Source organism: Oncorhynchus masou, chromosome 9, assembly GCF_036934945.1.
Source record: "Oncorhynchus masou masou isolate Uvic2021 chromosome 9, UVic_Omas_1.1, whole genome shotgun sequence".
In the NCBI taxonomy this organism is placed as follows: Eukaryota; Metazoa; Chordata; class Actinopteri; order Salmoniformes; family Salmonidae; genus Oncorhynchus; species Oncorhynchus masou.
The window spans coordinates 74,864,139-74,936,227 of record NC_088220.1 but is presented as its reverse complement, the minus strand read 5'-3'; positions in this window follow the sequence as shown (position 1 = coordinate 74,936,227).

Here is a 72,089-nt window from a genome sequence, read left to right as displayed (position 1 = left end):
TGCTTGCCTACGGAGCTGTGAGGGGAACGGCACCGCAGTACCTCCAGGCTCTGATCAGGCCCTACACCCAAACAAGGGCACTGCGTTCATCCACCTCTGGCCTGCTCGCCTCCCTACCACTGAGGAAGTACAGTTCCCGCTCAGCCCAGTCAAAACTGTTCGCTGCTCTGGCCCCCCGATGGTGGAACAAACTCCCTCACGACGCCAGGACAGCGGAGTCAATCACCACCTTCCGGAGACACCTGAAACCCCACCTCTTCAAGGAATACCTAGGATAGGATAAGTAATCCTTCTCACCCCCCCTCCTTAAATGATTTAGATGCACTATTGTAAAGTGGCTGTTCCACTGGATGTCAGAAGGTGAATTCACCAATTTGTAAGTCGCTCTGGATAAGAGCGTCTGCTAAATAACTTAAATGTAAATGTGTCTGTCTTCACTTGTAGCCTGTGAGAAAGACCTGGTCATGTGACAGGCATTTGCTAATAAGAATTGAGCTATCTGAGAGAACCATGTGAGTGAGAGGGGCATCGGAGCACACAGCCAGGAGAAGGTCATTATAATCATTATATTCAGCCCAAGGGCATAATGGCCACTGGCCGCAAAAGGCATGGATTTTTTTAGTGGGCATTACAGTCACACAAAGGGGATGCAGCCGGGAAATTCATGGCATATTATCAAGTGCTTGTCAAATTGTGAATGAGAGACTGATGAAGTGTGTCCAGCCTGCCCAAATAACAAAGCAGATCTCATGCCTTTCAAGCAACTTTTTTCAAATCATCATTTGTCGCATCATGCAGCCTTAGAATATATAAAAAATACAAACGTTGGGCCATATATTTTGATCACAGCTAAAGTTGCCTAAATAATTCTAAATGAAGCATGTAAGACCTGTTTCTTTGTTAACTGCTCAACACAGAAAAGCCACATGTGCACACTCTCCCAGAAATCTTTTGGAGAACAATTATGTCTATTTTTATTCAGCTATGTTCAATTGTATTCTCCATACTATAAGATAATGGAACGGAATTCTACGAAAATCTTGTCTGCAAAATGAACTAGTGTAGCCCACAGCCATATGACATAGCCAGAACAGGGCCTAACATAAGGACAAGGAGTATGCTATTCTGTTCTTCTGAAATACACGACATGTCCTTCATATCATGTTTCTTTAGACCTGTCTAAAATACATCATGTATTTATTGGACTCAGGAATACAAGTCACGCCAGCTTCCATGTGTGGCTACTATAGTCTATATAGGTCTGTCCTGGGAGGGTATGTCCTGCGTGCTACACCTCTGGTCTGGCTTGTCTAGACAGCTTTAGTGTTAGATGGATGTGATTGGACTGGTTGTCATATTCTTGTCATGTTAGATGGATGTGATTGGACTGGTTGTCATATTCTTGTCATGTTAGACGGATGTGATTGGACTGGTTGCCATATTCTTGTCATGTTAGATGGATGTGATTGGACTGGTTGTCATATTCTTGTCATGTTAGATGGACGGGATTGGACTGGTTGTCATATTCTTGTCATGTTAGATGGATGTGATTGGACTGGTTGTCATATTCTTGTCATGTTAGATGGATGTGATTGGACTGGTTGTCATATTCTTGTCATGTTAGATGGATGTGATTGGACTGGTTGTCATATTCTTGTCATGTTAGATGGATGTGATTGGACTGGTTGTCATATTCTTGTCATGTTAGATGGATGTGATTGGACTGGTTGTCATATTCTTGTCATGTTAGATGGATGTGATTGGACTGGTTGTCATATTCTTGTCATGTTAGATGGATGTGATTGGACTGGTTGTCATATTCTTGTCATGTTAGATGGATGTGATTGGACTGGTTGTCATATTCTTGTCATGTTAGATGGATGTGATTGGACTGGTTGTCATATTCTTGTCATGTTAGATGGACGGGATTGGACTGGTTGTCATATTCTTGTCATGTTAGATGGATGTGATTGGACTGGTTGTCATATTCTTGTCATGTTAGATGGATGGGATTGGACTCGTTGTCATATTCTTGTGAAGTGTGTTTGGGTTGGAAAAATTGTAGTCAGTCCAGTCACATGATGCCTTGTCTGTGTGTGTGAAGTGGAAGCTTCCAACATGGCTGAAAGTGGGGCGTTTCACTGAAACCAGCCCGCAGACACAAGGAGGGAGGCGTTGCCATGGTAACTGGGAGGAAGAACCCTATAGCCCATACATGTGATACTCCCATAGTGCTTAATTTAAAAGGTTGCAACAGACAGACAGAGAGAGAGAAAGAGAGAGAGAGACAGATCGAGAGAGTGAGAGAGAGAGACAGACAGACAGACAGACAGACAGACAGACAGACAGACAGACAGACAGACAGACAGACAGAGAGAGAGAGAGAGAGAGAGAGAGAGAGAGAGAGAGAGACAGACAGACAGACAGACAGACAGAGACAGACAGACAGACAGACAGACAGACAGACAGACAGACAGACAGAGAGAGAGAGAGAGAGAGAGAGAGAGACAGACAGACAGACAGACAGACAGACAGACAGACAGACAGACAGACAGACAGACAGACAGACAGACAGACAGAGAGAGAGAGAGAGAGAGAGAGAGAGAGAGAGAGAGAGAGAGAGGGGAGAGAGAGTTTATCAACCTGTTTCAGAATAAACCCAAAAGTCTTTCTGGCACTTCAAAAAAATCTCTCTCTCTCCATCCGACACACACTCACATATGCACAGGCACTCACACAAACGCACACAAAGACACAGTCTGTGTTCTCACCCTAACTTTGAAGTGTAAGAACGTCTTCCTGAAGCTCTAGAACATGATGGCTGCTTATCTGACCTCACTGCTGCTGCAACTAAACTCTCACAGCTACACCAAAAAGGGCTTCTTCATGAAGTAACACTGGGATTTGCTCCTCTCCATGAAAGTCAATGTTAATCACATCACCCTGAGGATCTAGCTAGCAAGTCCAACCATTTGAGGTGCACTTATCCAGCTAATACTAGAACAACATTCATCATCCTGAAACCAACGCCAGATGCAAAATACAAATTACATTTAAAGTGATTTATAAACTCAACAACTAACAACATGTGAACATACTGCACTTTCTAATCACTTTGTCTTTCATGTTATCTCTCCCCGACCTCCCCCTCTCTCTCTCTCTCTCTCGCTCTTCCTCTCTTGCTCCCTCCCTCCCTTTCCCTCTCTTTCCCTCTCTTTCCCTCTTTCTCTCTCTCTCCCTCTCTCGCTCCCTTCCTCTCTCTTTCTCTCTCTCTTTCTCACGCTCCCTCTCTCCATCTCTCCCTCTCTCTCTCTCTCTCTCTCTCTCTCTCTCTCTCTCTCTCTCTCTCTCTATATATATATATATATATATATATATCTTTCTCTCTCAGCTCGCTCTCTCTGCTCTTCAGGGAGCCCCGTTTCCATTTTTAAATGAAATAGAAGACCGGGGACACATCTGAAACAAATCCCTGCAGGATCAGGACCAGTGTATGTGCACAGGCACTTGAGAGAGGCAGCAACCTTCGGTTCCGAGGACCTTGGCAGCAGTTCAGATGAGGAGACAATACTAATAGGCCTGGTTTTGTTTATCTGGCTTCGTGACATCTCGCTTTGGAGCTTTCCTGCTTTTTTGGAACAAAGTCATTAACTTTGGTTTGGTGTGTGATAAGGGAGGAAGTGGGGAAAGGGGGATACCTAGTCAGTTGTACAACTGAATGCCTTCAACTGAAATGTGTCTTCTGCATTTAACCCAACCCCTCTGAATCAGAGAGGTGCAGGGGGCTGCCTTAATCAGCATCCATGTCTTTGGCACCCAGGGAACAGTGGGTTAACTGCTTCGCTCAAGGGTAAAACAACAGATTTTGACTTTGTCAACCTTTCAGTTACAGGCCAACGCTCTTACCACTAGGCTACCTGGGATACCAGCGGGGAGTACATGTTGAAGGTGTAAGAGTGGGTATGATAACAAAAACAAAATGTTTTCTAATTAAAAGTTGTTCCATGGTAATTTGTTTTGCCTGCAGGTGTGTGTGTTGTTCCCAGGAAAGGCCTGACAATGTTCTCACTCTTATCCATTGTCTGTATCTGCTTGTAAAGTCATTAGGGATGAAGAGTTTACTTCTCTGATCAGAAAGCTGTTTTCAAATCAAGGAAATATTAAACAAATGTAATACTTGTATGCAGGTGTGTTGACTGTACCTTGGTAATGGGATGTTTTCCCTGTGGACTGTTGTCAACGATTTTCATTTTATAGTTAGTTTCATTTTGTTCTGTAGTGGTAGTGTGGACACACATTTCAGTAGCACTACTCTAGCTACTGTTCTTCCTTCCCCAACGCCCCTCTCCCTGGCTTCTGCTGACACTTCCTTTATTTACTCCTCTTTCTCTCTTCTCAGCTGCATGGCACCTTGAGGTGAGTTTTGCAATCCTTTTTCTCCATGCCTTGATCTCACTACTGCTATCCCTATCTCTCTTTCTCTCTCCATCTCTTTATCTCTCGACTGCTGTCCCTGTCTCTCTCCCTCCCTTTATCTCTCTACTGCTGTCCCTGTCTCGCTCCCTCCCTTTATCTCTCTACTGCTGCTGCTGTCTCTCTTTCTCTCTCCATTTCTTTATCTCTCTACTGCTATCCCTATCTCTCTTTCTCTCTCCCTCCCTGTATCTCTCTCCTGCTGTCCCTATCTCTCTTTCTCTCTCCATCTCTTTATCTCTCTACTGCTGTCCCTGTCTCGCTAGCTCCCTTTATCTCTCTACTGCTGTCCCTGTCTCGCTCCCTCCCTTTATCTCTCTACTGCTGCCCCTGTCTCTCTTTCTCTCTCCATCTCTTTATCTCTCTACTGCTGTCCCTGTCTCGCTGCCTCCCTTTATCTCTCTACTGCTGTCCCTGTCTCGCTCCCTCCCTTTATCTCTCTACTGCTGTCCCTGTCTCTCTCCCTCCCTTTATCACTCTACTGCTGTCCCTGTCTCTCTCCCTCCCTTTATCTCTCTACTGCTGTCCCTGTCTCTCTTTCTCTCTCCATCTCTTTATCTCTCTACTGCTGTCCCTGTCTCTCCCTTTATCTCTCTACTGCTGTCCCTGTCTCTCCCTCCCTTTATCTCTCTACTGCTGTCCCTGTCTCTCTCCCTCCCTTTATCTCTCTACTGCTGTCCCTGTCTCGCTCCCTCCCTTTATCTCTCTACTGCTGTCCCTGTCTCGCTCCCTCCCTTTATCTCTCTACTGCTGTCCCTGTCTCGCTCCCTCCCTTTATCTCTCTACTGCTGTCCCTGTCTCTCTCCCTCCCTTTATCTCTCTACTGCTGTCCCTGTCTCTCTCCATCTCTTTATCTCTCTACTGCTGTCCCTGTCTCTCTTTCTCTCTCCATCTCTTTATCTCTCTACTGCTGTCCCTGTCTCTCTCCCTCCCTTTATCTCTCTACTGCTGTCCCTGTCTCTCTCCCTCCCTTTATCTCTCTACTGCTGTCCCTGTCTCGCTCCCTCCCTTTATCTCTCTACTGCTGTCCCTGTCTCTCTTTCTCTCTCCCTCCCTTTATCTCTCTACTGCTGTCCCTGTCTCTCTCCCTCCCTTTATCTCTCTACTGCTGTCCCTGTCTCTCTCCCTCCCTTTATCTCTCGACTGCTGTCCCTGTCTCTCTCCCTCCCTTTATCTCTCTACTGCTGTCCCTGTCTCTCTCCCTCCCTTTATCTCTCTACTGCTGTCCCTGTCTCTCTCCCTCCCTGTATCTCTCTACTGCTGTCCTTGTCTCTCTCCCTCCCATTATCTCACTACTGCTGTCCCTGTCTCCCTTTCTCTCTCCATCTTTTTATCTCTCGACTGCTGTCCCTGTCCCTGTCATTCTCTCTTTTCCTCCTCTCCTATATCTCTCCACCCACACCTCTCTCTCACCATCTCTTTCTGGCAGCCTCTGATGGCCAGGCTGTGAGCTGGGCTGTGAGCTGGGCTGAGATTTGTTGGTTGTGGGGGTGTCTGTCAGGGACGAGGGTTGTCTGTCAGGGACGAGCTCCTCACTCCTCTTAAGCCATCTCATCAGCAGGGAGAAACCAGCGTGGCCCATCCATTACCACTCTACTCCCCCTAATGCAAACTGTGTGTTTGTGTGTGTGTGTGTGTGTGTGTGTGTGTGTGTGTGTGTGTGTGTGTGTGTGTGTGTGTGTGTGTGTGTGTGTGTGTGTGTGTGTGTGTGTGTGTGTGTGTGTGTGTGTGTGTGTGTCTAGCTAGTCCATCTCTGGCCAGCTGAAGGCTATTTTGACCAGGGCCCCAGGCTCCCCGGGAGGTCCTGGTGGACAGGGTAGACCTCCAGCTCCAGGCTCCCAGCCATCACACTGAAACCAACATGGTTGTTTCCTTACAATTCCTCAGCAGCTACCCACCACTGGGCAGCAGGAAGGATGCTAGTCTAGGCTAAGCTAACAGTACTGGGCAGCAGGCAGGATGCTAGTCTAGGCTGTGGAGTCAGTAATGATAACTCACAGCGCTGACTGATTTCTATTCAGTAAACAGGACCTGCTATCTATCTCTTACTGGGAGATATGAAGGCTGTCAATGTTACACAGTCTGAACAAGATAGGGCTAGCCTGAGAGAGATTGGGCTGGGCTGAGCTGCAGAGGAGAAATCATACTATTTAATGCAGTGCACGTGCTGGGTAGATATGGACTGTGCACGTGCTGGGTAGATATGGACTGTGCACGTGCTGGGTTGATATGCACAGTGCACGTGCTGGGTAGATATGGACAGTGCACGTGCCGTGTAGATATGGAAAGTGCACGTGCTGTGTAGATATGGACAGTGCACGTGCTGGGTAGATATGGACTGTGCACGTGCCGGGTAAATATGCACAGTGCACGTGCTGGGGAGATATGCACAGTGCACGTGCTGGGTAGATATGGAATGTGCACGTGCTGGGTAGATATGGACAGTGCATGTGCTGGGCAGATATGGACAGTGCATGTGCCGGGTAGATATGGACAGTGCACGTGCTGGGTAGATTATGGACAGTGCACTTGCTGGGTAGATATGGCACGTGCTGGGTAGATATGGCACGTGCTGGGTAGATTATGGACAGTGCACGTGCTGGGTAGATATGGACAGTGCACGTGCTGGGTAGATATGGCACGTGCTGGGTAGATTATGGACAGTGCACGTGCTGGTTAGTTCATGGACAGTGCTGGGTAGATATGGACAGTGCACATGCTGGGTAGATATGGACAGTGCACGTGCTGGGTAGATATGGCACGTGCTGGGTAGATATGGCACGTGCTGGGTAGATATGGACAGTGCACGTGCTGGGTAGTTTATGGACAGTGCACGTGCTGGGTAGATATAGACAGTGCACATGCTGGGTAGATATGGACAGTGCACGTGCTGGGTAGATATGGACAGTGCACGTGCTGGGTAGATATGGACAGTGCACGTGCTGGGTAGATATGGACAGTGCACGTGCTGGGTAGATATGGACAGTGCACGTGCTGGGTAGATATGGCACGTGCTGGGTAGATATGGCACTTGCTGGGTAGTTTATGGACAGTGCACGTGCTGGGTAGATATGGACAGTGCACGTGCTGGGTAGATATGGCACGTGCTGGGTAGATATGGCACGTGCTGGGTAGATTTGGACAGTGCACGTGCTGGGTAGATTATGGACAGTGCACGTGCTGGGTAGTTTATGGACAGTGCACGTGCTGGGTAGATATGGACAGTGCACGTGCTGGGTAGATATGGCACGTGCTGGGTAGATATGGACAGTGCACGTGCTGGGTAGATTATGGACAGTGCACGTGCTGGGTAGATATGGACAGTGCACGTGCTGGGTAGATATGGCACGTGCTGGGTAGATATGGTACGTGCTGGGTAGTTTATGGACAGTGCACGTGCTGGGTAGATATGGACAGTGCACGTGCTGTATCATGTGTGCAAATGTAGTAAGATCAGGGAGGTAAGGCAATAAATACGCCGTTGTGGCAAAGTAATTAGAATTGAGTTAACTCGTGTGCTATGTGCTATGTGCTATGTGCTATGTGCTATGTGCTATGTGCTATGTTTATGTACTATGAGGGAGTTCTTTGTGCTTGTCATATAATTGTATTGGTTGCATACACATATTTAGCAGATGTTATTGTGGGTGTAGCAAAATGTTTTTGTTGCTTGCTCCAATAGTGCAGTAATATCTAACAATAAACAACAATACACACAAATCTAAAAGTGAAATAATGGAGTTAAGAAATATACACAGTACCAGTCAAAAGTTTGGACACACCTACTCAAAAGGGTTTTTCTTTATTTTGACTATTTTCTACTTTGTAGAATAATAGTGAAGACATCAAAACTATGAAAACCAAAAATCAAAGTAGCCACTCTTTGCCTTATTGACAGCTTTGCACACTCTTGGCATTCTCTCAACAGTCATGAAGGTAATTCCACTTGTTGGCTGTTTTTCCTTCACTCTGCAGGCCAACTCATCCCAAACCATCTCAATTGGGTTGAAGTTGTGTATTGTGGAGGCCAGGTCATCTGATGCAGCCGTCCATCACTCTCCTTCTTGGTCAAATAGCCCTTACACAGCTTGGAGGTGTGTTTTTGGTCATTGTCCTGTTGAAAAACAAACGAAAGATGGGATGTATTGACATTATTGTCTGTATGTGGATAGAATATGTAGAATAGAATAGTATATGTACAGCAGTAGTTGAATAGCACGGCCTTGACTGGAATACAGTATATACAAATGAAATTTGCATATGTGTATATACAAAAAAATTGTATATACACATGAAAACATTATTAATGTGACCAGTGTTCAATTATTAATATGACTACAGTGTTCCATTATTAAAGTGACCAGTGTTCCATTATTAATGTGACCAGTGTTCCATTATTAAAGTGACCAGTGTTCCATTATTAAGCAACGAACCACCCTTGCTGTCTCTGCCTGGCCGGTTCCCCTCTTTCCACTGGGATTCTCTGCCTCTAACCCTATTACAGGGGCTGAGTCACTGGCTTGCTGGGGCTCTCTCATGCCGTCCCTGAGGGGGTGCGTCACCTGAGTGGGTTGATTCACTGATGTGGTCATCCTGTCTGGGTTGGCGCCCCCCCCCTTGGGTTGTGCCGTGGCGGAGATCTTTGCGGGCTATACTCAGCTTTGTCTCAGGATGGTAAGTTGGTGGTTGAAGATATCCCTCCAGTGGTGTGGGGGCTGTGCTTTGGCATAGTGGGTGGGGTTATATCCTTCCTGTTTGGCCCTGTCCGGGGGTGTCCTCGGGTGGGGCCACAGTGTCTCCTGACCCCTCCTGTCTCAGCCTTCAGTATTTATGCTGCAGTAGTTTATGTGTCGGGGGCTGGGGTCAGTTTGTTATATCTGGAGTACTTCTCCTGTCAAATTCGGTGTCCTGTGTGAATCTAAGTGTGCGTTCTCTAATTCTCTCCTTCTCTCTCTCGGAGGACCTGAGCCCTAGGACCATGCCCCAGGACTACCTGACATGATGACTCCTTGCTGTCCCCAGTCCACCTGGCCGTGCTGCTGCTCCAGTTTCAACTGAACCGCGGCCCTAGGACCATGCCCCAGGACTACTTGACATGATGACTCCTTGCTGTCCCCAGTCCACCTGGCCGTGCTGCTGCTCCAGTTTCAACTGTTCTGCCTTATTATTATTCGACCATGCTGGTCATTTATGAACATTTGAACATCTTGGCCATGTTCTGTTATAATCTCTACCCGGCACAGCCAGAAGAGGACTGGCCACCCCACATAGCCTGGTTCCTCTCTAGGTTTCTTCCTAGGTTTTGGCTTTTCTAGGGAGTTTTTCCTAGCCACCGTGCTTCTACACCTGCATTGCTTGCTGTTTGGGGTTTTAGGCTGGGTTTCTGTACAGCACTTTGAGATATCAGCTGATGTACGAAGGGCTATATAAATAAATTTGATTTGATTTGATTTGATTTGATTAATGTGACCAGTGTTCCATTATTAATGTGACCAGTGTTCCATTATTAAAGTGACCAGTGTTCCATTATTAAAGTGACCAGTGTTCCATTATTAAAGTGACCAGTGTTCCATTATTAAAGTGACCAGTGTTCCATTATTAAAGTGACCAGTGTTCCATTATTAAAGTGACCAGTGTTCCATTATTAAAGTGACCAGTGTTCCATTATTAAAGTGACCAGTGTTCCATTATTAAAGTGACCAGTGTTCCATTATTAATGTGACCAGTGTTACTTATTTAATATGACTACAGTTTTCCATTATTAAAGTGACAAGTGTTCCATTATTAAAGTGACCAGTGTTCCATTATTAATGTGACCAGTGTTCCATTATTAATATGACTACAGTGTTCCATTATTAAAGTGAACAGTGTTCCATTATTAACGTGACCAGTGTTCAATTATTAAAGTGACCAGTGTTCCATTATTCAAGTGACCAGTGTTCCATTATTAAAGTGACCAGTGTTCCATTATTCAAGTGACCAGTGTTCCATTATTCAAGTGACCAGTGTTCCATTATTAAAGTGACCAGTGTTCCATTATTAAAGTGACCAGTGTTCCATTATTAAAGTGACCAGTGTTCAATTATTAAAGTGACCAGTGTTCCATTATTGAAGTGACCAATGTTCTATTATTAAAGTGACAAGTGTTCCATTATTAAAGTGACTAGTGTTACATGTCTACAGTATGTACATAGGGCAGCAGCCTTTAAGGTGAGGGTTGAGTAGCCCGGATGGTAGCCGGCTAGTGACAGTGACTAAGCACAGGGCAGCGCACTGGTTGGAGACCGGTAAGTGATGGCCTTGAGATAGAAACTGTTTTTCAGTCTTTCGGTCCCATCTGTACTGACCTCGCCTTCTGGATGATAGCGGGGTGAACAGGCCATGGCTCGGGTGTCTGATGTCCTTGATGATATTTTTGATCTGTCTGTGACACCAGGTACTGTAGGTCTCCTGGAGGGCAGCCAGTGTGCCCCAGGTGATGTGTTGGGCAGACCGCACCACCCTCTGTACGCTGCCCTGAGCATAGTCACTGTCACTAGCCAGCTACCACTGGTTACTCAACCCTCAACCCTGCATTTGCAAAAGGTGCAGTTGCGTACCAGGTGGTGATACAGCCCGACATGATGCCCTCTGTAAAAAGGTTCTGTAAAAGTTTGTGAGGGTTTTAGGGGCCAAGCTGATTTTCTACAGCTTCCTGTGGTAGAAGAGGCACTGTTGAGCATTCTTCACTATACTATCTATGTGGGTGGACCATTTGAGATTGTCAGTGATGTGTACGCCAAGGAACTTGAAGCTTTTCACCTTCTTCATTTGGTCCCATTGATGTGGATGGGGGGGAGGGGGTGCTCCCTCTACTGTCTCCTTAAAACCACAATCAGCTCCTTGGTTTTGTTGATGTTAAGGGAGAGGTTATTTCCCTGCCACCACTCCTCCAGGACCCTCATCTCCTCCCTGTAGGCTGTCTCATCGTTGTTGGTAATCAGGCCTACTACTGTTGTGTCGTCTGCAAACTTGATGATTGAGTTGGAGGCCACGCAGTTATGGGTGAAAAGGGATTATAGGAGGTGGCTGAGCACGCACCCTTGTGGGACCGCTGTGTTCAGGAGCAGCTTAGTCAAGGTGTTGTTTCCTACCTCCACCACCTGGGGGTGGCCCATCCAAAAGTCCAGGACCTAGTTGCACAGAGCAGGGTTCAAACCCAGAGCCCCGAGCTTAATGATGAGCTTGGAGGTTACTATGGTGTTGAAGACTAAGCTGTAGTCAATGAACAGTATTCATATAGGCATTCCTCTTGTCCAAATGTGATAGGTCTGTGTGCAGATGGTGTTTGCATCATCCATGGATCTATTGGGGCGGTATGCAAATTGTAGTGGGTCTAGGGTGTCAGGTAAGGTGGAGGTGGAGGAGATATGGTCCTTAACCAGCCTCTCAAAGCACTTCATGATGACAGAAGTCAAGGCTATGGGGCGATAGTAATTTAGTTCAGTTATCATTGCTTTCTTGGGTACAGGAATAATGGTGGAAATCTTGAAGTAAGTGGGGACAGCAGACTGGGATAAGGAGAGATTGAATATGTCCTTAAACACTCCAGCCAGCTCTTCTCCACATGCTCTGAGGGCACAGGTGAGGATGCCTTCTGGGCCGGAAGCCTTATGAGGATTAACAAGGTTAAATGTCTTACTCACGTCCGACATGGAGAACGAGAGCCCAGAGTCCTCCGGAGTGGCCCACGTTGGTACAGTACCACTGTGTTATCCTCAAAGCAGGCGAAGAAGGTGTTTAGCCTGTCCGGGAACAAGACATCAGTGTCTGCGAAGTGGCTGGTTTTCTCTTTGTAATCCGTGACTGTCTGGATTCCCTGCCACATACACATGATCAAAAGTATGTGCTCGTCAAACATCTCAGGCCAGAGTTCTGTGCAATCCAGTCATGTTCTTCCACACCGATCTCAACAAACCATTTCTTTGTGGACCTTGTTTGTGCACAGGGCATTTTCATGCTGAAATAGGAAGGGGCCTGGCACGAACCATGAAAAACAGCCCCATTCCTCCTCCACCAAACTTTACATTTGGCGCTATGCATTAGCGCAGGTAGCATTGTCCTGGCATCCGACAAACCCAGATTTGTCCATCGGACTGCCAGAGAACACCTTTCCACTGCTCCAGTGTCCAATGGTGGCAAACTTTACACCACTCCAGACAACATTGCCTTTGTGCATGGTGATCTGAGGCTTGTGTGCGACTGCTTGGCCATGGAAACCCATTTCATGAAGCTCCCGACTAACAGTTATTGTGCTGACATTGCTTCCAGAGGCAGTTTGGAACTCGTAAGTGAGTGTTTTTATGCGCTACGCGCTTCAGTGCTCGCCGGTTCCATTCTGTGAGCTTGTGTAGCCTACCACTTCACAGCTGAGCCGTTGTTGCTCCAAGAAGTATCCATCTCACAATAACAGCACTTACAGTTGACCTCGGGCAGCTCTAGCTGGGCAGAAATCTGAGGAACTGACTTGTTGGAATGGTGGCACCCTATGGCTGTGCCACGTTGAAAGTCACTGAGCTCTTCAGTAAGGCCATTCTTCTGCCAATGTTTGTGTATGGAGATTGCATAGCTGTGTGCTCAATTTATATACTGTACCTGTCTGCAACAGCCGAATCCACTATTTTGAATGGGTGTCCACATATTTTTATATATATAGTGTATGTCCCCTGTCTTAGTCATAGAATTGCGACTCCAATTTGTCTCTGTACTGCCGTTTCCCTGTTTGATTGCCTTATGGAGGGCATAGCTGGATGTGTATTGTGTATATAATGTGTTTGTGTGTCTCTGTATTTGTGTGTGGGGGCTTGTGTTAATGGTGTGTTTACACATTTTATCTCATGCCAACACAGTAGTTGTCTTGGCCCTTGTACAGTCTCTCTAATTGCTCACACAGGAGTGGAGGTTTACTGTTGCTGTATTAATCTATGATGGAGTGCACCTCTAACTCCCTCCTGAGTGTACACACACGCACGCACGCACCCACCCACCCACCCACCCACCCAACCCCACCCACACACCCACCCACCCACACACACACACACACACACACACACACACACACACACACACACACACACACACACACACACACACACACACACACACACACACACACACACACACACACACCTCTTGAGTCTTCCCTGTGATCTCATTCCCCAGGTGTTGAGCTTGAGTGTGAAAACTGTGTGTGTGTGTGTGTGTGTGTGTGTGTGTGCTCCATCTCGCCTATGTGTGTGTGTGCACCCTCTTTTCTATGTGTGTGTGTGCGTATGTAAGTGTGTGTAAGTGTGTATTACAGCCATCTGGTAATCATTAAAGAGCACTAAAGAACTTCAGGTTCACCTCTCATTTTCATAACTGGAGGTTTTAATGGGGAAACATTGATTATTTCCAGTTTATGCTGGAGCGTAATTGAATGAGACTGCCATAAATTGGGGGGGAGTGTTGTAATGTGTGATGAATGTGCTGGTTCATTGGAGGTGAAGGGAGTGGAGAGCTACGGTGTCTTCATGATTAAGTTTAATTAAAGTCGCTACTCATAGGTGAGCCAGGGATCAGTGATGAGCCAGGGATCACAACGTAGTGTTAACACAGGTCAGCTGCTGATGACTGATGAGTTAAACAACACAACGTAGTGTTAACACAGGTCAGCTGCTGATGACTGATGAGTTAAACAGCACAACGTAGTGTTAACACAGGTCAGCTGCTGATGACTGATGAGTTAAACAACACAATGTAGTGTTAACACAGGTCAGCTGCTGATGACTGATGAGTTAAACAACACAATATAGTGTTAACACAGGTCAGCTGCTGATGACTGATGAGTTAAACAGCACAACGTAGTGTTAACACAGGTCAGCTGCTGATGACTGATGAGTTAAACAACACAATATAGTGTTAACACAGGTCAGCTGCTGATGACTGATGAGTTAAACAACACAATGTAGTGTTAACACAGGTCAGCTGCTGATGACTGATGAGTTAAACAACACAATGTAGTGTTAACACAGGTCAGCTGCTGATGACTGATGAGTTAAACAGCACAACGTAGTGTTAACACAGGTCAGCTGCTGATGACTGATGAGTTAAACAACACAATATAGTGTTAACACAGGTCAGCTGCTGATGACTGATGAGTTAAACAGCACAACGTAGTGTTAACACAGGTCAGCTGCTGATGACTGATGAGTTAAACAACACAATGTAGTGTTAACACAGGTCAGCTGCTGATGACTGATGAGTTAAACAGCACAACGTAGTGTTAACACAGGTCAGCTGCTGATGACTGATGAGTTAAACAGCACAACGTAGTGTTAACACAGGTCAGCTGCTGATGACTGATGAGTTAAACAACACAATATAGTGTTAACACAGGTCAGCTGCTGATGACTGATGAGTTAAACAACACAACATAGTGTTAACACAGGTCAGCTGCTGATGACTGATGAGTTAAACAACCCTGTTGTATGTTACGATAGGTCATCCGAGGATTGCTGGTGACTGGAATGACACCACTTAGCTTTGCTATATATATATATAATCATGAAGACACAATCATGAAGTGGAACGACATTTATTGGATATTTCAAACTTTTTTAACAAATCAAAAACTGAAAAATTGGGCGTGCAAAATTATTCAGCCCCTTTACTTTCAGTGCAGCAAACTCTCTCCAGAAGTTCAGTGAGGATCTCTGAATGATCCAATGTTGACCTAAATGACTAATGATGATAAATACAATACACCTGTGTGTAATCAAGTCTCCGTATAAATGCACCTGCACTGTGATAGTCTCAGAGGTCCGTTAAAAGCGCAGAGAGCATCATGAAGAACAAGGAACACACCAGGCAGATCCGAGATACTGTTGTGAAGAAGTTTAAAGCCGGATTTGGATACAAAAAGATTTCCCAAGCTTTAAACATCCCAAGGAGCACTGTGCAAGCGATAATATTGAAATGGAAGGAGTATCAGACCACTGCAAATCTACCAAGACCTGGCCGTCCCTCTAAACTTTCAGCTCATACAAGGAGAAGACTGATCAGAGATGCAGCCAAGAGGCCCATGATCACTCTGGATGAACTGCAGAGATCTACAGCTGAGGTGGGAGACTCTGTCCATAGGACAACAATCAGTCGTATATTGCACTAATCTGGTCTTTATGGAAGAACGGCAAGAAGAAAGCCATTTCTTAAGATATCCATAAAAAGTGTTGTTTAAAGTTTGCCACAAGCCACCTGGGAGACACACCAAACATGTGGAAGAAGGTGCTCTGGTCAGATGAAACCAAAATTGAACTTTTTGGCAACAATGCAAAACGTTATGTTTGGCGTAAAAGCAACACAGCCCATCACCCTGAACACACCATACCCACTGTCAAACATGGTGGTGGCAGCATCATGGTTTGGGCCTGCTTTTCTTCAGCAGGGACAGGGAAGATGGTTAAAATTGATGGGAAGATGAATGGAGCCAAATACAGGACCATTCTGGAAGAAAACCTGATGGGGTCTGCAAAAGACCTGAGACTGGGACGGAGATTTGTCTTCCAACAAGACCATGATCCAAATATAAAGCAAAATCTACAATGGAATGGTTCAAAAATAAACATATCCAGGTGTTAGAATGGCCAAGTCAAAGTCCAGACCTGAATCCAATCGAGAATCTGTGGAAAGAACTGAAAACTGCTGTTCACAAATGCTCTCCATCCAACCTCACTGAGCTTGAGCTGTTTTGCAAGGAGGAATGGGAAAAAATTTCAGTCTCTCGATGTGCAAAACTGATAGAGACATACCCCAAGCGACTTACAGCTGTAATCGCAGCAAAAGGTGGCACTACAAAGTATTAACTTAAGGGGGCTGAATAATTTTGCACGTCCAATTTTTCAGTTTTTGATTTGTTAAAAAAGTTTGAAATATCCAATAAATGTCGTTCCACTTCAAGATTGTGTCCCACTTGTTGTTGATTCTTCACACAAAAAATACAGTTTTATATCTTTATGTTTGAAGCCTGAAATGTGGCAAAAGGTCGCAAAGTTCAAGGGGGCCGAATACTTTCACAAAGCACTGTATATATATTTTAAATATTTTTATTTTGAGATTAAACTCAGGACTGTTGTCCTGTACAAGTCAAGCTTCGAACCCAACAACTGAGCTGAACACCAAATCACTTTTCGACAGATTCACCATAGACAAAAGAGTTGAGGTCATTTGTATTTTAAACCAGACCATTCAGGAGATAAATTGGAATGAAACAATTGAAGAGTGACATAACGTATTGTCAATTGTTCCATTTAATTCATCCACTTTGCTTCCCCAGCACAGCAGTGGAAGAGACACTCACTACCACATCGACAGAATGTTTACCGCTCACTACCACACAGTACCACACAGACACAACAGCCAGGTACGATAGTAAACTGCTCGTCCTGCCCTAAACTTCTCTTCATGACCTAATCTTCTCTTCCTGCCCTAAACTTCTGGAGATCTCTGGGGTGCACACTTTTCATAGCCCATAACTAACACAACAGAATAAACAGACAATAGATAATCATCAAACTCTTGATTGTTGAAATCAGCTGAAGATAATTCTGGACTGCAACTAAAGCCTGCACACCAAGTATAGGTTTACAAAATCAGAATTGATTTTGATAAAATCCCCACGTAGCCTACTTTTATGAAAATTACACCAATAGCCATCTTGTCTACGCCCCACAGTGAGAAAGAAATGGAAACAGTAAAGAAATGTCATTTAGGTCGGAGGATATTTACAGCCAGGCTGAGAGTTCCAATTACATGAAGGGAGGGCAAGCTCCTCAGTACAGCCTGCTGTGCAAGCACTCATTACTGACAAGGACAGAGAGAGGGAGGGAAGGAGAGAGGAAGAAAGAGATTGGGGAGGAGAGAGGGCACAGTGAAGAAGAGAGAGATGAGGAGGCGGAGTAGATGGAGAGAGAGGAGAAGGAGAGAGAGGAGAGGGCAAGAGAGTGGGGCACAGCAACGGACACAGCTAGAGAGCAGAGAAAGAGTGAAGAAGAGAAAAAGGGGGCAAGAGTAAGTGAGAATCACCGAAACAAGAAAAGTCAAGAAAGCAAAAGAAGAGCAAACTGAGTGGGTGTCAACCGCTGAGCAGATATTCTCTGTATATGATGTGCTGAGTATAGAGGGAGAAGAGAAAGGAGAGAATCAGTGGCAGTCCACTTCCCTGCTGCTCTCTACCCCTGGCTGTTAAATAAATGATCAGCTGGTGCTGGGGGTGTTGACTGTAGGGGTGCTGCTGGTGGAGGTGGAGGGAAGGGGGGGGGTATAAAAGACGCTATATTCCACCTGTGAACCCCCGGCTGAGGCTTCAGCACCACCAGATGGTCCCCTTGTCCCCTGGTTCTGCGTCAGAGCGCCCCCTGAGGGAGATCTAGAAGTACTGCAAGTCTGAGGGCATCCTTGTACAGTGACTCCCCCTCTCTCTCTCTGTAACTCTCACTCTCTCTCTCTCACTCTCTCTCACTCATACATACAAGTTTAATCTGCAGAGGGGGAATATACTGATCTTCTCTGGAGATGGAGCCTGAGGCTCTGACCTCAATACCCATTCTCTTGTATTACATAGGATCCATGTACACTGAGTGTATAAAACATTGAGGACACCTTCCTAATATTGAGTTGGATCATTGTCTAACTCAATCCTGGACCACAGGGTTCAATTCTCGGGCCGACTCTTTTCTCTGTATATATCAATAATGTCGCTCTTGCTGCGGGTGATTCCCTGATCCACCTCAACGCAGACTACACCATTCTGTATACATCTGGCCCAACTTTGGACACTGTGTTAACTAACCTCCAAACAAGCTTCAATGCCATACAGCACCCCTTCCGTGGCCTACAACTGCTCTTAAATGCTAGTAAAACCAAATGCATGCTTTTCAACCGTTCGCAGCCCGCACCCGCCCGCCAGACTAGCATCACTACTCTGGACGGTTCTGACCTAGAATACTTGGACAACTACAAATACCTAGGTGTCTGGCTAGGCTGTAAACTCATAGACTCATTTCAAACATCTCCAATCCAAAATCAAATCTAGAATCGACTTTCTATTTCGCAACAAAGCCTCCTTCACTCACGCCGCCAAATTTACCCTAGTTAAACTGACGATCCTACCAATCCTTGACTTCGGCAATGTCATCTACAAAATAGCTTCCAATACTTTACTCAGCAAATTGGATGTAGTCTATCACAGTGCCATCCGTTTTGTTACCAAAGCGCGTTATAATACCCACCACTGAGACCTGTATGCTCTAGTCGGCTGGGCGGTTACATAGTCGGCTACAAATGGCTACATATTCATTACCAGACCCACTGGCTCCAGGTCATCTATAAGTCTAAGCTAGGTAAAGCTCCACCTTATCTCAGCTCACTGGACACGAAAACAACACCCACCCATAGCACGGGCTCCAGCAGGTATATCTCACTGGTCATCCCCAATGCCAACCCCTCCTTTGGCCGCCATTCCTTCCAGTTCTCTGCTGCCAGTGACTGGAACGAATTACAAAAATCGCTGAAGCTGGAGACTTACATTTCCCTCATTAACTTTAAACAGCTATCTGAGCAGCTAACCGATCGCTGCAGCTGTACATAGTCCATCTGTAAATAGCCCACCCAATCTACCTACCTCATCCCCATATTGGTTTTATTTACTTTGCTGCTCTTTTGCACACCAGTATCACTACTTACACACCATCATCTGCTCATCATCATCTGCTCATCTATCACTCCAGTGTTAGTCTGCTAAATTGTAATTACTTTGCTACTATGGCTTATCTTTTGCCTTACCTCCTCACGCCATTTGCACACACTGTAAATACACTTTTTTCTATTGTGTTATTGACTGTACGCTTGTTTATTCCAGGTGTAACTCTGTGTTGCTGTTTGTGTCGCACTGCTTTGCTTTATCTTGACCAGGTCGCAGTTGTAAATGAGAACTTGTTCTCAACTAGCCTACCTGGTTAAATAAAGGTGAAATATATATATATATATATATATATATATATATGTTTTTTTAAGTTGGACCATTGTTGACACACACAGGAAACGGTTGAGCATGAAAAAAAACAGCACCGTTGCAGTTCTTGACACGAAACGGTGCGCCTGGCCCCTACTTCCGTACCCCGTTCAAAGGCAGTTACAGTGCCTTCGGAAAGTATTCAGACCCCTTGACTTTTTCCACATTTTTATTGGTTACAGCCTTATTCTCAAATTGATTAAACGTTGTTTTTCCTCATCAGTCTGCAAGCAATATCCCATAATGACAAATCAAATACAGAAAATGTATTTTTTTTTTTTAAACTTAAATATCAATTTTACATAAGTATTCAGATACTTACTCAGTACTTTTAAAAATGATTTTATATTTTGTACTATTTCTTGTATTTGTATTATTTTAGGGGGTAGATCTGCTTTCATCTTGCAGATAGATTGTAGCTTCCATCAATCTAATTGTCTGCATCATTTCCAATCCCCCATATATATTTTTTGTAAATATATACAGTATTTATATATATACACATGCGTAACATACCCACATATATATATATATATAAATACATACATGTACATACACATACATACACGTACATATCTTTTCAAATGTATTTTCCTATATTATTTTCCGCTAACTCTACCACCCCTCGCCTAATTGCAGTAAACTAATGAACAACAACACTTAGGCTTCTACTTCCAGCTTATATACAATATATACATTTTAAGGACACAATTTATTTCATAATAGTTATGTTTTTTTTTGTTCTGTTCTTCTTCTACCCTCAACCTCTCCCATCTATTTCCCTTCACTCAGTACTTTGTTGAAGCCACTTTGGCAGCGATTACAGCCTCAAATCTTCTTGGGTATGAGGGTACAAGCACGGCACACCAGTATTTGGGGAGTTTCTCCAAATCTTCTCTGCAGATCATATCAAGCTCTGTCAGGTTAGATGGGGAGTGTCGCTGGACACCTCTCTCCAGAGCTGTTTGATCGGGTTCAATTCTCTGGCAGGAACACTCAAGGACATTCAGAGACTTGTCCCGAAGCCACTCCTGCTTTGTCTTGTCTGTGTGCTTTGGGTCGTAGGCCTGTTGGAAAGTGAACTTTCACCCCAGGAAGATGTCCTGAGCGCTCTGGAGCAGGTTTTCATCAAGGATCTCTCTGTACTTTGCTCTGTTCATCTGTCCCTTGATCCTGACTAGTCTCACAGTCCCTGCCGCTGGAAATAATACCCACAGCCAGATGTTGCCACCACCCTGCTTCATCGTAGGGATGGTGCCAGGTTTCCTCCAGAAGTGACACTTGGCATTCAGGCCAAAGAGTTCAATCTTGGTTTCATCAAACTTCATTACTCTAACATAAAGGCCTGATTGGTGGAGTGCTGCAGAGATGGTTGTCCCTCTGGAAGGTTCTCCACAGAGGAACTCTAGAGCTCTGTCAGGGTGACCATCAGGTTCTTGGTCACCTCCCTAACCAAGGCCCTTCTCCCCCCAATCTCTCAGTTTGACTGGGCGGCCAGCTCTAGGAAGAGTCTTGGTGGTTCCAAACTTCTTCCATGGAATCCACTGTGTTCTTGGGGACCTTCAATGCTGCATAAATGTTTTGGTACCATTCCCCAGATCTGTGCCTCGACACAATCAAGTCTTGGAGCTCTACGGACATTTCCTTCGATCTCATGACTTGGTTTTTGCTCTGAAATGCAATGTCAACTCTGGGACCTTATAGATAGGTGTGTGCCGTTCCAAATCCTGTCCAATCAATTGAATTTACCACAGGTGGACTGCAATCAAGTTGAAGAAACATCTCAAGGCTGATGGAAACAGGATACACTTGATGTTAATTTCAAGTCTCATAGCAAAGGTTCTGAGTACTTATGTAAATAAGGTAGTTAAATGAAATTGCAAACATTTCTAAACACTTGTTTTCACTTTGTCATTGTGTTATTGTGTGTAGATTGCTGAGGATTTTGAATAAGGACGTATTTGAATAAGGATGTAACGTTAAAAAAGGTGGAAAAAGTCAAGACGTCTGAATACTTCCCGAAGGCGCTATATGTCTTCTGTCTTGCCTATTCACCCTCTGAATGGCACACATACACAATTCATGTCTCAGTTGTCCCAGGTTAAAGAATGAATTTTAAGCCTTGTCTCCTCCCCTTCATTTTCACTGATTGAAGTGTATTTAACAGGTGAAATCAATAAGAGATGATAGCTTTCACATGGTCAGTCTGTCATGGAAAGAGCAGGTGTTCCTAATGTAGACTGGAAACGATACAGGCAAGCCATAGCGACAGACAGAACACAGTAATACAGTCACGGTGTGTGTGTTTGTGTGTGTGACTTGTTTAGTCTGTGTGTGAGTGTGTTTTTGTGTGTGCGACTTGTTAATACGTCTGTGAGTGTGTGTGTGTGTGTGTGTGTGTGTGTGTGTGTGTGTGTGTGTGTGTGTGTGTGTGTGTGTGTGTGTGTGTGTGTGTGTGTGTGTGTGTGTGTGTGTGTGTGTGAGTGTGTGTGTGTGTGTGTGTATTCATGTGGTTTCAAAATGGCATTTTCTTTTCTTTCTAGGCTCTTGGCACTTTCATAGAGGTTAAATCAGTCAGTCTTTAACAGCTGATAGATTTTCCTGTGAGGGAAAAGCGACTCACCAGGACCTCACAAGAGCTGGTCAATAAAGACTATTAGATAGAGGAACAACACCTCTCAGCTGGAGCCTACATCCGTCAAACTCTCACTGTCTGCCTGCCTTTTATCTGAACTAGAAGAAACAAAACTGCACTGAGAAAAATATAAATGCAACATGCAACAATTTCAAAGATTTTACTGAGTTACAGTTCATATAAGGAGATGAGTCAATTGAAATAAATCCATTAGGCCCTAATCTTCACATGACTGGGAATACAGATATGCATCTGTTGGTCACAGATGCCTTAAAAAAAGTTAGTGGCATGGATCAGAAAACCAGTCAGTATCTGGTGTGACCACCATTTGCCTCATGCAGCGTGACACATCTCCTTCACATAGAGTTGATCAGGCTGTTGATTGTGGCCTGTGGAGTGTTGTCCCACTCCTCTTCAATGGCCGTGCGAAGTTACTGGATATTGGCAGGAACTGGAACACGCTGTCGTACACATCGATCCAGAGCATCTCAAACATGCTCAATTAGTGACATGTCTGGTGAGTATGCAGGCCATAACTGGGACATTTTCAGTATCCAGAAATTGTCTATAAATCCTTGCGACATGGGGCCGTGCATTATCATGCTGAAACATGAAGTGATGGCGGTGGATGAATGGCACAACAATGGACCTCAGGATCTCGTCACGTTAGATCTGTGTGCATTCAAATTGCCATAGATAAAATGCATTGTGTTATTGTCCATAGATTACGCCTGTTCTTACCATAACCCCTCCGCCACCATGGGGAACTCTGTTCACAATGGTGATATCAGCAAGTTGCTCACCCACACAACGCCATACATGCTGTCTGTCATCTGCCCGGTACAGTTAATTCATCCGTGAAAAGCACACTTCTCCATCGTGTCAGTGGCCATCGAAGGTGAGCATTTGCCCCCTGAAGTCAGTTACGACGCCAGACTGCAGTCAGGTCAAGACCCTGGTGGGGACGACGAGCACGCAGATGAGCGGATTCTGAAAATAGGTTTCTGACAGTTTGTGCAGATATTCTTCGGTTGTGCAAACCCAGAGTTTCATCAGCTGTCTGGGTGGCTGCTCAGACGATCCCTCAGGTGAAGAAGCCAGATGTGGAGGTCCTGGGTTGGCGCGGTTACATGTCGTCTGCGTTTGTGAGGCTGGATGGACATACTGCCAATTTCACAAAAACGACATTGGAGGAGGTGCTTATGGTAGATAAATGAACATTAAATTATCTGGCAATAGCGCTGGTGGACTTTCCTTCAGTCTCTTGCATCACACCACAATTGCACACTCCCTCAAAACTTGACACATATGTGGCATTGTATTGTGTGACAAAACCGCACATTTTAATGTGGCCTTTTATTGTCCCCAACACTAGGTGTACCTGTGTAATGATCATGCTATTTAATCAGATCCTTGATTTGCCACACCTGTCAGGTCAATTGATTATCTTGGCTAAGGATAAATGCTCACTAACAGGGATGTAAACAAATTTGTGCACAACATATGAGAGAAATAAAGTTTTTGCGTGTTTTGAAAATATCTTGGATATTTTATGTCAGCTCATTAAACATGGGATCAACACTTTACATGTTTGTTGCATTAATATTTTTGTTCAGTATACATTTTTATTCTCATTTAATTCTTTCTTCATCTGTCTTTTTACAAACTTACTCTCTATAATACCATACACACTCTCTCTCGCAGTGCATGCTGGGAGTTTTTTGGAGTTTGAGTGTTTGGGTTGGAGGGCTCTATCCTAACTAACTGTCTTGATTCTTTTCTTTACATGTTATTTTCTATGGTGGAGGGCTAATGCAATATTTGTTTTAGCGGTATCCACAGTTTTTTTCAAAGTTAGTGTGGAAGAAGACAGAGTAACTTTCCTGGGGTTTGGAAGGTGTGGTGTGCGCGATGGCTTCTCAGCCTAGTGCGGAGGAGATACGGCATGGATTCAGGTGTGTTCCTGAGAACGGAGTTAAGGTGGAGGAGGTTCTGCTCGCGGTCGGTGAACAGGTAGGAGCTGAATTTATACATTCTGCTTCTAGAATGAACAAAGCTGTGGTTGTGTTCATGAAAAGGGCTAATTTGGTTGGTAGGTTAATTGCTAGCGGAATATTTGTAAGGGATGTGTTGGTGTCAATTTCACCTCTCTCTACCCCTTCAACAAGAGTGGTTGTCACAAATTTGCCTCCATTTATTACGGATGATCAAATCAGGAAAGAGCTGAGTCGTTTTGGTAAGTTTGCTAGCGGTTTTCGTGTCCTGTCAGCAGGCTTTCAGGCAGATGCCGTTAAGCACGTTGTTTCGTTCAGGAGGCAAGTGTTTGTTTCTGAACAACAATGAGCAACAACTAAATGTGCATTTTAAAGGGAGGCATGGGGAGGGGCTCTATGCAGGGATTGCCAGCACAGATAGTCTACGGTGTTTTGAGTGTGGGGATTTGAGGCATAAGAACTTTGCATGCCCAAATAAAGCCCGTAGACAAGGTGAGGGTACAGGCGCTAGTGGGGGAATTCAAGGTCAAAGTGCAGGGGGTAAGGAGATACAGAAGCTGGGCCTAGTCATGCCAGGGAAGGTGGTGTAGATGAGGCTGAGCATAGTCATGCCAGGGAAGGTGGTGTAGATGAGACTGGGCCTAGTTATGCCAGGGAAGGTGGTGTAGATGAGGCTGGGCCTATTAGGCTAGAGATGGTGGTGTAGATGAGGCTGGGCCTAGTCAGGTTAGAGATGGTTTTGTAGATGAGGCTGGGCCTAGTCAGGCTAGAGATGGTGGTGTAGATGAGGCTGGGTCTAGTCAGGCTATGGATGGTGGTGTAGATATGGCTGGGTCTAGTCAGGCTATGGATGGTGGTGTAGATGAGGCTGGGTCTAGTCAGGCTAGAGATGGTGGGATAGCTGAGGCTGGGTCTAGTCAGGCTATGGATGGTGGTGTAGATGAGGCTGGGTCTAGTCAGGCTATGGATGGTGGTGTAGATGAGGCTGGGTCTAGTCAGGCTATGGATGGTGGTGTAGATGAGGCTGGGTCTAGTCAGGCTATGGATGGTGGTGTAGATGAGGCTGGGTCTAGTCAGGCTATGGATGGTGGTGTAGATGAGGCTGGGTCTAGTCAGGCTATGGATGGTGGTGTAGATGAGGCTGGGTCTAGTCAGGCTATGGATGGTGGTGTAGATGAGGCTGGGTCTAGTCAGGCTATGGATGGTGGTGTAGATGAGGCTGGGTCTAGTCAGGCTATGGATGGTGGTGTAGATGAGGCTGGGTCTAGTCAGGCTGGATGGTGGTGTAGATGAGGCTAGTCTAGTCAGGCTAGAGATGGTGGTAGATGAGGCTGGGTCTGAGGCTATGGATGGTGGTGTAGATCAGGCTAGTCAGGCTAGGATGGTGGTGTAGATGAGGCTGGGTCTAGTCAGGCTATGGATGGTGGTGTAGATGAGGCTGGGTCTAGTCAGGCTATGGATGGTGGTGTAGATGAGGCTGGGTCTGGTCAGGCTATGGATGGTGGTGAGGCTGGGTCTAGTCAGGCTGAGATGCTGGGGCTCTGAGTCTAGGCTAGGATGGTGGGGTAGATGAGGCTGGGCTAGTCAGGCTAGAGATGGTGGGGTAGTCAGGCTGAGGCTGGGCTGGGCCTAGTCAGGCTAGGGAGGGTGATGGGCTGGGCCTAGTCAGGCTAGATATGGTGGTGTAGATGAGGCTGGGCATAGTCAGGCTATGGATGGTGGTGTACATGAGCCTAGCTGAGATGGTGGCTAGTTAGGCTAGGAGATGGTGGGCTGAGCCTAGTTGAGAGATGGTGGCATAGGGGCTGGGCATAGTCATATGGATGGTGGTGTACATGCTATGGAGGGTGGTGTACATGAGGCTGAGCCTAGTTAGGCTAGAGATGGTGGCATAGCTGAGGCTGGGCATAGTCATGCTATGGATGGTGGTGTAGATGAGGCTGGGCCTGGTCAGGTTATGCTAGTGGATGAGGAGAGTATAGTGGGGAAGTGTAAGAGATTAGGGGGGTGGGGGGGGTGTCAAGTGGAAAAGGAAAAAGGATGTGGACAAAAGCACCATGGACATTTTGCCTGTTGCTGTGGATGATGCCCTGACCAGAGAGGAAGGGCAGGTGGTCAGGGTGGGAGATAGAGATGAGGAAAGTGAGTCTGAGGAAGAGGAGTTATCTTTATCAGACTCCTCTTCAATGGGCCCGGAGCTGACAGCCAGTCAGCAGAGGGGTCTAAGTACACGTTGAGAGAATTGACAAGGTTCCTGAATGAGTCTAAGGGGAAAAAAGTTCATCTTGAGGCTTTTTTCTGATCCGGGACAGTTTGTAAGATCAGTACAACATGCTATGAAAAATGAGGGGCATGGTGTCCTGTCACCCAGGAAACGGTTTAGGTTGGAAGTGGGTCACAACAGTGCATAAAGGTAAACCTTCAGACACGGTTTAGATGTATAGTTCCTTCCTGGCACTGGGGATTTTTGAGCTTTGCTATTGGTCTCTTTCTTTGCTGGCTTTTCTCCCACTTCTTATGGAGACTCTTCAGGTCGGCTCGCTCAATATAAATGGAGACTTCTTATGGAGACTCTTCAGGTCGGCTCGCTCAATATAAATGGAGACTTCTTATGGAGACTCTTCAGGTTGGCTCGCTCAATATAAATGGAGACTTCTTATGGAGACTCTTCAGGTTGGCTCACTCAATATAAATGGAGACTTCTTATGGAGACTCTTCAGGTTGGCTCGCTCAATATAAATGGAGACTTCTTATGGAGACTCTTCAGGTTGGCTCGCTCAATATAAATGGTGCCAGAGATGCGGGAAAGAGGAGTGTGGGTGAATATGTAAAACCCCAAAAATACAAGTGTTGTTTCTGCAGGAGACGCATAGTGATGTGTTGAATGAAGTTGATTGGGGGCTCTGGTGGAAAGGGGCAAGTGTGTTGAGCCATGGGACAAATCTTAGTGCAGGGGTGGCAGTCCTTTTTGCACTGGGTCTGTCTGTAAAACGTTGCTCCTCAAAAGAGGTGTAGGTGTAGGCTGCTTGTTGTAAAAGCAGAAATTAACAACATGGGTTTTGTCTTTATAAATGTGTGTGCACCTAACACAGGGAGAGAAAGAGGGGTTCTATTTGGGAGTCTTAGACAGGAACTCTCACAGGTAGCGCCTGAGGAGACGCTGGTGGTCGGAGGGGACTGGAACTGTACAATGGATTTTACAAAAGACAGAAATGGGGAAGAGCCTCATTCAGTGTCAGTGGGAGTGTTAAGGGACATCATTAATCAGTTCGACTTAGTGGATGTTTGGAGAACTAAACATCCAAACACAAGACAGTATACATGGGTGAAGGTTTTTGGGGCTAGGGTGTGTGCAGCCCGACTTGATCGGTTTTACATGTCTAGGAATCGGAGCAATAGGCTGCTGGGCGCTACCATTCTCCCGGTGGGGTTTTCGGATCATCACTTAACCATGGCTTGGCTGTCTTTCACCAGGGCCCCGGTAGGCATCTTATTGGAAGTTCAATGTAAAGCTTTTACAAGATGCCACTTTTTTCTCAGGTTTCCAAACCTTTTGGGAAAGGTGGGGGCATCGAAGAGAGGAGTATGAGTCTCTGAGTCAATGGTGGGATGTGGGGAAAGTCCAAATTCGGCTTTTCTGTCAACAGTACACAGCTCTCTCATCTTCAGAGGCTAGGAGAGTATTGGGGGAACTAGAGCGTAGTATGAGTGAGATGGAGGTAGAGATGGTGGGGCAAGGCAATGTAGGCCTCCAGGCTAATTTAGCTGAATTATGTAGGAACCTGGGCAGTTTTTTCCAGGTTAAAACAAAGGGAGCACTTGTAAGAGCTAGGTTCTCCATGCTCAAGGAGATGGACGCTCCCAGCTCCTCCTTCTTTGTTTTGGAAAGACAGACTGGTGAAGCCAAGAGTATGCATTGTCTAGGGCTGTCTGATGGGCAGGTGACCTCTGTGGTGGGGGAGATGTGGGAGTGGTCTGTGGAGTATTATACTGAATTGTATAGGGCAGAACTGTGTGATCCTATGTGTGCTCAGGTCTTGTTCGCAGGACTCCCTAAGCTCTCTCTGGCACAGAGGGATGAAATGGACATTCCTCTGTTGTCCCAGGCACTGGCAGAGACCGTAACCCAGATGTCGCCCTGTCGTGCACCGGGGGTCGATGGACTCCCAGTGGAGTTTTATAAAAAATTCAGGGGAATAATTGGACAGGATTCTTCTTTTGCGTGTTGCGTGAATGCGTCGAGGTAGGAGAGTTGCCGATGAGCGACTCTGACTTTCCTGCCCATAAAAGCGGACTTGTGTGAACTTAAGAACTGGAGGCCTATGGCATTACTCTGTGCGGACTACAAGATATTTGCCAAAGTCCTCTCTAACAGTGTCACGCCCTGGTCAAAATATATTATGTTTATTCTTCATTTATTCGGTCAGGCCAGGGTGTGACATGGGTTATTGTGGTGTGTTTTTGTCTTGGGGTTTTGTGGGATGTCTAGCGTTAGTCTATGTCTGCCTGAGGCGGTTCTCAATCAGAGTCAGGTGATTATCGTTGTCTCTGATTGGGAACCATATTTAGGCAGCCATATTCTTTGTGTGTTTCGTGGGTGATTGTCCTTAGTGTCCTTGTTCCTGTCTCGGTGTTAGTTTACACAAGTATAGGCTGTTTCGGTTTTCGTTACGTTCATTACGTTCTTTGTTTTGTAGTATTTGTATTTGATTCGTGTTTATGTTTGTTTATTAAACATGGATCGCAATCTACATGTTGCATTTTGGTCCGACTCTCTTTCACCGCATGAAGACCGTTACAAACAGACTGAAGTCCCATCTGTACTCGATAGTACATAAGGACTAAACATATTGTGTACCGGGACACTCAATCACGGATAACTTGTTCTTAATTAGGGACATGTTGGACTTGTCGAGAGTTTCTAATGTGAACTTTGGACTGGTCTCTTTAGATCAAGAGAAGGCTTTTGATAGAGTGGACCATGAGTATCTGTTTAATGTGATGTTTGGGAAGAGTATTTTGACATGTGTGAAGCTGTTGTATGCTGGGGCGTCATGTATGGTCAAGGTGGGAGGGGGGCTCAGTAGGCTAGTCTGGGTGAGACGGGGCATTAGGCAAGGATGCCCTCTATCTGGGCAGTTATATACATTAGCCATTGAGCCTTTTTTAGGACTGCTACGCAGGAGACTGCAGGGCGTGTGCTGGACAGGAATGGATGCAGTGACAGGCATAGCAGTGTCAGCATATGCAGATGATGTTTCTGTGATGGTCAGGGATGATCAGGATATGCAGGCACTAGAGACCAGTCTGAAGGTGTACGAGGGAGCTTCATCAGCTAAGGTAAACTGGGGAAAGAGCAAAGCTCTGTTATGTGGGGCATGGGGGGATAGGGCTACTCCTCTGCTTCCAGGGGGTTTGCAGTGGGGTTGTGAAGTGCTTAACGTGTTGGGGGGTGTACCTGGGCTTGGAGAAGTGGGTAACTGGTAAGGTGGAGGTGGCTCCTGTCCCAAGTGTCATATAGAGGGAAGGTGCTCGCAGACCTGCAACGCCATCACTGGCTGAAGGCAGCAGTGTTGTACATGACCGTTCACGAAGGAGGACAGGGCCTGGTAGAACTGGAGAGCAGGATGGCTACTTTCAGGCTAAAGGCAGTGCAGAGACTGCTGTACCATGCTGATGTTCTCTGGAGGGAGCCAGCATGCGCTCATGAAGCTGGAGAGGCTGAGTACAGCAGGTTCTCTCAGATTTTTACTCTGCAATGCTGAGGGCCTGGCAGCTGCTAAGGCCCATACGAGAAGGGGGTGTGGAGTCTGGGCTATGGGTGTGGGAGGAGCATATGTTCCACAACCCAGCCATCCCTTTGAGATCGGTTCAGTCGGCCACCCTGCAAAGTCAACTGATGGCAGGATGTTTACAAAGGCTGGGTGACCTGAGACTGCTGGGAGAGGAGGGGTGGAAAACCCCGGAAGTCTTGGCACAACAAACAGGAATAACGTCTCTTAGGCTACTGGAGAGATTCCTGGAGGAGGTCCAGGAGGCACTGTCTGAGCAGGTAAGAGGGATGTTTGAGCAGCCAAAGGGGGAGGGGCCAGCACTGCAGGTGACGGCAGAGACTGGAGACTGTCAAGGGGGTCTGGAGGAGTTTGAGGGGGAGTTTGAGGATGTGGGAGGTAAAGCCCTCTACAACCTCTGCGTTAAAGTGAGGAACATTAGGACCCTAACAGGAGTGAAGGCACATCAGTGGCAGGGTGTATGTGGGGCGGAGAGTATGGTGGGTTTTAGGTGGAGGGGGCTCTACAAACCCCCAGTACCAAAGAGGTCAGGGGACCTCCAGTGGTGGGTTCTACATGGAGCCCTGGCCACTAACCGCTGGTTGGTACGATTTGAACCGGCAATCGGGCAGGGGTGTCCTTTCTGTGTTATGAGAGAAACTGTGATTCATGTGTTTTCTGTGTGCGCCAGGTTAATGCCTTTAATGTCTCTGTTGGAATGTCTGTGTGAGAGGTTGGGAGTGGTTTTTACTGTTGGGATGTTTATAATGGGGTACAGGTATTCAAGTAAGGAGAATGTATTTTGTTGAATTTTCTGTTTGCTCAGGCAAAATTAGCTATTTGGCTAACAAGGAGGAACAGGGTCAAAGGTGGGGGGATAACAGACCCTTTACTATTGTTTAATGGGATGGTCTCTGCGTGCCTTAGGGTTGAGTTTGAGTTCTATAAAATGTGTAGAGATGTTTGAGGAGATATGGTGTGTTGGGGGGGCTGTCTGTATCGCTGGGGAAGATGTTTTGGATATACAGTTGTAGGAGTGGGTATTGTGATGTTGGTTAGTATCATGTGGTAGATAGAAAGGTGAGTATGGTAAATGTATGCAGTACAGTATATTTTTGTTTTTTTATTTTTACGGGGGGGTGAGTTTTAAATGAAATGAGTTTGTTTAAATAAAGTCAAAAAGTCTCTCTCTCTCCTCTCTCCATTTCACACCCATCTTAGTTTGTGTGTCCCTAATCACATATATTAGACATATCAAGTATACAAGAAAATGGATTCAAACAAAAACATTTTGTTGCATGAATTAATATGGCTGAAAATATCAACAACTGAACACACATTGCATCACTCTGAAAGATCACAAGACAACTCATAAACACTGTCCAGAAACACATCAACAGCCAAACAGAAACTGTATCCCAACGTAGGAACAATGTCCACAGGCAAACCATGCTTGACTGAAGTCTATGATACTAGGACAGAGAGGCACATGGTGCTGGCAAAGATAAATAGTTATAACCTGAGGGCTCTATTCAGTCTGTACTGCTAAAGCGTTAGAAATGAATCATTTCTGATTGAGCTGACACATACAAGTGTACACTACCGTTCAAAAGTTTGGGGTCACTTAGAAATGTCCTTGTTTTTGAAAGAAAAGCATATTTTTGGCCCATTTAAAACAACCTCAAATTGATCAGAAATACAGTATAGACATTGTTAATGTTGTAAATTACTATTGTAGATGATTTTTAATGGAATATCTACATAGGCGTACAGAGGTCCATTATCAGCAAACATCACTCCTGTGTTCCAATGGCACGTTGTGTTAGCTAATCCAAGTTTATCATTTTTAAAGGATAATTGATCATTAGAAAACCCTTTTGCAATTATGTTAGCACAGCTGAAAACTGCCGTTCTGATTAAATAAGCAATAAAACTGTCCTTCTTTAGACTGGAGCATCAGCATTTGTGTAGACATTGTTAATGTTGTAAATGACTATTGTAGCTGTAAACGGCAGATTTTTTAATGGAATATCTACATAGGTGTAGAGAGACCCATTATCAGCAACCATCACTCCTGTGTTCCATTGGCACGTTGTGTTCGCTAATCCAAGTTTATCATTTTAAAAGGCTAATTGATCATTAGAAAACCTTTTTGCAATTATGTTGGCACTGCTGATAACTGTTATTTTTATTTATTATTATTTAGACTAGTTGAGTATCTGGAGCATCAGAATTTATGGGTTTGATTACAGACTCAAAATGGCCAGAAACAAAGACCTTTCTTCTAGAAATCTTCAGTCTATTCTTGTTCTGAGAAATTAAGGCTATTCCATGCGAGAAATTGACAAGAAACTGTAGATTTCGTACAACGCTGTGTACTACTCCCTTCACAGAACAGCGTAAACTGGCTCTAACCAGGATAGAAAGAGGAGTGGGAGGCCCCGGTGCAGAACTGAGCAAGAGGACAAGTACATTAGAGTGTCTAGTTTGAGAAACAGACACCTCGCAAGTCCTCAACTAGCAGCTTCATTAAATAGTACCCACAAAACACCAGTCTCAACGTCAACAGTGAAGAGGCGACTCCGGGATGCTGGCCTTCTAGACAGAGTTCCTCTGTCCAGTGTCTGTGTTCTTTTGCCCATCTTAATCTTTTCTTTTATTGGCTAGTCTGAGATATGGCTTTTTCTTTGCAACTCTGCCTAGAAGGCCAGCATCCCGGAGTCGCCTCTTCACTGACATGTTCCATTCAAATCAGCCATTTCCAGTTACAATCGTCATTTACAACATGAACAATGTCTGCAATGTATTTCTGATCAATTTGATGTAATTTCAATGGACAAAAAATGTTCTTCTCTTTCAAAAACGAGGACATTTCTAAGTGAGCCCAAACTTTGGAACGGTAGTGTACAGGGGAATGCAGTCTCCGTTAGTTGCGGAACATTGCCTTTAAATTTCAATCACGGATTCAATACGGATTGAATTGAGCCCCAGGGCTTTTTTATGCTGCGTACAGTAAACAGCCTGTTGCTGTCTACTGCAACTCACCTGTTTTTATATGTGACAGCATGTACATTCTTCCATAGCCTCTGAAGTTTCACCGTACATTAACAGATCGGGAAGAGAGAGTGCTTGTTTAAAGCCAAAAACCAAAATGCTTTCAAGCCAAACTTTTACCAAAGCTCAAATGAGGTTCATTAAAATGCATCATTAAAAGTACACATCGCATACAGACACCTTTTTAAATTGGAGAAAGTATCCTTTCATGATCTAACCACATTTCGGTGTAGATCAGGTGTGTAGTGATGGTGTGAGGTGATTGAGGCTAAAATGTGATGATCTGTATTCTGAGTCAGTGTGTATATCAGGAGTAGACTGACACAGATGGGATTAAATGTGGTCAATGCCGTTAGTGTGTATTTAATTTTAAAAGATTATATTAAGTTACCGTGATAATTCATACATGGTTTAAGCATGAGGCTTTATCATAAGGTCATTTCTCAACAATGCACACATGCCGGCAAACACTCGCTCATACACATACAGGCACATAGACAGTCACACACCAGAGGAGGCGAGTGGGAGGACAAGCTCATTGTAATGGCTGGAATAGAATCAATGGAATCAATAGAATCAATGGAATCAATAGAATCAACTCAAACATGGTTTTTATACCGTTTTATGTATTTCATTCCAGTCGTCACAATGATCCTGTCCTCCTCAAGCTCCTCACACACGCACACACACACACACACACACATACACGCCCACGCCCACGCGCACACACACACATACACGCACACGCTCACCCTCCTAACTGACCTTTCGAATAATGCGATGGAGGCCTCTGGGATTGTGTTTATTGTTGAGGCTAATTGCCACTGATAACGTGATGAATTCAGCAATAATGTGAACTTCTTATCTGACAGTCGGGTTGAGGCTGAGGCTTAATAAACCATTAGCACAACAAACAACACTGTCACACTGGCATGTACTAGGCCTGAAGACTAGGCCACACACACACACACACGGCCAATAACTGATAAAGGTCCATGCAATTACTGTAATATAACAGAGAGGTCTGTCTGTCTGTCTGTCTGTCTGTCACAGAGGGAGAGACGAACAGAGATGGTTGAAAAAAGAGTGAGTATGATTTGGAAATTAGTGAACAAATAAAGATGTTTGTTATTTGAAATCGAAGTTGTATAGGAATAAGAATCAGTAGCAGAGTGAAGGGTTGTATGTAATATTGAGCAGTAGCAAAGTGAAGGGGTTTATTGTAATAGGAAGCAGCAAGAGCGTGAAGTGGTTGTATGTAATAGGAAGCAGTAGAAGAGTGAAGGAGTTGTATGTAATATTAAGCAGTAGCAGAGAGAAGGGGTTGTTTGTAATAGGAAGCAGAAGCAGAGTGAAGGGGTTTATTGTAATAGGAAGCAGCAAGAGCGTGAAGTGGTTGTATGTAATAGGAAGCAGAAGCAGAGTGAAGGTGTGGTATGGTATATTAAGCAGTAGAAGGTTGAAGGGGTTTATTGTAATAGGAAGCAGTAGGAGAGTAAAGGGGTTTAGGTAATAGGAAGCATTAAGATAGTGAAGGGGGTTGTATGTAATATTAAGCAGTAGCAGAGTGAATGGGTTGTAACTACTGAAAGAGCTCCTTCCTGTGCTTGGCCCTCCTATGTTGAACATAATAAACGGCTCTCTATCCACCGGATGTGTACCAAACTCACTAAAAGTGGCAGTAATAAAGCCTCTCTTGAAAAAGCCAAACCTTTACCCAGAAAATGTAAAAAACTATCGGCCGACATCGAATCTTCCATTCCTCTCAAAATGTTTAGAAAAGGCTGTTGCGCAGCAACTCACTGACCTCCTATAGACAACCAATGTATACGAAATGCTTCAGTCTGGTTTTAGACCCCATCATAGCACTGAGACTGCGCTTGTGAAGGTGGTAAATGACCTTTGAATGGCATCAGACCGAGGCTTTGCATCTGTCCTCATGCTCCTAGATCTTAGTGCTGCTTTTGATACCATCGATCACCACATTCTTTTGGAGAGATTGGAAATCCAAATTGGTCTACACGGACAAATTCTGGCCTGGTTTAGATCATATCTGTCGGAAAGATATCAATTTGTCTCTGTGAATGGTTTGTCCTCTGACAAATCAACTGTAAATTGCGGTGTTCCTCAAGGTTCCGTTTTCAGACCACTATAGTTTTCACTATATGTTTTACCTCTTGGGGATGTCATTCGAAAACATAATGTTAACTTTCACTGCTATGCGGATGACACACAGCTGTTCATTTCAATGAAACATGGTGAAGCCCCAAAATTGCCCTCTCTAGAAGCATGTGTTTCAGACATAAGGAAGTGGATGGCTGCAAACTTTCTACTTTTGAACTCGGACAAAACAGAGATGCTTGTTCTAGGTCCCGAGAAACAAAGAGATCTTTTGTTGAATCTGACAATTAATCTTAATGGTTGTACAGTCGTCTCAAATAAAACTGAGAAGGACCTCGGCGTTACTCTGGACCCTAATTTCTCTTTTTTTTTGACGAATATATCAAGACTGTTTCAAGGACAGCTTTTTCCATCTACGTAACATTGCAAAAATCAGAAACTTTCTGTCCAAAAATTATGCAGAAAATGTATCCATGTTTTTGTTACTTCTAGGTTAGACTACTGCAATGCTCTACTTTCCGGCTACCCAGATAAAGCACTAAATAAACTTCAGTTAGTGCTAAATACGGCTGCTACAATCCTGACTAGAACCAAACAATTTGATCATATTACTCCAGTGCTCGCCTCCCTACACTGGCTTCCTGTCAAGACAAGGGCTGATTTTAAGGTTTTACTGCTAACCTACAAAGCATTACATGGGCTTGCTCCTACATATCTCTCTGATTTGGTCCTGCCGTACATACCTACACGTACTCTACGGTCACAAGACGCAGGCCTCCTAATTGTCCCTATAATTTCGAAGCAAACAGCTGGAGGCAGGGCTTTCTCCTATAGAGCTCCATTTTTATGGAATGGTCTGCCTACCCATGTGAGAGAAGCAAACTCGGTCTCAACCTTAAAGTCTTTACTGAAGACTCATCTCTTCAGGGGGGCATATGATTGAGTGTAGTCTGGCCCAGGAGTGTGAAGGTGAACGGAAAGACTCTGGAGCAACGAACCGCCCTTGCTGTCTCTGCCTGGCCGGTTCCCCTCTTTGCACTGGGATTCTCTGCCTCTAACTCTATTACAGAGTCACTGGCTTACTAGTGCTCTTTCATGCTGTCCCTAGGAGTGGTGCATCACTTGAGTGGGTTGAGTCACTGATGTGATCTTCCTGTCTGGGTTGGCAGCCCCCTTGGGTTGTGCCGTGGCGGTGATCTTTGTGGGCTATACTCGGCCTTGTCTCAGGATGGTAAGTTGGTGGTTGAAGATATCCCTCTAGTGGTGTGGGGGCTGTGCTTTGGTAAAGTGGGTGGGGTTATATCCTTCCTGTTTGGCCCTGTCCAGGGGTATCATCGGATGGGGCCACAGTGTCTCCTGACCCCTCCTGTCTCAGCCTCCAGTATTTATGCTGCAGTAGTTTATGCTTGTTTTGTTTGTTGGTTGTTATATCTGGAGTACTTTTCCTGTCTTATCCGGTGTCCTGTGTGAATTTAAGTATGCTCTCTCTAATTCTCTTTCTCTCTTTCTCTCTCTCGGAGGACCTGAGCCCTAGGACCATGTCTCAGGACTACCTGGCATGATGACTCCTTGCTGTCCCCAGTCCACCTGGCCGTGCTGCTGCTCCAGTTTCAACTGTTCTGCCTGTGATTATTATTATTTGACCATGCTGGTCATTTATGAACATTTGAACATCTTGGCCATGTTCTGTTATAATCTCCACCCGGCATAGCCAGAAGAGGCCTGGCCACCCCTCATAGCCTGGTTCCTGTCAAGGTTCCTTCCTAGGTTTTGGCCTTTCTAGGGAGTTTTTCCTAGCCACTGTGCTTCTACACCTGCATTGCTTGATGTTTGGGGTTTTAGGCTGGGTTTCTGTACAGCACTTTGAGATATCAGCTGATGTACGAAGGGCTATATAAATACATTTGATTTGATATGTAATTGGAGACAAAAGCAGAGTGAAGGGGTTGTATGTAATATTAAGCAGTAGCAGAGTGAAGGGGTTTATTGTAATAGGAAGCAGTAGGAGAGTGAAGGGGTGGTTTGTAATATTACGCAGTAGCAGAGTGAAGATGTGGTATGTAATATTAAGCAGTGGCAGAGTGAAGAGTATGTAATAAGAAGCAGTTGCAGTGTGAAGGGGCTGTATGTAATAGGAAGCAGTAGCAGAGTGAAGGTGTGGTGTGTAATATTAAGCATTAGCAGAGTGAAGGGTATGTAATAGGAAGCAGTAGCAGAGTGAAGGGGTTGTATGTAATATTAAGCCGTAGCAGAGTGAAGGTGTGGTATGTAATAGGAAGCAGTAGCAGAGTGAAGGTGTGGTATGTAATATTAAGCAGTAGCAGAGTGAAGGGGTTGTTTGTAATAGGAAGCAGTAGCAGAGTGAAGATGTGGTATGTAATAGGAAGCAGTAGCAGAGTGAAGGGTATGTAATAGGAAGCAGTAGCAGAGTGAAGGGGTTGTATGTAATATTAAGCCGTAGCAGAGTGAAGGTGTGGTATGTAATAGGAAGCAGTAGCAGAGTGAAGGTGTGGTATGTAATATTAAGCAGTAGCAGAGTGAAGGGGTTGTTTGTAATAGGAAGCAGTAGCAGAGTGAAGATGTGGTATGTAATAGGAAGCAGTAGCAGAGTGAAGGGGTTGTATGTAATATTAAGCATTAGCAGAGTGAATGTGTTATGTAATAGGAAGCAGTAGCAGAGTGAAGGGGTTGTATGTAATATTAAGCCGTAGCAGAGTGAAGGTGTGGTATGTAATAGGAAGCAGTAGCAGAGTGAAGGGGTTGTATGTAATATTAAGCCGTAGCAGAGTGAAGGTGTGGTATGTAATATTAATATTAAGCAGTAGCAGAGTGAAGGGGTCGTTTGTAATAGGGAAGCAGTAGCAGAGTGAAGATGTGGTATGTAATAAGAAGCAGTTGCAGTGTGAAGGGGTTGTATGTAATATTAAGCATTAGCAGAGTGAATGTATTATGTAATAGGAAGCAGTAGCAGTGTAAAGGGGTTGTATGTAATATTAAGCCGTAGCAGAGTGAAGGTGTGATATGTAATAGGAAGCAATAGCAGAGTGAAGGGTTTGTATGTAATATTAAGCCGTAGCAGAGTGAAGGTGTGGTATGTAATAGGAAGCAGTAGCAGAGTGAAGGGGTTGTATGTAATATTAAGCTGTAGCAGAGTGAAGGTGTGGTATGTAATAGGAAGCAGTAGCAGAGTGAAGGGGTGGTATGGTATATTAAGCAGTAGCAGAGTGACGGGGTTGTTTGTAATAGGAAGCAGTAGCAGAGTGAAGGGGTTGTATGGTATATTAAGCAGTAGCAGAGTGACGGGGTTGTATGTGGCCGTATGGGGTGTTTGCTCTCTCCTAGCTTTTCCAGAGTCAGTGCAACCCCATGGATAAACCACCCTGACCTCTATTTAATAACAGATGAATATTGCATCACTATATAGAGACGCTGACACCCTGGGGGGAGAGGGGAGAAAATATCTGTACTTTTTACTGATTTCATGTCTTCTGGTGAATGTTTCCATGTTTCATTCAGGGCTTATTGGAATCTTGTATTTTCGTGTTGTGATTTTAATTTAATGTATTTTTTTATAGTTGTGTAATTTGACATTTTGTAATCCCACATTACAATGGCATCCACTAACTAGCCATTACCATCCACTAATAAACACTAACCACGACATGGCATTGATCTTTCTCTCAGCCGCCAGTCTTCACATCTCTACATATCTCAGTCAGCCCTCTATGAATCCTTCTCTCTCTTCCTCCTCTTTCAACCAACAGTTTCCAGTCCACCATTTTATCTGCCTGTCAGGAACAATTATACCATGTCCACATCCTGGTCCCTGCTGAGAACCACTGGAACAGAAAAAAGCGAGAGGGTATTGATTTGTTATTTCTGTATTTAGTCCACCACGTAACACACAACACATAGCTGGCATTGCTGCCCAGCCCGAATGAGCTATTAGTTCCAGATCCACACATAAAAATGTTGCTGCGGTAGTAGCCTTGATCAAATCAAACCGGCCCAAAATGGAAATAGAGGGAAACCAGCCCACTGGCTGACTGAAAGGTCAGACAGGGTTTGGAAGGAACTCAGATGGGGTTTTCAGCGATGAAGAAGGCGTGAGGTAAAGAAGTATTGTATTTCTGACAAGCGAGCAGCATGCGTAAGAGAGCGTGATAATGGGTTGTTCATCCTTGTCTCTTCAGGTGAGCTAGTAGCTGTCAAGGCCAGGTTGTTGTGTCTCTATCAAAGACAGGAGAGAGACAGAGAATGGGATAGAGACAGACAGAAACAGGAGAGAGAAAGACAATGGGATAGAGACAGACAGAAACAGGAGAGAGACAGACAATGGGATAGATACAGACAGAAACAGGAGAGACAGAGAATGGGATAGAGACAGACAGAAACAGGAGAGAGACAGAGAATGGGATAGAGACAGACAGAAACAGGAGAGAGACAGACAATGGGATAGAGACAGACAGAAACAGGAGAGAGACAGACGATAGGATAGATACAGACAGAAACAGGAGAGAGACAGAGAATGGGATAGAGACAGAAACAGGAGAGAGACAGACGATGGGATAGAGACAGACAGAAAAAGGAGAGAGACAGACAATGGGATAGAGACAGACAGAAACAGGAGAGAGACAGACAATGGGATAGAGACAGACAGAAACAGGAGAGAGACAGACGATGGGATAGAGAAAGGAACAGAAACATAAGTAGTTTTTCTTCTTTGTGTTTCATAGATTGTTTTGTTTTTGGACATTATTGTTTTTTGGCGCCTGCTCTGGATTGAAGGTTCAGATAAAGATGCAAACCCCTTCTTATTGTTTAATTGTGGATTCTGTCCATGGCCCTGGAGGTCTTCTCGTTGCTGGGGCTCAGACTGGCAGAGTGTGCCCTGTGTATCAAACATCCCATCAGGGTCTTATAGCCAGGGGAGTTAGGGAGAGAGAGAGAGTACACAGAGGTGGGTACAGAGGGATAAGGAGTGGAGGACAAATGAGAAAAACAATAATGGAAAGGAGGGGGGCCAGGTAATGAAAGAGAGGGATGGAAAGGGGAGTGGAGGAGACAGTTTGGTTTGAGCCAGATAATGCTGCCAGAGAAGCATAAAGCACTGAGGTGAGTAGCAGTTCTTCCTCTAAAGTTAGTCTTCAGTCAGATCTATGTGGAGCAGACAGTCATTGCTTTTCCTTTCAGCCCCCGTCTCCCCCTCTAATACCTCTTATGTTGATGTTCATTTCGCCGTGCTAATTGAAAAAACCTCTGCCTGCGTTTCATCAATATCACACAGTTTAACAGGAAGAGGAGATGATTTTGGACACTAGGAAGAGCAGCCTGTCTGTCCTCCTCACACATACAAACACACCAAAATGCACACCCATATTGACACACACACACAAATGACACACTCATATTGACATTCACACACATACACACCCACACATACACACACTTGCTTTCTCACACAAACTGAAATCACAGAAACAGATAAACTTCCTAATGAATTGAAGTCTGTTTGAGAGGGAATTATTTCTCAAGTGCTGCAGCTCGCTGAAGGACATTGATTATTTTCCCTCCTGGTTTGAAGTTGCTCTGTTTAAACTATTCACACTATTTTCCTCCTTCATTAGTATTATATTATTTCTAACAACATCATCATTCTCTGTAATCAGTAAAAAAAGATCAGGAAATGATAGTCGAATAATTGAAAAGCATTTCAATTGTAAAGACGCGAGAGCAAGCTACCGTTTTGACTCTCTCCGGAAGCAGACAGTTTAGTCTAAGGCCTATTGTTAAAGCCAGAGTCACAATCACTCGCTCATGGATGCTCACCTTGTGTGGTGCTTAGTCATTTTATCGAGCCATGTTGTAACTATAGTGGTTTCTGAGGTAAACACCTGGTAATCACTGCACTTTCAAACCAAATTCAACAAGCTGCCATTAACTTTCAGGCCTGGGTTGTGGTAATGGAGAGTTGAAAAAAGATTTGACTGAGAAACTGAGTGCTTTGTTACTTAAGACACCGCATAAATGAAAGGGTTAAAAGAAATAAACAATTGGTTGGAAGGCACCACCAAGTCGTCGTCCTGCCCCCCTTATCCTCCTCGTCGATTTTCCTCGGGAAGAATTTCTCACCAAATGAAAAAGATGGCACACGATAAAGGCCACTTTGAGGAACGTCAGGCGGTGGGCTGGAAATCCAATACAATGAAGAAGGCTGTCTACATCTGAGATTGTGTCAGGAGGAGTAGAACCCAGACTCAGCCCTGTCCCCCCCCCTCAGATTGAAAGGGTGGTTAGGTTACGAGGCGGGACAAATGTTTTGCTCTCATTACGGTAGCCTAGGGGTGTGGAGTGCTGTTGGGATCATGGTATGGTAATCCCAGTGGGGTAGCTGTGCACACCAAGATAATAGCATTGGTCTTCCCATGAGGCTCAGGTCAATAAGCATTAGACAGACTTTGACCATGACATCAGCGCAGTAAACTTTCACTCATTCTCCCTCCTCTTTTCCTCTTTTCAGACTCAACTGCCTCTGAGGCCCATAAAGGGAGTGCGTGTGCGAGCATATGCATTTGAATGAATAATTGAGGGCATGACGGAGTGTGTTTGTGCTTGAATTGAATACTGTAAGACTTGATAATCATCTCTCTTGAGCTGAGCGACCCGAGAGATTGTGGAAAACTGTTGAGAGGCACAGAAATAGCCATTTAGTTAGTGCAGAGGAAAAGAGTATGAGGAAGGTCTGCCTTGCCTCTTGAGCTCCATGGAGCCCAGCTGGACGTGATTACCTTGATACCGGTTGGAAGATGTTTATTACTCCTGAGCTCTTGAATTCATTAGCTCACTCCGTGGGGTTAGTTAGAATGCCTCTGTGTGTGTTCAAAATTCAAAAAGAAACTTATCCCGAGTTTGGAATCACAGGTGATTATAAATCCATTCCAATTAGTGGCTTTGCTGAAGCAATTACAATGTGAGCTAAAAGAATGCAGGAGAGCGGTCCCCCCCCCACTTCTGTCTGCCTGACTTACCCTCTTATCATCTCTGTCAGCACACAGAAAAAGAACACCAAGCTGACTGAAAATCATAGACTTCAGTTTGAAGATTGACATCAGGTTTATTGTTTTTTAAAGGTATAAATAAATCACAAATGTCAAATTGAAGTGTGTTATGTGTATTTCTACTCATAGAGGCATAAAGATTGTTATTCTTCAAAGGCAAAACAATAAGAGTCAGTGGAGCAACAATGATGTCCGATTACACAGCTCCTGGATCTCCAACGGGCCTGGAACAGGCAGCTCAGCCTCTAACAGATAAGGAGGAGTACTGCTCTCCTATCATCGCTCACCGCGCTGTCCTTCAGACACACTCTCTCACTTTCTCTCTCCCTAACCATCGACTAATAGGCAGTTTAGCCGCTGAAGTGAAGCCTGAGCTAACACTAAAGCTAGATTGTGCAGGCTGTGATGCTCAACATAAGTAATGGGCAGTTTAGATGCTGGAGTCAGTCAGGCCCACTCACAGTAGTGTTAAATTACTGAAGTCCAGGACTCTGGCCAACACTCTCCTCTACTAGTACATCTGTTAAAGCTAATCCTAGGAGGGTTAATAGACACTGGAGTCAGAGCAGTGTTGCTTATAATTGAAGGGCACATTGAGGAGCCTGAGGTTCTGCATATCTGCTATGCTGACTGCAGAAAGGTAAGGGGTGGTTGACTTGCAGAGTTTTAGATAGAGAGGGCGAGAGAGATCCTTTGAGCATGTCTGGGCCGTGGCTCTGGGTCTGGCTGACAGGTCATTGTTGACAAAAGAGACGCCACTCAAACTCTGTGAGCTGTGACTCCTCACTCTATATTAGGGTTCCGTAACTTTTTTTTGCAGTCTACAAATTATTTTTAATTATGTTCCGCCCCCCTGACCATCCGTTCAAAAAGAAATCTGCCTGAATCGTGTTGGTGATTCCTGCTCTATAGGAAAATAAAACACAGCCTGGCTCTACCTCTCAATCCTAACAACCCATCAAACAAAAGCACTCAGTCATTTGTCCTCACTCTAAGAAAAATGCCCCCCAAAATTGACTCTATGTGTCTAGAATAAGTCTAGAATATACTACTCCTCTGTACCTCTATAAAGAAATAATACTCCTTCCTGCATCAGGGTATAGCCAACATTCTTCAGTTTCGACACAATCAGCAATGATAGGTAGCAGCACAATAAATACTACTGCATGTAGCCTAGCTTAGCATGAATGTCAACCAGATAGGCCTATAGAAGTGGTCACCAACCTTTGAGTCAAGATCCCATTCTGAGTCAAAATGCCTAGATCTACCGCTCAGGTTTCTTTTTAACATGACTTACATAAAAAACACAAGCCTATTCAACATTAACCTATTAAAAACATGACTGTAGCAATAAGGTTTGTGCAGAAGGCTATAGGCCCAATACACAATAACAGAATATTGGTTGTGCTTCAATTCCCCTGCCAATGCATTGTTGTTCAGAGCATTTTTATTATTCTACAATGTAGAAAATAGTAAAAGTAATGAAAACTCCTTGAATGAGTATGTGTGTCCAAACTTTTGACTGGTACTGTATATTGAAAAATGTGAAGTAAGCTACAGTATATGATCACACCGGTAATAGATCAGTTGTTGTATTACATTTAAATAATTTGTTTTTTATTTTACTGGGCTGATGGAGCCTGCATCTGAGGGTCAGTCTCAGCAGCGGGAGAGAGCAGCAGGGCCTCTCAACATCCCTCCGAACTCCCTTTTCTCCGCCGACACTGTTCCGTCTTCCAGCTGATGGCGAAACGAGTCGCACCGCATTATTTTGTTGTTGTTTTGTTGAAACTCCTCGATATTAAAAGGCCCAAGCAGCTAATAATAACAATGCAAGCCTGTAGATACATTTTCCTATTCATTCATTACAGCTGCAGTGTAAGCAGGAAGAACGTACATTTTATGGCTTATATGTAACGGCAGATTTCCTCTTCGTCTGAAGAGGAGTAAGGATCGGACCAAGATGCAGCATGGTAAGTGTTCATGACCATTTATTAAAAATGAACTGAACACTGAAATACAAAACAATAAACGATGTGAGGAAATCCGAACCAGTACCAGTACCGTGTGGCGACGAACACTCACACGGAAACAAACACCCACAAACCAACAGTGAAACCCAGGCTACCTAAGTATGATTCTCAATCACAGACAACTAACGACACCTGCCTCTGATTGAGAACCATACTAGGCTGAACACAAAAACCAACATAGAAAAACAAACATAGACTGCCCACCCCAACTCACGTCCTGACCATACTAAATAATGAATACAAAACAAAGGAAATAAAGGTCAGAACATGACATTATAAATGTGTTGAATAAAAAGTGTTGCTGGTGAAAACTTGAACATAAACTCACTCAGACAAACAGACGTTCTTTGCTGTGTTCGTTGACAGTCTCTCTCTAGTTATGGTTTTAAAACCTTTTGAAATCTCACAGTATCAACTTTTTACACCTGCTAGTTTACTGCAGACACGGTAAACTGAGCCATCCGATTGGCCAGCTATGGGCCTATAGTGCACTTGATTTGGCTGCCGAGAAGGCAGAGTTTGTACCTTCAGCCACATGAAATGGTTCAAAATGGGAGCAGTTCCCCTCCCTGGAGTGCAGGGCAACTGATTTGGGTGCAACTACTGTACCGTCAAATAAAAACAGTAGGAATGCAAGGCTTTATCGTTGGGTTTTCTACAGAAATGTTTGGCGATCGACTGGGAATAACTTGGAGATGACCCGTCGGTCACGATCCACCGGTTGGTGACCACACGCCTACAGTATAGATAACTCACTGTAAATGCTAGGCTATGTAGCTTAGCATCACTGTACCTGCTATGCCATGTGGCACCACTGTAAACAATTATCCACTTGGTTTATCATCACTGTAAATGTATAGAGTATATCCTCAGAGCTTAGTGTCCCAGTAAATGTTTCTCCAGCCCAGCTTAGCATGAGAGCTACCGTTATTCCAGGTTAACGCTCAACTAAAGCTAATCGGTATCGTTAGTCCATTTTTAATGCGCATGCAGTCTCTGGCTCCTAGCCATGGATCCAGACCATTTCAAATAGAGAGCTGTCTGTTTTTGGCACGCTGGGTACTCACTGACAGAGAAAGAGGAGAGATCTTGGGCAGTGTGCAATGGGAACACCGGGGTATAGATTGTCATATTCTGCGCAGGAGAGAGAGCCAAGTGGCTCTGGCTCTAAGACTTCCACTCAAGCCATGTATACACACAAAACATGTAGGGACACACGCACAGTGCCATCGCTAATAGAGATGTGGTGCATTGCTTTTTCAGACCTCCCCCTCTCCCAATCCCTCCATTCCCCTCATTAATTTATTCATTCTTTCTCTCAGGTGATAAACATTTCACCTCGTTGTCATTTGCAGACAGATATAGCCCTTATAAAAGATCTGTGTTCTTTTTTCCCTCCATCGGCTCAAACCCACAAGGGTTTTTGTTCTCATTCATCCCGGCGCTTCATCTGAGTTTGTTCTTTAGTTCATATCCTCCTCCTGTTTCCTCAGATAGACAGACAGCTCCAGTATCCCAGCCTGACTTTGGTTTTCTGAAACAGACAGACAACTCCAGTATCCCAGCCTGACTATGGTTTTCTGAAACAGACAGACAACTCCAGTATCCCAGCCTGACTATGGTTTTCTGAAACAGACAGACAACTCCAGTATCCCAGCCTGACTTTGGTTTTCTGAAACAGACAGACAACTCCAGTATCCCAGCCTGACTTTGAAACAGACAGACAACTCCAGTTTGACTTTGGTTTTCTCAGACAGATCCCAGCCTGACTTTGGTTTTCTGAAACAGACAGACAACTCCAGTATCCCAGCCTGACTTTGGTTTTCTGAAACAGACAGACAACTCCAGTATCCCAGCCTGACTATGGTTTTCTGAAACAGACAGACAACTCCAGTACCCCAGCCTGACTTTGGTTTTCTGAAACAGACAGACAACTCCAGTATCCCAGCCTGACTTTGGTTTTCTCAGACAGACAGCACCAGTATCCCAGCCTGACTTTGGTTTTCTCAGACAGACAGCACCAGTATCCCAGCCTGCCTTTGGTTTTCTCAGACAGACAGACAGCACCAGTATCCCAGCCTGCCTTTGGTTTTCTCAGACAGACAGCACCAGTATCCCAGCCTGCCTTTGGTTTTCTCAGACAGACAGACAGCACCAGTATCCCAGCCTGCCTTTGGTTTTCTCAGACAGACAGCTCCAGTATCCCAGCCTGCCTTTGGTTTTCTCAGACAGACAGACAGCACCAGTATCCCAGCCTGACTTTGGTTTTCTCAGACAGACAGACAGCACCAGTATCCCAGCCTGCCTTTGGTTTTCTCAGACAGACAGCTCCAGTATCCCAGCCTGCCTTTGGTTTTCTCAGACAGACAACTCCAGTTTCCCAGCCTGACTTTGGTTTTCTCAGACAGACAGCACCAGTATCCCAGCCTGCCTTTGGTTTTCTCAGACAGACAGACAGCACCAGTATCCCAGCCTGACTTTGGTTTTCTCAGACAGACAGCACCAGTATCCCAGCCTGCCTTTGGTTTTCTCAGACAGACAGACAGCACCAGTATCCCAGCCTGCCTTTGGTTTTCTCAGACAGACAGCACCAGTATCCCAGCCTGCCTTTGGTTTTCTCAGACAGACAGCACCAGTATCCCAGCCTGCCTTTGGTTTTCTCAGACAGACAGACAGCACCAGTATCCCAGCCTGCCTTTGGTTTTCTCAGACAGACAGACAGCACCAGTATCCCAGCCTGCCTTTGGTTTTCTCAGACAGACAGCTCCAGTATCCCAGCCTGCCTTTGGTTTTCTCAGACAGACAGCACCAGTATCCCAGCCTGCCTTTGGTTTTCTCAGACAGACAGACAGCACCAGTATCCCAGCCTGCCTTTGGTTTTCTCAGACAGACAGCACCAGTATCCCAGCCTGCCTTTGGTTTTCTCAGACAGACAGACAGCACCAGTATCCCAGCCTGCCTTTGGTTTTCTCAGACAGACAGCTCCAGTATCCCAGCCTGCCTTTGGTTTTCTCAGACAGACAGCACCAGTATCCCATCCTGCCCGCTCCTCGGCTCTCTGTCTTTACCACCACAGACGTCAATCTCCCAATCGTCTCACCATACAAATGTCTGTGTGTGTTTTGGAATAGGACATATTTGACCAATCTTTAAATCTCAATCTAAGGATTTGGCCCTTTGAGGGATTCTGTCCACCACCAAACACTCTATAACCCATCCACAACCAGAGTTCATTTTTATGTTTACAGGGACCGTTGAACCTTGTCTACCATCCACTACTCTCACTGTGTCCACACAATGGATATCTCTCCCTTTGTTCTCCCAGATATCCCATGTTACACTGTGTGAGTCAGCTAAGATCTTAGTCTTTGTTCTCTATCAGAGCTCACCATGGGATGCGCTTCAGTCAGTCACTGTAGCACCAGAATCATTCTTGATTGTTACTTTATTGTCCCTCTCTTCCTCATTTTTTCTACTCTCTATTCCTCTACCTCCCTCTCTATCAATTATGCTCTCCCATTATCTTTTTCTCTGTATCTTTCTTTCTCCTTACTTTCCTCCCTTCTTCCTGTCTCTCCTTCTTTCTTCTGTAATGATGGGGGGAGGCAGGGATGTATACTCAGAGGCCCAGCAGCTCCATATGTGTTGGTGTGAAACAGTCCCCTGCAGAAGGTTAGGCCCAAGGTAAGACATGCACACATCTGTTTTCATCCTCTCTTCACTTTCTCTGCACACCACGCCGTCTCTGGGCCCCCTTCATTATGACTGAGCGCAGGGATCTTTCTCTCTCTCACGCACCACACACACACACACACACATTAGGACCAGCATCACTCTCAGTTCACCTGCTGCTCTGTCTCTCACCAAGGCCTCCAGTCAGAACAAAGGGCTGTGGAGTAGGCCAGGCGTTTTCAAACTGGGTACACAGTTTGAAAACTGTGTGTGTTTTGTTAAATACTTGTTTCTGATTGGCTAGAAGGGCATTAAAACCAGATAACGGGACAGTTGGAAAAGATAACGGGACTGTTGGAAAAGATATCGGGACAGTTGGAAAAGATATCGACACACCATGCAATTATGACACAATATGGGCCTACACAGCCTGTACTTGCTACAAAGTTACAGAAAACTAAACGAACAACTACACAAACTGGAAACATTGTAAACGCATGTCCAACAAGGAAAACACTTAGCTAGCAAGGTAGCAAGCATTGATTTGTTTTTGCAGAGACATACTTTTTTTGAGAATCTGATGCTCTCAGCCAATCAGCATCCAAGACCCAAACTGCCTGGTATATAAAATGTACCAGACCTTGCTCTGAACTAAATGCATGATACTTAACTGATAGAGCAAACAGTGAATAGGACTGGATGAAGTGCAGATACCCAACTACAGAGTAAATGAAACAGACTCCACAGACACACAGATACAGAAGTGGATGGAATTGAGTTACCTGTTTCAAGTATCAGAACACAGTCTTAATAGAACTACCCATCCCGGATCCGGTATATTTGTCATCAGCAACCGCTGAATAGCATAGAGCAACAGTCAAAACATATTACTAGAAAATATTTATATTCATGAAATCACAAGTGAAATATAACAAAACACAGCTTAGCCTTTTGTTAATCACCCTGTCGTCTCAGATTTTGAAATTATGCTTTACAGCGAAAACAATACAAGCGTTTGTGTAACTTATCGATAGTCTAGCATAGCATTATGTAGACTTAGCATCAGGAAGCTTGGTCACAAATCAGAAAAGCAGTCAAATTAACCGTTTACATTTGATGATCTTCGGATGTTTTCACACACGAGACTCCCAGTTAGACAGCAAATGTTCCTTTTGTTCAATAAAGATATTTTTTATATCCAAATACCTCCGTTAGTTTGGTGCATTATGCCCAGGAATCCACCGGAAATAGTGGTCACGACAACGCAGACAAAAATTCCAAACGATATCCATAATGTCAACAGAAACATGGCAAATGTTTTTTATAATCAATCCTCAGGGTGTATTTCAAATATCTATTCGATAATATATCAACCAGGACAGTTGTCTTTTCACTAGGACCGGGAGGAACAATGGCCGCCTCTCTCTTTTGCACAAAAATCACTCTGAGAGCCCCCACCTGACCACTTAGGTAATGTGGTCGTTCACGCTCATTCTTCAAAATAAAGGCCTGAAACTATGTCTAAAGGCTGTAGACACCTTAGGGAAGCCATAGAAAAAGGAATCTGGTTGATATCCCTTTCAATGGTCAATAGGGATACATAGGAACACATAGGTTTCATTATTAGAGTCACTGCCTGATTGGATTTTTCTCAGGCTTTCGCCTGCAATATCAGTTCTGTTATTCTCTGTTATTCTCACAGCCAATATTGTAACAGTTTTGGAAACTTTAGAGTGTTTTCTATCCTAAGCTGTCAATTATATGCATATTCTAGTATCTGGTCCTGAGAAATAGGCCGTTTACTTTGGGAACGGTATTTTTCCAAACATAAAAATAGTGCCCCCTAGCTTCAAGAGGGAAAGATTGTTAGCCAAGGTAAGTCTGCTAGCTGTACCCCAAAGCGCCCCTCCGTTATCCAAACAAGCACAGAGTAACAGCATCACTTATCCCAGGCCAGAAATAACAAGCCATCCAGCCAGACTGACAGCAAGAACAGAGTGGTTGTTCTCAAGACTGACAGTAAGATTTAGTAGGATTTGTGGCAGCAACACAGACCTCCTCGTGGCATGTCACTTGATGATATTCTATGACATATAATACAAGCTGACCACTTCCATAACTCTGGTTCATTCATCCATGATTGATATGAGCTTCATCTATGGCCTTCAGTAGAGAGAGAGAGAGAGAGAGAGAGAGAGAGACAGAGAGAGACAGACAGAGAGCGAGAGAGAGAGAGAGAGAGAGACAGAGAGAGACAGACAGAGAGCGAGAGAGAGAGAGAGAGACAGAGAGAGACAGAGAGAGACAGACAGAGAGCGAGAGAGAGAGAGAGAGAGAGAGAGAGAGAGGAGAGGGGGACAGAGGAGAAGAGTGATACAAACAGCATTGGAGAGGGAAAATAGTACAGAAAGCGAAAGTGGCACGGTAACAGTGACTGAAATAAGTAAATAAGATTACAACAGCATGATGTAAGAGAATTGTAAGACACTGAATAACAAAGCTAGTAATGGAATGTCTAGTGAGAGAAATTAACCTAAGCCTAACCTTAACCCCTAACCCCAAAACTATACCTAACCCTAACCCTCAGCCTAAAAGAACATGTGGGGACCGGTAAAATGTCCCCTCTTTTGATACCCACAAAGATAGTGAAACAAAAACATATACACACACACTTGAGGAAAGCTTGGCAGTGTCATGCCTGATGTAATGAGAAGAGGGAGAGCGAGATAATGTCAGTCGGGAGCAAAGCATTACTAAATGACGTGGGAGAGCTGTGTGCCTGCAGGGCATTACGGCAACAGAGAGACAGGAGTGTGTGTGTCCTCCGGGAGCTTGAGAACAGCAGCGGTGTTGCGGTGGACTTCAGGCTGGATGGAAACCTATTAAATATCAGGAGGCTCCAAACAATCACCAAGGTTTTTACGGAACGGGTCCTTGAGCTCCGGTATGCTGATGACTGTGCTCTTGTGGCCCACACTCCAGAAGACCTTCAGTCCATCCTTGTAGTGGCTGTGAGGGTCTATAGTAGGATGAGACTGTCTATCGACACCACCAAGACAGAGGTGGTCTGCCAATGGAGATCCAGCCCTCCACCCACCAAGCCTGTCTTCACCATTAAACACAAATCACTGGCAATAGTTCCGTCCTTCCCAAAACCTGATCAGCATTCTGTCAGAGGACTGCAGCAAAATAGGATCAAGGAAGCATCAGCTGCCTTCGGGAAACTCAGGCGCAGGGTCTTTCAAAACAGGGATCTCCACCTCCACACTAAAGTCACCGTCTAACAAGCCGTCTGCACCACCACACTTCTTTACAGCTGTGAAGCCTGGAGTCACTTACAGTTGCCACAACAAGCAGCTTGTATGATTCCACATAAGATGCCTGCAGCACATCCTGGGAATCTACTGGTGCAACCGTGTGCTCCATACAGAAATACTTGGTAAGAACATGTGACGCCCTGGCCATAGAGAGGCTTTTATTCTCTATTTTGGGTGGGGCCAGGGTATGACAAGGTTGGGCATTCTATGTTATTTTTTCTATGTTTGTGTATTTCTTTGTTTTTGGCCGGGTATGGTTCTCAATCAGGGAAGAGCTGTCTGTCAATCAGGTCCTCAGTGCTCTGCAGCAGGTTTTCATCAAGTGTCTTTCTGTACTTTACTCTGTTCCTCTTTCCCTAGATCCTGACTAGTCTCCCAGTCCCTGCTGCTGAAAAACATCTCCACAGCATGATGCTGGCACCACCATGCTTCACCGTAGGGATGGTGCCAGGTTTCCTCCAGACGTGACGATTGGCATTCAGGCCAAAAAGCTCAATCTTGGTTTTATCAGACCAGAGAATCTTTTTTCTCATGGTCTGAGAGTCCTTTAGGTGCCTTTTGGCAAATTCCAAGCATGTGGTCATGTGTCTTTTACTGAGGAGTGGCTTCCATTTGGCCACTCTACCATAAAGGCCTGATTGGTGGAGTCCTGCAGCAATGGCTGTTTTTCTGGAAGGTTCTCCCATCCCCGCAGAGGAAATCTAGAACTCTGTTTTAGTGATCGTCAGAGTCTTGGTCACTTCCCTGACTAAGGCCCTTCTTCCATGAATGCCCCGTTTGGTCGGGCGACCAGCTCTAGGAAGTGTCTTGGTGGTTCCAAACTTCTTCCATTTAAGAATGATGGAGGCCACTGTGTTCTTGGGGACCTTCAATGCTGCAGAAATATTTTGGTACCCTTCCCCAGATCTGAGCCTTGACACAATCCTGTCTCGGAGCTCTACGGACAATTAGTTTGACTTCATGGCTTGGTTTTTGCTCTGACATGCACTGTCAGAGTGGGACCTTATATAGACAGATGTGTGCTTTTCCAACTCATGTCCAATCAGTTGAATTTATGACAGGTGGACTTCAATCAAGTTGTAGAAACATATCAAGGATGATCAATGGAAACAGAATTCACCTGAGCTCAATGTTGAATCTCATTGTCTCAAGGGTCTGAATACTTATGTAAATAAGGTATTTCTGTTTTTTATTCGAAAAACCTGTTTTCGTTTTCTCATTATGGAGTATTGTGTGTAGATTGATGGAGATAATTTTTTATTTAATCCATTTCAGAATATGGCTATAAGGTAACAAAATGTGGAGAACAGTTCTGAATGCTTTCTGAATGCTCTGTATGTGCATCTATCTATGCCCCCTCCATCACTTCAGGGTTTGAAATTACACTGAACAAAAATATAAACACAACATGTGTTTATGTTTTGGTCCCATGTTTCTTGAGCTGAAATAAATGATCCCAGACTTTTTCCATATGCACAAAAACGTATTTCTCTCAAATGTTGTGAACAAATTTGTTTACAGTGAGCATTTCTCCTTTGCTAAGATAATCCATCCACCTGAAAGGTGTGGCATATCAAGAACCTGATTAAACAGCATGATCATTACACATGTGCACCTTGTGTTGGGGACAATAAAAGGCCACTCTAAAATGTGCAGCTTTGTCACAAAACAATGCCACAGATGCCTTAAGTTTTGAGGGAGCGTGCAATTTGCCTGCAATTGGAATGTTGACTGCAGGAATGCCAACCAGAGCTGTTGCCATAGAATTGAATGTTCATTTCTTTACCATAAGCCGCCTCCAACGTCGTTTTAGAGAATTTGGCAGTACATCCAACCGGCCTTATATCCGTAGACCACATGTAACCACGCCAGCCCAGGACCTCCACATCCAGCTTCTTCACCTGCAGGATCGTCTGAGACCAGCCACCCGGACAACTGATGATACGGAGGAGTATTTGTGTCTGTAATAAAGCCTTTTTGTGAGGAAAAATGCATTCTGATTGGCTGGGCCTGCTCCACAGTGGGTGGGCCTATGCCCTCCCAGGCCCACCCATGAATGATTTACTTATATGAACTGTAACTCAGAAAAATCGTTGAAATTGATGCATGTTGCGTTTATATTTTTGTTCAGTATAGATATTTCTGTATAAAAAAATATAAATTAGCAAACATTTCTAAAAACATGTTGTCATATTGTGATTATGGGGTATTGTACGTCGATGAATGAGAAAAAATGCATTCAATCCATTTTCAATTTATTCTGTAAGACAACACAATGTAGAATAAGTCAAGGGGCATGAATAACTTTCTGAAGGTACTGTATGTTAAATTAGCAATGTGTTGTTAGTTCATACACTGATCATTACATATATTATTGTGTCCATCCACCCATGCATCCATCAAAAAAATAAAACTTACTGTTTAGATGCACAGAAACACGCTCAAATATACACACTGCCCTTGTGTGGTGGACTGGAGATACAACACCCTGACAGTCTCTTCAGTGGCATTGCAGTGAGGTTGTGTTAGAAAGTGAGAAACACTCAAATGTGAGTCTGTGTGTGCCTGCCTGTGTGTGTGTGTTTTTGGTTTTACTATTATTGTGGGGACCAGAAGTCCTCATAGGAATAGTAAAGAAAGGAAAATTGGGGACATTTTGCCAGTCCCCACATTGAAAAAGGAAATGTTAGGCTTAATGGTTAGGTTTAGGGTTAGTGTTACAATTAGGGTTAGGTTTAGGGTCGGAGTTAGGGGTTAGTGTTTGTGGTTAGGGTTAGGGTTACAGTTTAGGGAAAATAGAGCTGTGTTCGAATACCCATACTAACATACTTTATACAATGGGTAGTTTGGAATTTCCATTGTTAGAGCCTCTTCTGATCTGCTGTTTCAAATTCTTTGCTACAAAGTTTCAGCACCATTTTCAGAACCTTGGACAGCAGCCACATACAACGTTACGATCTGACATACAATTTTCAAATGCATGGACCAGACGTGTGCTGTTTTCAGAACCATGGACAGCATCGCTAGAAACCAATGTTCTGTAACTATCAACCAGCGCTTGGGTAGTTTTTCTTTACTTGGCAGTCAATACGAAAATAACTAACGTTATACATACTTAAACCCTCTGTTGTGTTCCGGTCGAATTGGACCGATTTACAAGTTATCTCTCTAAAAATGTAGTTAATTTAATCTGATTGTCATAAGGTTCCATGACTTTGTCCGCACAGGGCATCTGAACAAGCGTTCTGGCCTCACAACGGCAGTCAAGCACACAAGCTAACTGGCTAACTTGCTAGCTACTTCCATACACAAAGGAGAGAACACCTCACTCTGACCATTTTACTCCCCGTAACAGACCTGGTTAGGCTGTTTTTATGTTATCCAGAGTGTTGGTGACTGTAACTGTGCTGCTGGCAACAATTTAATTACGCTTTTGATTTCTCTGCTATTTACTGATATGAGTGTTCGTAAATTAAGTAAATAAATGTTGGGTAGTTAGTTAGATAGCATATAGTTAATATACTGGCAAGTTCGATGTATTAGTAGCCAACCAACGTTAGGTAGCTGACGTTAACTCACCCCATTCTGTAAAAATGTGCGCAACCGCAACATTCAAAACGAGGCTACAAAGAAAACTAATGGGACTGTAGCAACTGTGTTGACTTCAAAATCGGGGGTGTGAACTACGTTTCCATTCAAGCATTGATCAACTTGGTAATGCACGAGCTCCAGCAGGTATATCTCTCTAGTCACCCCCAAAACCAATTATTTCTTTGGCCGCCTCTCCTTCCAGTTCTCTGCTGCCAATGACTGGAACGAACTACAAAAATCTCTGAAACTGGAAACACTTATCTCCCTCACTAGCTTTAAGCACCAGCTGTCAGAGCAGCTCACAGATTACTGCACCTGTACATAGCCCACCTATAATTTAGCCCAAACAACTACCTCTTTCCCTACTGTATTTATTTATTTATTTATGTACTTTGCTCCTTTGAACCCCATTATTTCTATCTCTACTTTGCACATTATTCCACTGCACATCTACCATTCCAGTGTATTACTTGCTATATTGTATTTACTTTGCCACCATGGCCTTTTTTTTGCCTTTACCTCCCTTATCTCACCTCATTTGCTCACATCGTATATAGACTTATTTTTACTGTATTATTGACTGTATGTTTGTTTTACTCCATGTGTAACTCTGTGTCGTTGTCTGTGTTTAACTGCTTTGCTTTATCTTGGCCAGTTCGCAATTGTAAATGAGAACTTGTTCTCAACTTGTCTACCTGTTTAAATAAAGGTGAAATAAAAAAAATGAAAAAACATTGTGACATGTCATGTCGTAACGTACGCATAAGCAACTATTTCAGTCTTACCATCTCTCTCCACCAGGTGTAGCACTTCTCTCATCCTTTAAAAACAAGAAATGGACATTGACGGGGGTAAGGGGGGGATACCTAGTCATCTTTTACGTCTTCATCGCATGCGATCATCATTCTCAAAGCCGCTGTTTACTTCTAAGATCACTTTAGCACCGCCCTAAAAACCCGATTCAAATTCGACACAAACCTTCAAATAGGTATGTAATGACACATTATCTAAACTCTTTATAGTGTTTATTTACATTTTAGAGGTGATAAGGTGATAAGTTGGACAGATCGAGTGAAGAAAAGCAATTTTCCCACACAACATCTCTCCTTCTCACTATCACGCATTAGTTTCGCTTCCCCACCCGCCGGTTTTAAAAAGACCCGACGGGGCTCATTGCCTGCTTGAATCATGCAGAAACGGGCAGCGTTTAGGTCATGTAATTTATTCTGTTGGAAGGGGAGCAATTGTGCTTTACAATGGTGTTGACATTACTGTTGATCTGGAAGTATTACGTTTTTGGGGTGCTAAAATAAGGGCAATTGTATGGACCAAGGCGATCTACAAAAGTGAGTGAGTTTACGTTAGCTAGCATATCGGTACATACTGCTGCGCGGTTCGTAAGGATAGTGTAGCTAAAGATATTGTCAGCCAACATTTTCCATAATTAGAAAAGGCAATGAATTTGTATCCGCTCTCGTTGGACTTCGGCTGCATATTTTCTGAAGAATTGCATTATGGACCCTAAAAGCACAGAAATATTGTCCACTGCTTGTATACTTCATATTTTTGCGAATGTAGTACGACAACCTGGAACATTTGGCATTCTAACTTTATCCATACTATGACCAGGTCGCAGTTGCAAATGAGAACTTGTTCTCAACTTGCCTAACTGGTTAAATAAAGGTGAAATAAAAAAAATAAAAAAATAAAACATACTAACTTTATCCATACTATGACCAATAAGCATACAACATACTAACTTTATCCATACTATGACCAATAAGCATACAACATACTAACTTTATCCATACTATGACCAATAAGCATACAACATACTAACTTTATCCATACTATGACCAATAAGCATACAACATACTCAATTTACATCACAAATAGTACGGTTAGAGTGGTTACCATGATTATTCAAACACAGCTTAGGATTTTGAATCAATCAATCAAGTGTTTGGTCCCCACAAGGATAGTAAAGCAAAGGTGTGTGTGTATGCTGGCGTTTATGCTGGTGTGTATGCTGGCGTGTATGTGTGTGTGTATGCTGGTGTGTATGTGTGTGTGTATGCTGGTGTGTATGTGTGTGTGTATGCTGGTGTGTATGTGTGTGTGTATGCTGGCGTGTATGTGTGTGTGTATGCTGGCGTGTATGTGTGTGTGTATCCTGGCGTGTATGTGTGTGTGTATCCTGGCGTGTGTGTGTGTATCCTGGCGTGTATGTGTGTGTGTATCCTGGCGTGTGTGTGTGTGTGTATCCTGGCGTGTATGTGTGTGTGTATCCTGGCGTGTGTGTGTATGTGTATCCTGGCGTGTATGTGTGTATCCTGGCGTGTATGTGTGTGTGTATCCTGGCGTGTATGTGTGTGTGTATCCTGGCGTGTGTGTGTGTATCCTGGCGTGTATGTGTGTGTGTATCCTGGCGTGTGTGTGTGTGTATATCCTGGCGTGTATGTGTGTATCCTGGCGTGTATGTGTGTGTGTATCCTGGCGTGTGTGTTTGTGGACTGTAGCTCATCCCCTGGCCAACCTCAGACAGGTATATATCCTCATAACTCAGTGCTGAGTCGACACAAATGGGTCAGATTCCTCTTACCCCTACACATAAAGCTGTCTGCAGGGGTGACCGAGCCTCACCACCGTCAATATACACCCCTATCTGCACCCCTGTTTCTATTCCCTACTCCAGACAGCTGAATGTCTGCAGGGGTGACCGAGCCTCAGCACCGTCAATATACACCCCTATCTGCACCCCTGTTTCTATTCCCTACTCCAGACAGCTGAATGTCTGCAGGGGTGGGCCTCAGCCCTTTAAATATACACCCCTATCTGCACCCCTGTTTCTATTCCCTACACCAGACAGCTGAATGTCTGCAGGGGTGACCGAGCCTCAGCACCGTCAATATACACCCCTATCTGCACCCCTGTTTCTATTCCCTACTCCAGACAGCTGAATGTCTGCAGGGGTGGGCCTCAGCCCTTTAAATATACACCCCTAGCTGCACCCCTGTTTCTATTCCCTACACCAGACAGCTGAATGTCTGCAGGGGTGACCGAGCCTCAGCACCGTCAATATACACCCCTAGCTGCACCCCTGTTTCTATTCCCTACTCCAGACAGCTGAATGTCTGCAGGGGTGACCGAGCCTCAGCACCGTCAATATACACCCCTAGCTGCACCCCTGTTTCTATTCCCTACTCCAGACAGCTGAATGTCTGCAGGGGTGGGCCTCAGCCCTTTAAATAAACACCCCTATCTGCACCCCTGTTTCTATTCCCTACACCAGACAGCTGAATGTCTGCAGGGGTGACCGAGCCTCAGCACCGTCAATATACACCCCTAGCTGCACCCCTGTTTCTATTCCCTACACCAGACAGCTGAATGTCTGCAGGGGTGAGCCTCAGCCCTTTAGATATACACCTCTATCTGCACCCGTTTCTATTCCCTACTCCAGACAGCTGAATGTCTGCAGGGGTGGGCCTCAGCCCTTTAAATATACACCTCTATCTGCACCCGTTTCTATTCCCTACTCCAGACAGCTGAATGTCTGCAGGGGTGGGCCTCAGCCCTTTAAATATACACCTCTATCTGCACCCCTGTTTCTATTCCCTACTCTAGACAGCAGAATATCTGCAGGGGTGGGCCTCAGTCCTTTAAATATACACCTCTATCTGCACCCCTGTTTCTATTCCCTACTCTAGACAGCTGAATGTCTGCAGGGGTGGGCCTCAGCCCTTTAAATATACACCTCTATCTGCACCCCTGTTTCTATTCCCTACACCAGACAGCTGAATATCTGCAGGGGTGGGCCTCAGCCCTTTAAATATACACCCCTATCTGCACCCATGTTTCTTTTCCCTACACCAAACAGCTGAATGTCTGACGGAGTGGGCCTCAGCCCTTTAAATATACACCTCTATCTGCACCCCTGTTTCTATTCCCTACTCCAGACAGCTGAATGGCTGCAGTGGTGGGCCTCAGCCCTTTAAATATACACCCGTCTTAAAGGATACTTCAGGATTTTGGCAATGATGCCAAACTCGTGGATACTATTTTTATGTCTCTGTGAAGGAAGTTAGAGGTAGTTTCACAAGTTAATGCTAACTAGCATTAGCGGAATCACTAGAAGTATATAGGTATCTACTAGCATGCTAGCAGATACCCACAGACTTCAAGTACTGGAAACAGAGACATAAAAATGGTATCCACAAGTTCCTCTGACTCTGGGGAAGCATACTTAATACAAATTTTAATGCAACTTGCAACAATTTCAAAGGTTTTACTGAGTTACAGTTCATATAAGGAAATCAGTCAATTTAAACAAATTCATTAGGCCCTAATCTATGGATTTCACATGACTGGAAATACAGACATGCATCTGTTGGTCACAGACACCTTAAATAAAGGACAGGGCCGTGGATCAGAAAACCAGTCAGTATCTGGTGTGACCACCATGTGCTTCATGCAGCGCGACACATCTCCTTCACATAGAGTTGATCAGGCTGTTGATTGTGGCCTGTGGAATGTTGTCCCACACCTCTTCAATGGCTGCACAAAGTTGCTGGATATTGAAGGAAACTGTAAAACGCTGTTGTGCACATCGATCCAGAGCATCCCAAACATGCTCAATGAATGACATTTCTGGTGAGTATGCAGGCCATGGAACAACTGGGACATTTTCAGCTTCCAGGAATTGTGTACAGATTCTTGAGGCGTGGGACCGTGCATTATCATGCTGAAACATGAGGTGATGGCGTGGATGAATGACACGACAATGGGCCTCAGGATCACATCACAGTATCTCTGCGCATTCAAATTGCCATGGTTAAAATGCAATTGTGTTTGTTGTAGTTATGCATGCCCATACCATAACTTCATCACCAACATGGGACAATCTGTTCACAACGTTGACAACAGCAAACCGTTTGCCCACACAACGCCATACACGTGATCTGCGGTTGTGAGGCCAGTTGGACGTACTGCCAAATTCTCTAAAACAATGTTGGAGGCAGCTTATGGTAGAGAAACTTTCAAATCTCTGGCAACAGCTCTGGTGGACATTCCTGCAGTCAACATGCCAATTGCACGCTCCTTCAAAACTTGAGACATCTGTGGCATTGTGTTGTGTGAAAAAACGGCACATTTTAGAGTGGCCTTTTATTGTCCCCAAGTGCAACTGTGTAATGATCATGCTGTTTAATCAGCTTCTTGATATGCCACACCTCTCAGGTGGATGGATTATCTTGGCAAAGGAGAAATGCTCTCTGACAGGTATAAACAAATTGGTGCACACAATTGGAGAGAAACAAGCATTTTGTGCATATGGAAAATGTCTGGGATCTTTTATTTCAGCTCATGAAACATGGGACCAACACTTTACATGTCTTGTTTATATTTTTGGTCAGTGGAGATAAAGGGCCTCCTTGCCAAAATCCCGAAGTATACCTTTATCATCCTATACCAGTCTTCTCCCTCCTACCACTGTCTCAACTGACAACCTGCACCAGGCTCCTACCACTGTCTCATCTGACACCCTGCACCAGGCTCCTACCACTGTCTAAACAGACACCCTGCACCAGGCTCCTACCACTGTCTAAACAGACACTCTGCACCAGGCTCCTACCACTGTCTAAACAGACACCCTGCACCAGGCTCCTACCACTGTCTAAGCAGACACCCTGCACCAGGCTCCTACCACTGTCTCAACTGACAACCTGCACCAGGCTCCTACCACTGTCTAAGCAGACACCCTGCACCAGGCTCCTACCACTGTCTCATCTGACACCCTGCACCAGGCTCCTACCACTGTCTAAGCAGACACCCTGCACCAGGCTCCTACCACTGTCTAAGCAGACACCCTGCACCAGGCTCCTACCACTGTCTCAACTGACAACCTGCACCAGGCTCCTACCACTGTCTAAGCAGACACTCTACACCCAGGCTCCTACCACTGTCTAAACAGACACTCTACACCAGGCTCCTACCACTGTCTAAACAGACACTCTACACCAGGCTCCTACCACTGTCTAAACAGACACTCTGCACCAGGCTCCTACCACTGTCTAAGCTGACACTCTGCACCAGGCTCCTACCACTGTCTAAGCTGACACTCTGCACCAGGCTCCTACCACTGTCTAAACAGACACTCTGCACCAGGCTCCTACCACTGTCTAAGCAGACACTCTGCACCCAGGCTCCTACCACTGTCTAAACAGACACCCTGCACCAGGCTCCTACCACTGTCTAAGCTGACACTCTGCACCAGGCTCCTACCACTGTCTAAACAGACACTCTGCACCAGGCTCCTACCACTGTCTAAGCAGACACTCTACACCCAGGCTCCTACCACTGTCTAAGCAGACACTCTGCACCAGGCTCCTACCACTGTCTAAGCAGACACTCTGCACCAGGCTCCTACCACTGTCTAAGTAGACACTCTACACCAGGCTCCTACCACTGTCTAAGCAGACACTCTACACCCAGGCTCCTACCACTGTCTAAGCAGACACTCTGCACCAGGCTCCTACCACTGTCTAAGCAGACACTCTGCACCAGGCTCCTACCACTGTCTAAAAAGACACCCTGCACCAGGCTCCTACCACTGTCTAAACAGACACTCTACACCAGGCTCCTACCACTGTCTAAACAGACACTCTACACCAGGCTCCTACCACTGTCTAAGCAGACACTCTACACCAGGCTCCTACCACTGTCTAAGCAGACACTCTACACCAGGCTCCTACCACTGTCTAAACAGACACTCTACACCAGGCTCCTACCACTGTCTAAGCAGACACTCTACACCAGGCTCCTACCGCTGTCTAAACAGACACTCTGCAACAGGCTCCGACCACTGTCTAAACAGACACCCTGCACCCAGGCTCCTACCACTGTCTAAGCTGACACTCTGCACCAGGCTCCTACCACTGTCTAAGCAGACACCCTGCACCAGGCTCCTACCACTGTCTAAACAGACACTCTACACCAGGCTCCTACCGCTGTCTAAACAGACACTCTGCACCAGGCTCCTACCACTGTCTAAACAGACACCCTGCACCCAGGCTCCTACCACTGTCTAAGCAGACACCCTGCACCAGGCTCCTACCACTGTCTAAGCAGACACTCTACACCAGGCTCCTACCACTGTCTAAGCAGACACTCTGCACCATGCTCCTACCACTGTCTAAGCAGACACTCTGCACCAGGCTCCTACCACTGTCTAAGCAGACACTCTGCACCAGGCTCCTACCACTGTCTAAGCAGACACTCTGCACCATGCTCCTACCGCTGTCTAAGCAGACACTCTACACCCAGGCTCCTACCACTGTCTAAGCAGACACTCTGCACCAGGCTCCTACCACTGTCTAAGCAGACACTCTACACCCAGGCTCCTACCACTGTCTAAACAGACACTCTGCACCAGGCTCCTACCACTGTCTAAGCAGACACTCTGCACCAGGCTCCTACCACTGTCTAAACAGACACTCTGCACCAGGCTCCTACCACTGTCTAAGCAGACACTCTACACCAGGCTCCTACCACTGTCTAAGCAGACACCCTGCACCAGGCTCCTACCACTGTCTAAGCTGACACTCTGCACCCAGGCTCCTACCACTGTCTAAGCAGACACTCTGCACCAGGCTCCTACCACTGTCTAAGCAGACACTCTGCACCAGGCTCCTACCACTGTCTAAGCTGACACTCTGCACCAGGCTCCTACCACTGTCTAAACAGACACTCTGCACCAGGCTCCTACCACTGTCTAAGCAGACACTCTGCACCAGGCTCCTACCACTGTCTAAGCAGACACTCTACACCCAGGCTCCTACCACTGTCTAAGCAGACACTCTGCACCAGGCTCCTACCACTGTCTAAGCTGACAGTCTGCACCAGGCTCCTACCGCTGTCTAAGCAGACACTCTGCACCAGGCTCCTACCACTGTCTAAACAGACACCCTGCACCAGGCTCCTACCACTGTCTAAGCAGACACTCTACACCAGGCTCCTACCGCTGTCTAAACAGACACTCTGCACCAGGCTCCTACCACTGTCTAAACATACACTCTGCACCAGGCTCCTACCACTGTCTAAGCAGACACTCTACACCCAGGCTCCTACCACTGTCTAAGCAGACACTCTGCACCAGGCTCCTACCACTGTCTAAGCAGACACTCTGCACCAGGCTCCTACCACTGTCTAAGCAGACACCCTGCACCAGGCTCCTACCACTGTCTAAGCTGACACTCTGCACCCAGGCTCCTACCACTGTCTAAGCAGACACTCTGCACCAGGCTCCTACCACTGTCTAAAAAGACACCCTGCACCAGGCTCCTACCACTGTCTAAACAGACACTCTACACCAGGCTCCTACCACTGTCTAAACAGACACTCTACACCAGGCTCCTACCACTGTCTAAGCAGACACTCTACACCAGGCTCCTACCACTGTCTAAGCAGACACTCTACACCAGGCTCCTACCACTGTCTAAACAGACACTCTACACCAGGCTCCTACCACTGTCTAAGCAGACACTCTACACCAGGCTCCTACCGCTGTCTAAACAGACACTCTGCACCAGGCTCCGACCACTGTCTAAACAGACACCCTGCACCCAGGCTCCTACCACTGTCTAAGCTGACACTCTGCACCAGGCTCCTACCACTGTCTAAGCAGACACCCTGCACCAGGCTCCTACCACTGTCTAAACAGACACTCTACACCAGGCTCCTACCGCTGTCTAAACAGACACTCTGCACCAGGCTCCTACCACTGTCTAAACAGACACCCTGCACCCAGGCTCCTACCACTGTCTAAGCAGACACCCTGCACCAGGCTCCTACCACTGTCTAAGCAGACACTCTACACCAGGCTCCTACCACTGTCTAAGCAGACACTCTGCACCATGCTCCTACCACTGTCTAAGCAGACACTCTGCACCAGGCTCCTACCACTGTCTAAGCAGACACTCTGCACCAGGCTCCTACCACTGTCTAAGCAGACACTCTGCACCATGCTCCTACCGCTGTCTAAGCAGACACTCTACACCCAGGCTCCTACCACTGTCTAAGCAGACACTCTGCACCAGGCTCCTACCACTGTCTAAGCAGACACTCTACACCCAGGCTCCTACCACTGTCTAAACAGACACTCTGCACCAGGCTCCTACCACTGTCTAAGCAGACACTCTGCACCAGGCTCCTACCACTGTCTAAACAGACACTCTGCACCAGGCTCCTACCACTGTCTAAGCAGACACTCTGCACCAGGCTCCTACCACTGACTAAGCAGACACCCTGCACCAGGCTCCTACCACTGTCTAAGCTGACACTCTGCACCCAGGCTCCTACCACTGTCTAAGCAGACACTCTGCACCAGGCTCCTACCACTGTCTAAGCAGACACTCTGCACCAGGCTCCTACCACTGTCTAAGCTGACACTCTGCACCAGGCTCCTACCACTGTCTAAACAGACACTCTGCACCAGGCTCCTACCACTGTCTAAGCAGACACTCTGCACCAGGCTCCTACCACTGTCTAAGCAGACACTCTACACCCAGGCTCCTACCACTGTCTAAGCAGACACTCTGCACCAGGCTCCTACCACTGTCTAAGCTGACACTCTGCACCAGGCTCCTACCGCTGTCTAAGCAGACACTCTGCACCAGGCTCCTACCACTGTCTAAACAGACACCCTGCACCAGGCTCCTACCACTGTCTAAGCAGACACTCTACACCAGGCTCCTACCGCTGTCTAAACAGACACTCTGCACCAGGCTCCTACCACTGTCTAAACAGACACTCTGCACCAGGCTCCTACCACTGTCTAAGCAGACACTCTACACCCAGGCTCCTACCACTGTCTAAGCAGACACTCTGCACCAGGCTCCTACCACTGTCTAAGCAGACACTCTGCACCAGGCTCCTACCACTGTCTAAACAGACACCCTGCACCAGGCTCCTACCACTGTCTAAACAGACACTCTACACCAGGCTCCTACCACTGTCTAAGCAGACACCCTGCACCAGGCTCCTACCACTGTCTAAACAGACACTCTACACCAGGCTCCTACCGCTGTCTAAACAGACACTCTGCACCAGGCTCCTACCACTGTCTAAACAGACACCCTGCACCCAGGCTCCTACCACTGTCTAAGCAGACACCCTGCACCAGGCTCCTACCACTGTCTAAGCAGACACTCTACACCAGGCTCCTACCACTGTCTAAGCAGACACTCTGCATCATGCTCATACCACTGTCTAAGCAGACACTCTGAACCAGGCTCCTACCACTGTCTAAGCAGACACTCTGCACCAGGCTCCTACCACTGTCTAAACAGACACCCTGCACCAGGCTCCTACCACTGTCTAAGCAGACACCCTGCACCAGGCTCCTACCGCTGTCTAAGCAGACACTCTGCACCATGCTCCTACCACTGTCTAAGCAGACACTCTGCACCAGGCTCCTACCACTGTCTAAGCAGACACTCTGCACCAGGCTCCTACCACTGTCTAAGCAGACACACTGCACCAGGCTCCTACCACTGTCTAAGCAGACACTCTGCACCAGGCTCCTACCACTGTCTAAGCAGACACTCTGCACCAGGCTCCTACCACTGTCTAAGCAGACACCCTGCACCAGGCTCCTACCACTGTCTAAGCTGACACTCTGCACCCAGGCTCCTACCACTGTCTAAGCAGACACTCTGCACCAGGCTCCTACCACTGTCTAAGCAGACACTCTGCACCAGGCTCCTACCACTGTCTAAGCTGAAACTCTGCACCAGGCTCCTACCACTGTCTAAACAGACACTCTGCACCAGGCTCCTACCACTGTCTAAGCAGACACTCTGCACCAGGCTCCTACCACTGTCTAAGCTGAAACTCTGCACCAGGCTCCTACCACTGTCTAAGCAGACACCCTGCACCAGGCTCCTACCACTGTCTAAGCTGACACTCTGCACCCAGGCTCCTACCACTGTCTAAGCTGACACTCTGCACCAGGCTCCTACCACTGTCTAAACAGACACTCTGCACCAGGCTCCTACCACTGTCTAAGCAGACACTCTGCACCAGGCTCCTACCACTGTCTAAGCTGAAACTCTGCACCAGGCTCCTACCACTGTCTAAACAGACACTCTGCACCAGGCTCCTACCACTGTCTAAGCAGACACTCTACACCCAGGCTCCTACCACTGTCTAAGCAGACACTCTACACCAGGCTCCTACCACTGTCTAAACAGACACTCTGCACCAGGCTCCTACCACTGTCTAAGCAGACACTCTACACCAGGCTCCTACCACTGTCTAAGCAGACACTCTGCACCAGGCTCCTACCACTGTCTAAACAGACACTCTACACCAGGCTCCTACCACTGTCTAAGCAGACACTCTACACCAGGCTCCTACCGCTGTCTAAACAGACACTCTGCACCAGGCTCCTACCACTGTCTAAACAGACACCCTGCACCCAGGCTCCTACCACTGTCTAAGCTGACACTCTGCACCAGGCTCCTACCACTGTCTAAGCAGACACCCTGCACCAGGCTCCTACCACTGTCTAAACAGACACTCTACACCAGGCTCCTACCGCTGTCTAAACAGACACTCTACACCAGGCTCCTACCACTGTCTAAGCAGACACTCTACACCAGGCTCCTACCGCTGTCTAAACAGACACTCTGCACCAGGCTCCTACCACTGTCTAAACAGACACCCTGCACCCAGGCTCCTACCACTGTCTAAGCTGACACTCTGCACCAGGCTCCTACCACTGTCTAAGCAGACACCCTGCACCAGGCTCCTACCACTGTCTAAGCAGACACTCTACACCAGGCTCCTACCACTGTCTAAGCAGACACTCTGCACCATGCTCCTACCACTGTCTAAGCAGACACTCTGCACCAGGCTCCTACCACTGTCTAAGCAGACACTCTGCACCAGGCTCCTACCACTGTCTAAACAGACACCCTGCACCAGGCTCCTACCACTGTCTAAGCAGACACCCTGCACCAGGCTCCTACCGCTGTCTAAGCAGACACTCTGCACCATGCTCCTACCACTGTCTAAGCAGACACTCTGCACCAGGCTCCTACCACTGTCTAAGCAGACACTCTGCACCAGGCTCCTACCACTGTCTAAGCAGACACCCTGCACCAGGCTCCTACCACTGTCTAAGCAGACACTCTGCACCAGGCTCCTACCACTGTCTAAGCAGACACTCTGCACCAGGCTCCTACCACTGTCTAAGCAGACACCCTGCACCAGGCTCCTACCACTGTCTAAGCAGACACTCTGCACCAGGCTCCTACCACTGTCTAAGCTGACACTCTGCACCAGGCTCCTACCGCTGTCTAAACAGACACTCTGCACCAGGCTCCTACCACTGTCTAAACAGACACCCTGCACCCAGGCTCCTACCACTGTCTAAGCTGACACTCTGCACCAGGCTCCTACCACTGTCTAAGCAGACACTCTGCACCATGCTCCTACCGCTGTCTAAGCAGACACTCTACACCCAGGCTCCTACCACTGTCTAAGCAGACACTCTGCACCAGGCTCCTACCACTGTCTAAGCAGACACTCTACACCCAGGCTCCTACCACTGTCTAAACAGACACTCTGCACCAGGCTCCTACCACTGTCTAAGCAGACACTCTGCACCAGGCTCCTACCACTGTCTAAACAGACACTCTACACCAGGCTCCTACCACTGTCTAAGCAGACACCCTGCACCAGGCTCCTACCGCTGTCTAAGCAGACACTCTACACCCAGGCTCCTACCACTGTCTAAACAGACACTCTACACCAGGCTCCTACCACTGTCTAAGCAGACACTCTACACCAGGCTCCTACCGCTGTCTAAACAGACACTCTGCACCAGGCTCCTACCACTGTCTAAACAGACACCCTGCACCCAGGCTCCTACCACTGTCTAAGCTGACACTCTGCACCAGGCTCCTACCACTGTCTAAGCAGACACCCTGCACCAGGCTCCTACCACTGTCTAAACAGACACTCTACACCAGGCTCCTACCGCTGTCTAAACAGACACTCTACACCAGGCTCCTACCACTGTCTAAGCAGACACTCTACACCAGGCTCCTACCGCTGTCTAAACAGACACTCTGCACCAGGCTCCTACCACTGTCTAAGCAGACACCCTGCACCAGGCTCCTACCACTGTCTAAACAGACACTCTACACCAGGCTCCTACCGCTGTCTAAACAGACACCCTGCACCCAGGCTCCTACCACTGTCTAAGCAGACACCCTGCACCAGGCTCCTACCACTGTCTAAGCAGACACTCTACACCAGGCTCCTACCACTGTCTAAGCAGACACTCTGCACCATGCTCCTACCACTGTCTAAGCAGACACTCTGCACCAGGCTCCTACCACTGTCTAAGCAGACACTCTGCACCAGGCTCCTACCACTGTCTAAACAGACACCCTGCACCAGGCTCCTACCACTGTCTAAGCAGACACTCTGCACCAGGCTCCTACCGCTGTCTAAGCAGACACTCTGCACCAGGCTCCTACCGCTGTCTAAGCAGACACTCTGCACCATGCTCCTACCACTGTCTAAGCAGACACTCTGCACCAGGCTCCTACCACTGTCTAAGCAGACACTCTGCACCAGGCTCCTACCACTGTCTAAGCAGACACCCTGCACCAGGCTCCTACCACTGTCTAAGCAGACACTCTGCACCAGGCTCCTACCACTGTCTAAGCAGACACTCTGCACCAGGCTCCTACCACTGTCTAAGCAGACACCCTGCACCCAGGCTCCTACCACTGTCTAAGCAGACACTCTGCACCAGGCTCCTACCACTGTCTAAGCAGACACTCTGCACCAGGCTCCTACCGCTGTCTAAGCAGACACTCTGCACCAGGCTCCTACCACTGTCTAAACAGACACTCTGCACCCAGGCTCCTACCACTGTCTAAGCAGACACTCTGCACCAGGCTCCTACCACTGTCTAAGCAGACACTCTGCACCATGCTCCTACCGCTGTCTAAGCAGACACTCTACACCCAGGCTCCTACCACTGTCTAAGCAGACACTCTGCACCAGGCTCCTACCACTGTCTAAGCAGACACTCTACACCCAGGCTCCTACCACTGTCTAAACAGACACTCTGCACCAGGCTCCTACCACTGTCTAAGCAGACACTCTGCACCAGGCTCCTACCACTGTCTAAACAGACACTCTACACCAGGCTCCTACCACTGTCTAAGCAGACACCCTGCACCAGGCTCCTACCACTGTCTAAGCAGACACTCTGCACCAGGCTCCTACCACTGTCTAAGCAGACACTCTGCACCAGGCTCCTACCACTGTCTAAGCAGACACTCTACACCCAGGCTCCTACCACTGTCTAAGCAGACACTCTGCACCAGGCTCCTACCACTGTCTAAGCTGACACTCTGCACCAGGCTCCTACCGCTGTCTAAGCAGACACTCTGCACCAGGCTCCTACCACTGTCTAAGCAGACACCCTGCACCAGGCTCCTACCGCTGTCTAAGCAGACATTCTACACCCAGGCTCCTACCACTGTCTAAACAGACACTCTACACCAGGCTCCTACCACTGTCTAAACAGACACTCTGCACCAGGCTCCTACCACTGTCTAAGCAGACACCCTGCACCAGGCTCCTACCACTGTCTAAACAGACACCCTGCACCCAGGCTCCTACCAATCTCTGTCTCAGCCAAGATCTGTTAATTTCATTCTCTTGGCTGTTTATCTCTCTGTCTCCCTCTCCGTTGGTCTCTTCTGTCTATCCCTCTGTCTGCCTGTCCATTGTTCTCTTCTGTCTTTCTCTCTGTCTGCCTGTCGCTCTACAATTCATTAGGTATTTGTGTGTGTATGAATGTGTGGTGAGACGCAATGTTCACCAACTCAGTCCTAAAATAACTACTGTAGGTATTACCCCTAAAGAAAGGCATTTCATTAATTCTGGTCATAGACAGACAGAGAGGACAACAGCAGCAGCATAGCTATAGTAGAATAATGACAGGAATCATTCTGTGCTGGCAGACAGTGGGAGGCTGGAGAAACTCACCTCTTAATCTATATACCCCTATATCACCCAGCCAGGGAGTGTTCTCCAGGGTTCTACAGTGTTATTGAGGCAAGGGGTGGAGGGATTGACTGTGTCTGGGATCCACCTGGGAGGCAGTCCAACCCTGCTGGGATTTCAACTACACCCACCACCCCGGTGTCAAGTTATTGTCTGTCTGCACCTCACAGTGACTCATCAAGGAGGGTTGGCAAAGAAATGCAGAGGATTGAGACTACAGAAGAGAAATAGAGAAATTACCCTACAGAGATCAAATATGTATGCAGACTTTACATACATTAACCACTATTGTTGATTTAAAATTAAAGCTATATAGATTAGAATAATTATCCTGAACATTATGATCATTATGGAGAGCAGAGATGTGAGAAAGACATGTAAACAGAGAGAGTAGGATGCAGAGAGGAGAGATGTGAGAAAGACATGGAAACAGAGAGAGTAGGAACGCAGAGAGGAGAGATGTGAGAAAGACAGGGAAACAGAGAGAGTAGAACGCAGAGAGGAGAGATGTGAGAAAGACATGGAAACAGAAAGAGGAGAAACGCAGAGAGGAGAGATGTCAGAAAGACATGGAAACAGAGAGAGTAGGAACGCAGAGAGGAGAGATGTGACAAAGACAGGGAAACAGAGAGAGTAGAACGCAGAGAGGAGAGATGTCAGAAAGACATGGAAACAGAGTAGGAACGCAGAGAGGAGAGATGTGAGAAAGACATGGAAACAGAGAGAGTAGGAAGGCAGAGAGGAGAGATGTCAGAAAGACATGGAAACAGAGAGAGTAGGAACACAGAGAGAAGAGATGTGAGAAAGACATGGAAACAGAGAGAGTAGGAACGCAGAGAGGAGAGATGTGAGAAAGACATGGAAACAGAGAGAGTAGGAAGGCAGAGAGGAGAGATGTGAGAAAGACATGGAAACAGAGAAAGTAGAAACGCAGAGAGGAGAGATGTGAGAATGACATGTAAACAAAGAGAGTAGGACGCAGAGAGGAGAGATGTGAGAAAGACATGTAAACAGAGAAAGTAGAAACGCAGAGAGGATAGATGTGAGAAAGACATGGAAACAGAGAGTAGGACGCAGAGAGGATAGATGTGAGAAAGACATGGAAACAGAGAGTAGGACGCAAAGAGGAGAGATGTGAGAAAGACATGTTAACAGAGAGAGTAGAAACGCAGAGGGGATAGATGTGAGAAAGACATGGAAACAGAGAGTAGGACGCAGAGAGGAGAGATGTGAGAAAGACAGGGAAACAGAGAGAGTAGAACGCAGAGAGGAGAGATGTGAGAAAGACATGTAAACAGAGAAAGTAGAAACGCAGAGAGGAGAGATGTGAGAAAGACATGTAAACAAAGAGTAGGACGCAGAGAGGAGAGATGTGAGAAAGACATGTAAACAGAGAGAGTAGGACGCAGAGAGGAGAGATGTGAGAAAGACAGGGAAACAGAGAGAGTAGAACGCAGAGAGGAGAGTTGTGAGAAAGACATGTAAACAGAGAAAGTAGAAACGCAGAGAGGAGAGATGTGAGAAAGACATGTAAACAAAGAGTAGGACGCAGAGAGGAGAGATGTGAGAAAGACATGTAAACAGAGAGAGTAGGACGCAGAGAGGAGAGATGTGAGAAAGACATGTAAACAGAGAGAGTAGGAACGCAGAGAGGATAGATGTGAGAAAGACATGGAAACAGAGAGTAGGACGCAGAGAGGATAGATGTGAGAAAGACATGGAAACAGAGAGTAGGACGCAAAGAGGAGAGATGTGAGAAAGACATGTTAACAGAGAGAGTAGAAATGCAGAGGGGAGAGATGTGAGAAAGACATGTAAACAGAGAGAGTAGGAACGCAGAGAGGATAGATGTGAGAAAGACATGGAAACAGAGAGTAGGACGCAGAGAGGAGAGATGTGAGAAAGACAGGGAAACAGAGAAAGTAGAAACACAGAGAGGAGAGATGTGAGAAAGACATGTAAACAAAGAGAGTAGGACGCAGAGAGGAGAGATGTGAGAAAGACATGGAAACAGAGAAAGTAGAAACGCAGAGAGGAGAGATGTGAGAATGACATGTAAACAAAGAGAGTAGGACGCAGAGAGAAGAGATGTGAGAAAGACATGTAAACAGAGAAAGTAGAAACGCAGAGAGGAGAGATGTGAGAAAGACATGTAAACAAAGAGTAGGACGCAGAGAGGAGAGATGTGAGAA